We start from the raw sequence: 60,948 nt of genomic DNA on the forward strand, positions 1-60,948 counted from the left end.
CCTTCCCAGAGCCCACGCAGCACCCGGCAGGCACTCGGGGGCTCGGCAGCGCCCCGCCTTCCTCTGAGAGCCCCATCTTAGCCTGCCTGTCATTCCTCCAGCCTCCCGAGGGCTCCATGAGGGCTGGGGCAGCAGGTGCTGCTGGGGAGAAGGGGACACACAAGACCATGATTTGGGTCATGGATACACCTTTTTAGACAAAACAATTGAGGGTCCATTGAGATCTCCACAAAGCTGCCTCCTCTGGCTGCACTGAGCCTTCCCTCTGACTAGCTTGGGGTCAGGGATTCATGTCACTAAAGTCACTTACAAGGCAAAGCTGGGCCTGCCGGACCTCCATGGTCCATAAGAGCCAAGACTGAGGGCTCCGTGGGCCCTTGTCTTCTATTTTCTGTTTTTCAAAAGTTCTACCGTCTCCTCCTTTCTCTTCCCCCCACTCCATTATTTAAGTAATGTCAGGGCAATGAAGGAAATTTAGAAAATTCAGCAAAGGAAAAAATAAAAATGGCCCACATCTCACCAACTAGAGATAAGCCCTGTTTACGTGTTGGTGAGCATCCTTCCAGACTTTGTCCTAGACTAATGTGTATCTATAAATATGTAATTGGCGAGCGACACCTCGACTTTCCTTCCAACAGAACATTTCCATCCGGAGCGTGGAAGCAGAGGTGTACTGCGCCAAATCAGGCAGGAAGTTCGCCGGCCAAATCCAGGAGAAGTTCATCATCTCAGACTGGAGATACGTCCTTTCTGGATCGTACAGGTGAGCGCTGGGTTTCACCTGTCGAGGCTTCGTGGAGACCAAGGCTGAGTGTGGTGCAGGCCAGCCCCAGACTCTCAGGCACACCCCTGCCCCCACCAGCAACTCCCAGGAGGGAGGACAGGCCTGGGCAAAAGCAGGGGAAATGGGCCCTTCCTGGGAGGACTTTGGAGTAGAGAAGCACTTTCTGGTGCCTCAGTTTCCCTTGATATTGCAATAGGACATAGATCCTCTTATTCCCTCCTCATCTCTCTCAGATGTGATTATAAAGCCATGCAATTTGTTTCGGGTGTATGTGTGGGTATGGGTATGGGTGTGGGTAAGTGTGGGTGTGGGTGTTCCACATTTATATTCGAATTGTTTGTTTTAATTAACAAATTTATTGAGCTATAATTCACATACCAGATAATTCACCCACTTAGAGTATGCAATTCAATTCTTTATAGCATCATTTTCCTCATCTGTAAAATGGGGGATAACAGTATCTTCCCTTGCAGATAAAGTTTGCAAAACATGACTAGGCCGGTTTGCTCAGTGGTTAGAACGTCAGCCTGTGGACCAAAGGGTCCCAGGTTCTATTCTTGGTCAAGAGCATGAACCTCGGTTGCAGGTGCAATCCACAGCCCCAGCCCCAGCCCGGGCTCATGTGGGAGGCAACCAATCGATGTATCTCTCTCATGTCGATGTTTCTCTCTCTCTTCCTCTGTTCCGCTCTAAAAATCAGTGGAAAAAAATATCCTTGGGTGAGGAAAAGTTTGTAAAACATGTGGTATAGCTCGTTGCACATAGTAGGTGCTCAATAAATGATTGCTTAGCCAGCCAGTACCCTGGCAAGGCCAGGAGGGAAGGGGACATGGAATAGGCAAGATCTGAATGGGTGAGGGCTGAGAAGAAGCTGGTCCTGAGGAGCTGCCAGACAGGCTGGAGGATGTCACGTTGGCTGGGGGAGGGGATGTGTGGTCCCCGAGAAGACTGGAGGGCACCAAGACAGCCTCCCTCTCACCTCAGAATTGCCAGGGCTTGCTGAACTGTCGGTGTCCTAGATAAATGACAAGCATCACCCTTTGGGCCCCCAACCACCAGCTTCCCGGCCGCTTCTCCCCTCCCCTCAGAGCATCTCCCAAACCCACTGGACCTAAGAGACTAGACGTGGCAGCCGCCCAGCCTCCCAGCCTAGAAGTCAGATGACTTAAATTCAGTTTCCAGCTATTTCTCAAATTCCCTCAGCTTAAGCTATCTCTTATGTCAGAGTGACATACATATTTGGGGATGGCATGTCCACATCCCTTCGCCTTTAGGCAGTCACTCCCCATCCGCCCTCTCAACCCCTAGCAACCAGCTGTGAGCTTGGCAAGAGGCTTCTTTAGCCATTAAAAAGATTTCTACACAGTTACAAAGGACAGAGAAAGAAATTCCGAAGAAGAAAAGGAAGAGGGGGGAATCTTACTTTCAGCGGGGAGAATTAAGCCTCTTAAGTTTTCATTGGCATTGGTCCTTACAGAGCTCGTCACCAGGGTGGCCCTGCCCTTGGCACCGGCAGGAAGCTCGGTTAACCTTGGCAGGCTTCGTGCCAGGCCCAGGCCCCGCCAGGTGCGTCGGGCCCTGTGAGGATTAAGGCTTTAATTCCCCCACAGCCTTGAGGGGGGCATTACTCTAATTGAGAGACGGGGCCCTGAGGAACAGAGAGGGTGGGCAATGCGCCCACAGTCCCCAGCTCCCTTGACCAGCATCTCCAGCTCGCCGGGGCCTACTGGGGCCAAGCGGGGCTTGTCATCTGACCCTCGAGGGGCCTGGAAGAGGGCGGCAGTGGGCTTGATCGGACGCAGGGCCATCCCTGAGAGCCCTGGCAAATCCAGCTCCTGGAAAAAGGGCAGGGCAATGAGAATGTTTTTGCCCTGAATAGTCAAAGATAATCTGTCTGTCGGCCTATCAGGATCCTCTTCCCTGGGGCCCTTAGAGTTGTTGCCAGTAAAACAACAAAACAAACAAACAAACAGCAAATCAGGAAAGCCTTCACCCCATTTTTTCAGTCCGCCTATCTCTGAGCTTCCAATATTTTGGCGTCTCTCTCTGGTTGTATATAGTTCTACCAAACTGAAGAGCTCTGTCCGCCTCTTTGTGGGGGAGGGGGTGCATTTCAACATTAACTTCTTGTTAAGGGTCTCACCCCAGCACAGCACTGCTGCCAGGTGCTGGGGACCCAGAACGCTCCTCTCTCGTGGGAAAACATGGGTAAAGGGCCACAGAGTTGGGTGATGTGCGCTCTAAGATTAGCATGAGCTAAGAAGGCGCTCTGGGGTCAGCCACGAGGACTCCCCTTCTGCTGGCAGGTCCAGGAGGTTGGAGTGGGCCTTGGGGGATGAGAAATATTGGGATGGGGTGAGGGGCCAAATGAGGCAGGAGGAACAGGCTGACACCAGCATGGCCTCCTAACAGGCCCCTGACTCTCCTCCTACCCTGACCGGCGCTACCACTTCTGGGCTTTCTCTACCAGAAACGGAAAGATTCTTAAACACAAACCAGATTGAGTCATCCTTAAGATCCTTCCGTGCTTGTCACTGCTCCTAGAAAGAATCCACATTTCTGCCATGGCCTCGGTCTCGACAGGATTCCTCTTCCCTCTCCACTGTGCTGTAGCCACCCTGGCCTCCTCCCAGGCCTCTCATGCTCTTTCATGCCTCAGGGCCTTTGCACTTGCTGTTCATTCTTCCACTGGAGAGCTCGTTCCAGTTGTCTTTATCTTGCTAACTTATCTTGCAGGTGGCAGCTTCTAGATCATTCCCTAGAGAACTTCTCTGTGGACTTGTTTAGCCAACATTGTAAACGACATGATGTCAGGGCCTGGACTGGGTCTATTTTCTTCTTTATTGCATTCCTGGCAAGAAGTGCAGTTAATTCAGTGTCTGCACATTATATGTGAATGAATAAATGAATGAAATTCCATGTTAGGACCCAGCCATCCAGTGTGGCTAGAGAAACAAAGTTTTTCAAACTGTGTGTCACATAGGGTATGGAATCAACTTAATGGATGCTGCCCAGCTTTTTTGGTTTTATTTTTTTAATGAAATAGAATAGAATAAAAATATCCAGAGCACTTGGAGGTAAGGGAGGTTCTGGAAATTACTCTGTGATTATGTATGTATTTGTGTATGTGAGTAGGTCACAATGTAAAATGATTTCTCCAACAGTAGCCAAAATAAACAGGCAGGACTTGTCCTGAGATTGGGACTTGCCATGGAGATGTAGTAATTAAGACAGTGGAGGAGAGACAGACAAATTGGCAAAGGGAACAAGTTAGAAAAGCCCAGTCACAGACCCACCGCACACTCGACAGGGCACGTCAGCGCAGTGGGGAAAGAAGAAACTGGAAAAAATAATTCTCCATATGGAAAATTTTATTTCTATTTCACACATATACAAAAAAATCAACCCCAATAGATTAAAAAGACTTAAATGTCAGAAACAAATTTTAAAACTCTTAGTAGAAAATATAGATGATTTTTTTAACTTGGGGTAAGGATTAGGTGTCTTAACACAGACACCCATCTTTGTTAAACAGAACACAAAAACTCATTGGCTGTAAAAGATTGCTAAATCTGCTTATATTGCAATGAAGAGCCCTGGTTCATGGAAAGACTTCTTAAAGAAAGTGAAAAGTCAGATTATAAACTGGGAGCAGGTTTTCATGATGCCCTGGCAGGGTTAGTGTTAAGAATAGCAAAGAACTCCTGTGATCACAACAGCACAACATAAAGAATGTGAGCAGGCATTTCACCAGGAGACACAAGTGTGAAAATATGGGAAGAGATGTTCAGTATCAGTAGGGATCAGGAAAATGCAAATCAAGGCTAGAATGAGTTACCATTTTATGTCTTTTCAACTAGCAAAAAAATAAGACAATACCAAATATTGGATTTGCAGGATCTTTTAATGCATTGCTGATGGAACTGCAAATCGGTACAGGGACTTTGGAAAGTGTTAACATTTTCTCCTAAAGCTGAATGAATGTTCACCTAGTTTATAACCCAGTAATTGCACTCCAAGGTGTATTTCCAAGGAAAACTGGCTCACAATACAAAAGACAAACATAAGAACGTTCATAGAAGCACTGCTCACAACAGAAAAACTGTGGGAGAGTAGATGAATAAACCATAATCCAGCCACCAGTGGAATATTATACAGCAGTCAAAAATGAATTATTGCCGCAATAAGAGACAACATGGATAAGTCTGAGCAATACAATATTCAGTGAAAAATGCCAAAAGATTATGTCAAAAATAACTAAAGTAGAAATATTTACCTTCCAGAAAACCAGACTTTTAATTATCGAAAAAAAGGAAGTATGGGAACTATGACCCAGGATTTGAGGTGATGATTTCTTCTAGTTTGAGGTGGGAAAATGGGTTACAGGAGGGACCATATGATTAGATGCAGTTATCGTTAACATGCTAGCTTTTATTTTAGGTGGTGGGTTCATAGGTGCTTGTTACATTATTTAAAATAATGAAGTAAATGTCTACATGCATTGTAATGGACCATGAAGAGACCAATGATGAAAGTGGTCTTGAGCCAAAGATTATGATTAAGTCAGTTCTATGTACTTAAGGGCCAAAAACCAATAAAAATAAAACGTGTTTCATATCATGGGTGGTGATTAAAAAAGAGAGAGAGTGAAAGCTAGAGCACAGGATGCCTGGACATGCAGGGTAAGTGGAGGGAACCCCTGGAGGTGCATGGGCGCCCCGATGCTACAGGGATGTGCAGGTATGCGAGGCCACACGGGGCGCTGGGTGCAGGGGGACCTGAAAAGTTATCAGGGCACCTTTGGACCTGTTTTGTTGAGCAAAGCATATAGTTTTTACCTAATACGGCCTGATTCCAAACACACTGGGTGTTTGATTTCTTAGTGTAGCCAGGAGTCCCACTGTCCCTGTCTTTGCCACCTTCCCTGTCACCTGGCTGGCCCTAAACTCAGCAACAGCTGCTCATCAATCTGGGGCTGTGTGGGCGGCTCCTGGGAGGCAAGCGGCTTAAACAAAGCCCCATTGTTCTTCCCAGGATTGCCCCAGCCTCCTGTGGGCCCCGCCCTGCCTCCCAGAGCAGGGACCCTGCAGGCTGGGCCTTGTCTTTTGTTGGCAAGGCAAGTGGGCTGGGGGCTGGAGGCTGAGACCCTGGTGGGGGCTGGAAGCTAAGACCCTTGGTGAGGGCTGTTTCTGTTCAGCCGTGACACTGTCCCTCCGGATGACCTGTCCTCTGACCATCCTGTGCCCATCTCTCCCCATGCCTGGATTCACATGATTAGGGGCGCAGGACTCTCTAACCTGATGTCCTTGGTGGGTCTTCTGTGCTATCACCAGACATTTTCAGGAGTGTGTTTTGGGGGTGGGGCGGGCGGTGGTGAGAGGAGCTTTCCATCAGAAATGGAATACATAAAAAGGAATACATAAATGCCTTGAGCATTTTGTTTTCTCTTAAAACCTGTAAATGGATGGAGGGGACAAGGCCTCTCTCTGCTGGAGGGTGTCCTCTCGCAAAGGTGCCCCGGTAACTTTTCAGCCACCCGCACTCGCCCGGTTGCCGTGGGCTCGCCCTGCGCTCTCTTTGCGTCCCCCGAAGAGCCCAGGGTTCTGCCTCCCCTGCCACCCCTCTGGGTCCACACGCCTGCGAGGGAGCGGCCCTTAGTTTCATGAAAGCACAGCCCTGCCTTCAGGGAGCAGCTGCCTCCCCCCGCTGTGCTTAGGAGGGGCGGGTGTCCCCACACTCCACGGGTGGAGCCTGGATGACTCAGGAGAGCTCAGAGCCGGGCTCGGGGACTCAGCTGGCGCTGGGCGCCTCTGTGCCTGCGCAGGGACCCAGGAGGGAACCCGGACCTGAGGCCAGAAGGTCACTCTGGCAGCCTCCTCAGCAGCAGACATTTGCTGGACTGGGAGCTTCAGTTTTCCATTTGTGAAAGGGGGTCACCGCCCTCTCCCTCCAGAGCTTCTGCCAGGATGAAATGCAGCAGCGCAGAGGGGCAGCGGGCATGGGAGTCGCCTTCCTACCAGGCCTGCGGTTACCCGCCTCTCCCCGAGGAAGGCCCCAGGGGCCCAGCTGTGCCCCCCATTCCCACCCTCTCTCTCTCCACCAGCTTCACCTGGCTCTGCGGCCACGTCCACCGGAACATCCTCTCCAAGTTCACGGGCCAGGCGGTGGAGCTGTTTGACGAGGAGTTCCGCCACCTCTACGCCTCCTCCAAGCCCGTGATGGGCCTGAAGTCCCCCAGGCTGGTCGCACCCCCCCAGCCCAGAGCAGGACGCGGCCCCCCGCCCGGCTGCCTCAGTGGCAGTAGCTGCTCTGCCAGTGACCAAGTGTCCTCCAGCCCCTTCAGCAGCCCATCGACGGGAAGCAACCCTCAGAACCAGAGTCGGCCCAAGTCCTCAGGGCCAAGCAGCCCCCTCGCCCCAAACCCACCTCCGCCTCCCAGGTTTCAGCCCTACCATGGTCTTTGGGGGGCCCTGACCCCACAAGCCTATTTCTCCCCGAGGCCCCACGACAGCCCTCCCGCTCTCTACAGCAAACTCACCGCCTACAGGCCCATGCGGCTGCAGCTGGAGCAGCTGGGCCTGGTGCCCAGGGTGGCTCATATCTGGAGGCCGTTTCTACAGGCCTCTCCTCATTTCTGAAGGGTCCCCTCCCCCGGGTGTCCCCCCAGGATTCCTGGATCTTCTGGCCCAAGGACCCCACCTCAACAACTAGCAGCTTTGACCCTGTGTCCCTTTCAACTAAAGGCACTTGGACAGCATTGTAGCCTGTGTTTGAATGTTCCCAGGCCTGAGACCATTCACTTGCCAACCCCCACCAGTCCCTGGGTTCCCCTCTCTAGTTTGGCCTATGCAACACCTTCCAGAAGATTCCAGGGTGGTGGGAGGTGGGGAACTAGAGGACAGAGTGGTGTAAGTAGAGCCCTTTTCTTCCAAAGAGCAGCCAGTGCTTTAACATTGCCATCCTGTGAACCTCGAGGGTAAGGAGGGGCAGATACAGCCCATGTTTTACATATGGGTAAACTGAGGCACTGAGAAGCAGAGGTGAGTGTGACCAAGGTACTCCTGTTTCCCGGTTTGCAGGAACAGTCCACTCCCCAGAGATTCGGGAGAGAGAAATCTAGAAAAAGGTATGGAACATTCTGGATATTTCTGGGAAGGGTGGGACAGCTCCTGCTCCCAGAAAGACATAATACTGGGAATCCCTTGGGCCGATGAGTTAGGGATGAGGCCCCAGAATTGCCATGGTAAGCTGTGTGGGGCCAGTGGAGATGGTAGCCACCAGAGATGGGCAAGCCGAGGAGTCCAGGGGGTAGAGTTAGACAAGGCAGCTTAGCGGCTCGGTGCTGAGAATCCCTTCCAGGCTGAAGCTTCAAGAGCCGGTGCAGTTGGCCTGGTAGGAGCACATCTCAAGGTGAGGCCCCTCCGCCAGCCAGGTTCCCAAGAGACTGGCGAGCAGGCCCTCCCACTCCTACCCCACTCCCTCGCAGTGCTGGCTCAGGCAAGAAATTAACCTTTGTAGTTTAAGCCACTGAGACTGGGTTGTTTGTTACTGCACCATGATCCAGCTTCGCCTGACAGATACCACCTTAGGACCCACTGACAGGAGGCTGGGCCATTCCTTGGTGGGACTGGATTCCCAAGGCAGCATTTCCACCAGGAGACTAGGAGGGTTTACACATCTGGCGAGGGGGTGGCTGAAGGCCAAAGCAAGTCCTTTTCCAAGTTTCTGATCCTCCCCAGTCCGTCTGTACTTCCGCTCAGGCTAGAGCCACAGCTGTACCTGCCCTGGCAGCCTCCTCGCTGGGGCCACCCTGAAACATCCAGTCTCTACTGTGCTGTGAAACTCAACGACAGCAATGGGTGCCACCATGCTCCAGGCACAGCGACAGGCAGAGACCCAGACCAATAACATTTGTCTGACCAGTAACATTTGTCCATTTCTGTCTGAAGAATTCCAAAGTCAGCTAGAGGTGACACCCATGTGAACCACCACCATAAAACATGAGAGAACGAAAGAAATCGTATGACAGTCAGGGACAGGGGGCGCAGGGGAATGGGGGGCTTCGCTTATGGCCAAACACATACCCTACACCAGGGACTAGGGATCACGTTGCCCACCTGCAGGACTGGCTGGAAGTGCTGATTGCGAATGATCACCCTGCCCCAAGCCTCTCTCTCCTGGAAATTATTTGCAGTATTAATTTGGTCGTCACCAGATACTGATTTTTTATCTATCTGCATTGTAAGAGCCCAGAGGCCAAAGGTTATCTTATGGGCTCCAAGGAACCCTAATAACAGGGCCTTGGACATCCCAGGGCACAGTGAATGCTGGTTTGCTGCTGCAGGGGGACTAACACTCGGACACCCCAGGATGACCTTCACTCCCCCCTCCCGCCCTCACGCCCCGGGCTCCCCCCTCCAGCTGGCTGGCCCTGCTGCCTGTCACAGAGGCGCAGAGGCGCGGTTCAGTGCTTCATCTTCTGGACCTGGTCGCTCACTTTCTCGGCTTCCTCCTGAAGAGGGCGTCAGAAAAGCTGTCACAGAGATGGGAACACTGCGGGTGCACGTGGGCATGAACGTCACCCCCTTTTCTCGCGGCTCACTGGATTCCGGCTGAGACAGGCGTGTTCTTGCCAAGGCGCCCCAGCCATCCTTACAGCCTCTGTAGGGTGTGATGAATGCTGAGTGGACAGGGGCCCAAGGAGGTGGCCCCGGCGCACAGGGGGCAATGTGTGCACAGCCAGGGAGAGGGGAGGCTGCAAGCCAGCTCGTGGCTGCTGCAAAGGCTGCCTCTCTGCACTGTCGGCTCACCAGGCCAGGCAAAGCCACACAAAGACACCTCCCAGGTGGTGAGCCGGCTCTGAGACTAGGGGTTTCTGGACCTTCCCAATGATATGGTTGCAAGCAAAGAACCCCAAGCTCTCTGAGCCCCATTTCCCATCTCCCCCAAAGAGAACCAGCCAGGCCCCTCCCTTGGTTTTTCAGGAATGGAGAGAACCTGGCCGTTCAGGCTGCTATAACAAAATACCACAACTGGGCAGCTTATAAACAACAGACGTTTGTCTCTCACAGCTCTGGAGGCTGGAAGGCCAAGGTGAGGGTGCCAGCATGGCCAGGTTCTGGTGAGGCCTTCTTCCTGGGTTGGGGATGGCCACCCTCTCATGTGTCCTCACATGGTGAAAGGGACAAGTTAGCTTGAAGAAGTGCCCAGTTCATCGTTTCCTCCCTAATTATTCTATCCCAAGTCCCAGGAGGCCAGCCTTGGCTTCCACTCCAAAAGGGCCTGAATTCATGTATTTGCTCTCAAACTCCCCCACCCCTCCCGGCCATGGGCAGGGGCTGGGCAGCCACACATGCCAGCGCCACGGAGGCCCCTTTGTTCTAGAGACTTTGGTCGATTTCAATAACTGACCATTTGGGGTACTTGTTTTTTTTCTCTTCCTGTGCTTTAAATTTCAGCCCTTATGTTTTAAATCCACCAAACCCTAGGCTCCCACCCTCGACCCCAATAAAAGCAGAACCCCAGGCCCCTGTGGTCTATCTCCCTACCTGTGTGGCCCCAGATGTGCTGTGTAACTTCCAAGTCTTTTAAGTAATAGGGCCGAGCAGACACAATGCTGAAGCTTTAGGTGACAAAGCCACTCTGCCAAGGAGGGAGGAACGCTAAGGAAGGGTGAGTGCCAAATAGACAAAGGCCTGACCCCATTTCTCCTGACCTCTGGAGCAAAGTCTACCAGTGGACACACACTGACTGGGAAGACCGGGTGGGAGCCTGGCCTGGGCTGCTCCTCATTAGGACCATGGTTTTGCTGGCTCAGTGGGGTGGGGTGAGGGCGGGGGGGGGGGGGGGGATGGACAGGATGACATTTACTTCAGCTTTGGCTGTGCTACAGGGCTCAGGTGACCCACAGCACTAACCTGAGGCCTGGTCTAGCAAGGACACAAGGCCAGGCACAGGGCCGGGGAGTGGGGGAGTGTGTGCACGACTGCGCCTCAACCTTTGGAACCAGTTTTGGATTCTTTTATATCCCCCTGCTTTTTGTTGGTTTTTATGACTAAGACCTTGGAAAGTAGTGTGTAAATTCCCTTTATAGATGAAATTTCAAAAGCACAAGAAAGCTGTCATTTAATACAATCTTTTTTACAAATAGTGGCGTTGGCTTTGTTTTGGAGATTTCTACCCCAGGCATTTCTAGAATGAAGACATCTTTGTGAGATGTGGTACTGCACAAGCAGGCAGGCAGGGGCTCTGGCGCTGGCAGTGGGCTCTGTAGGGACAGGCCCACGGCTGCTGGCTCACCAGGCTTCAGGTGGCCTCTGCAAGGGCCTGGGGCTCCAGGAAGAGAGCAATGGGCAGAAATCATGACATTTATTGGAAGCTGAGCTCTGCCATAAAGGGGTAGACCAGAGACACAGTCCTAGAGCCTATAATCTAGCAAGGAGGATTCATACAATGAATATTCAATAAATCCAATAAGCATTTTGGAGGGGGGAAAAAAGCAAGCAAGCAAAGCACAGGCACTATGACAACATTTAAAGGGGGAGCAAGTCTGGGATCAGGAACATCTTGTCTGAGTAACCTTTGAGCTGAGATCCCCAGGGAAGGGGACATTGATGGCAAGGTTGGAGGGTTGGAGGGGAGAATTTCCCAAGCACAGGTAACTGGATGGGCAGAGGCTTGGGTGGCAAGAAGCTTGAAGAGTCCGAGGACATGAGAGGAAACCAGAATGAGCCGGGGAGGCCAGGGCCAGACCACACAGGCCTCGCAGGCCCTCGCAGGCCTCATGGAGGCTTGGGAAATCACTGAAGGACTTTGAGAATGACTTGACAAGATTCCTGTATGTAGGAATCTACAGTATGAAGATTGCAGGGGTGGGAGAGTATAAAGCACATAAGGCTCAGCAGCTCAAATACCAGGCACTGATCCCCATCCCCACTGCCACCCCCTCCCCACCCCAGAGAAAAAGTTGAAGAGTTGCCTTTTGAATCTCAAAAGGCAAGAATGGCCCTTGAGTCCCACCGTACCCACCTGGAGTGCAGTCACCAGTGGTTCACATTTGCTCACCTTCTGAGTGATTCATTCATTGACGAAGGGTGGGGTGTCTAAGTAGACTGGCCTGAAATTTTTCTTTAGCATAATCATTGCTCCATTAATTACCTTTACCATCTATGCTGGAAATGATCAAGATGACTTCTGTGATGAAACCCAGAGGTGCCCAGGCTTCCTGGTGCCCTTTCCCACCCTCCATTACAGCTGAGACGCTGGAGTGCAGGAGGCTGGGCTCTCACAGGCACGGGCATGCAGCCAGAGTGCGCACAGCTCCACGAAGACCACTCAGGCAGCTGTGTGGACAGTGGACCGGGAGGAAAGCCAGAGGGCTAAACGCTAAGCCTGGGCAAAGTGACAGGAACCAGGGTGGAGAAGAAAAGCCGAGAGAGCCTAGGGGAGAAAAGGAACTTCTAGGAGACATGGACAAACGGGAGGAAGGGGTTTAGCTACAGAAAGAGAAACAGGCGGGTGCTCCGGTCGCCTCAGCACTGTCAGATCATCAGGCATTAACCTTTTGTGCAAAAAAATTAGACGTTGGCCAATGCATTCAGCAATTCTTTTCAACAAATATTTAGCGAGATGCCAGGTATCCTGCCCTGTGGATAAAAATATGCAGAAGACAGTCCTGTCCCCTGGTTGTACAAAGTTTAGTCTGTCATGGGAAACAAACAGGCAATGACCATACAGAGCAATAAAACGAATGTGGGAGGAAAAGAGCAGAGAAGCAGAGGGAAACCCACCACCACTTGGGATGGAGTCTGGGAAGATAAAACGCAGTTGAGACCTGAAAGCTGAGTATGAATCAGCCATATTATGGGACTGGGAGAGGTTACAGACTGAGCTGCCCAAAGGTACAAGTTATGGCCATTTAAAGGTGGGGAGCAGGAAAAGATGGAGCCCTGGGTTGCCACAATCCAGCTGGGGCTCTATCCTGAGGGTCAACACTTAAGCCCATCAACTCCATGATAACCTGGTCTCCATGGTAAGTGCACAAAGCTTGTCACATAACAGGGGCTCAGTAAGTGGTCGTTAATGACTGAATGAATGGATGGAGGGCCATGGGGAGCTGTTGAGAGGTTTGTATACTTTTTAATGGTTCCTAGAGATTGAAATGTCTATTAATCAGTCTTTTGTTTTGGAGACAAAATGACTAAACTTGCAATCCCTAGTTATGCTACTGCTCACACACACTAAAATGGTCAGAACACAAGCAACGTCAGATCTTTGTCTGTTTGGGAAAGGGCCTGGGGAAAGGTGAAGTGAGCAGGCATACGGGAGGGTAACCCTGATGACACCTCTTTGCCCAGGGTTGGCATTCTCTTCCCTCTGCTGAGAAAAATAAGAGCTGGGACAATGTCTGGTGAAGCTTCTGGTTTATTATTAAATTCCACTTCTCTATGGGAGCTCCTCCATCCCAGGTAATTTGAGTGAGGTAATGGCCTTCTGTATCTGAAGATGATGTTTAGATTGTGATTAAAATTTGTGTGGCTGAAAGGATAGGATATTCTCCCTGTGAGACAGTGCTACATGGACGCATATGTCTCGCCCTTGGGTCTTGGAGGCCAGAGGAAGTGACACAAGTATGCTGAAGCTTATACTGCTGGCTGGGACACAAATAATCATCTCCTGGAGCATCCATGAAACTAACTTTGACATGTCTTCATTTCCACAATCTCAGTCATCCCTGACAAACTTACCTAAACAAATAAATACTTATGCTACTGTTTTTAAAAGACTATAAAATCTAGAAGCCTCTTTTACACGCTCTCCCAATAGATAACTTCTAAAGGGGTAGGCAGCTAAGATAGGTGAATGGCAAAAATCTAAAAAAAAAACAACAAAAATCAAGAAACAGAATAGAAAAAAATGTGGGAGATGAGCCATTTTTATAAAATATAAATAATCATGTTTAATTCACTCTATTCCATGGTTAGCAGTAGATTCTCTCTGAAGTAAACAAGGACAGTTAACACAGTGCCAGATGTTTTGCTTTTAAAGGGACTAAGTGGAGATTTGTATCTGTGTCTGGAACTGGTTTTCAAAGGAATAGAAGTGGTCTTTGATCTTTCTGAACCACTTGTCTTCAAATTCTTTCGAAGATGCAATCACCAAGGCGGTCAGGGCTGCAGGGCCCACACACTTCACCTCGCTGTGAACCTCGTCTTTTATTTTCTCTGGCACGATATCTTCTCCCATAACCTGCAGGAGAAGGGAAAAAAACCCTGACCCAATAAAAGGGGCAGCAGGCATGGTGTGCAAGACCACGCCAGTCTTCATGTAAAGGATTTCATACAAGCAGAATTCCTTCAACAGCCTGGGGACAATTCCAACATATTGAAAAGATGTCTGATCAGAAGCAGCAATCTGAGGACCACATGGGTAAATATCACCCCACATTTCTGGTATCATCCTTCCCGAGTGAACAAGTCACTGAAGTACTAATGTGGCAACGAAAGGCACAATACTGCCCCCTACTGGTCAAAATCAGGCTCGATTCTGTGTTAGTTTCTCTTTGATAAAACACCCCACAAAGATTATACACATTCTTGCTTTTGGGTGGGTACTAAGGAGCTATCTATTCAAGCCATCATTCTCTCTGAGCTCAGATGAGAAAGAAACTGCCACAGAACAGAACAGGATGGATTTCAGCTGGGTCTTTGAGGATGGAAACAGCAAGTAGGTGGAGATGAAAACCCACGACAGGTTTATTAGACACAGGAGATCAGGCTAGTGGAAGCAAAGATTTGTGTAAAGAATTCCTGGGTCACAAGTTTGGGGTTACTCTCTGGAAGGTCTTAGACATCATTATCAAGGCCGTAAACCAGACCTGACCTCTGAGGTAACGGTGACACATTTTAGTTTTTAGGCAAGCAGATAACATGGTCAAAGCAATGTTTGTTTCTTCAATTTTATTTTTCAATTATAGTTGACATTCAATATTATTTTCTACTAGTTTCAGATGTATAGCACTGTGGTTAGACAATTATGTAATTTACAAAGTGATCCCCCGATAAGTCTAGTACCCACCTGGCACCACACATAGTTATTACATATTACTGACTATAGTCCCTGTGCTGTACTTCACAAACCCGGGACTATTCTGTAGCTGCCAATCTGTACTTCTCAATCCCTTCACCTTTTTCACCCAGCCCTCAAAGCAATGTTTTAAGATCAACTCAGCAGCAATGTTCAAAACAGAGTTGAGGGGAGACAGTAAGGAAACAAGGAGAGACAAGCCCGGAGGGCACTGTGAGAGTCAACCAGGAGGTGATAAGTGGGGCCAGTGGTAGAAGAGAAATGAAAGGTGGACCCTGAAGGAAGGGTGGGCTGGGTGCCCGTCTAGAGGTGAGAACAGAGGGAGATGCCCACAGCTAGTGAGGTTCCAGATCTGGATAAACAAAGAATGACCGACAGGATCAATGGCAAAAATTAAGTCTACAAGGAAGACCCTGTGCTTCCTCTCAACAATGCTTGCTGACGGCCATGTCTATGGACGGCACTACACTATGCTCAGCACTGGCAGAGGGGGAGATGCTCTGATGAGCAGTCCCATTTTAGACATTTTGTACCTGACGTGCCAGAATAACCAATAATTGGCTCAGGTTAATCACTCAGTAGGTAATTAATCTGAGATGTGAGACAAGCATTCCAGAGAACGGAGCAGAGACACAGATCGGAGGGTAATCAGCCCAGAGGTGACAATGAACTACACGCGAGGTTATGACTGCTGTGAGAAAAAGGAAGAGGGGACAGAGAACCTAAGTGACACCTCAGAGAATGCAGTACTTGGGAGACAGGGGAAACTAGTTGTATCTCAAGAGGCAGAGGGACAGTGAGAACTACTGGGGAAAGCAGACTAGTGCAGCCTCTCAGGGCAAAGGGAACAGGAAACCAAAAGTGAGTGGCCCACAGCTACAAACCCAAGGAAACATAAAGGACCAAGGAAAGGCTACGGTGACCTCGGGAGAGATGGCGCATCTGCGCATGTCTGTGGGCTGGGCTCAAGGGAAAGAGCCCATAGAAGTGAGAAAGCTGAAAAAGGCTCAGACGACAGACAGGAGAGCATGACGCTAGCACAGGGAAAAGGAGCCAAGCGGGAGCTTAGCTTGGGGAGGGGGAAAGGGGCCGGGCATTGTATCTCTTGAAAGCATGACATTAGGATGTATACAGATAGTTATTCTCATGGGAAAAGTTCCTGAGCAGTCAAGTTTCAATTATATACTAAAAGGAACCACAGTGAATAACTTAAATACATGGATAATCTACAAATGCTATCTGAATACATTTCAACAGCATACTTTTCTAAAAACTAATAAAGGTTTAAAAAAACTGACATCTGAATGTCTCTACAACCATCGAAGCAGTAACAGGGTGGAGCAGACAGGGGACTTGCAGCTGGACTGGTGCCAGCACGGCTCTGCCACTTAAAACCTGACCTTGGCAAGTCACAACCTCTCTGCGCCTCACTCCCAGTCCCGCCTGTCCCGCAGGCTGTTATGAGGATGAATGAAGGAGAAAACATACAAGCGCCCTGCACAAATGTCAACATTCATTCCCTTAATCAGCACTCAGAAAACAGTTACTGGGCATCCTGGTGTTCAAGCAGGCAGGTGCTCACAAGCAGCAACCTGCGAATGAAACAGGGCCCCTGCCGCTTGCACACTGCAGCAGAAAGAGGAGGAAGTGACCAAAGGCCCGTAAAGGAAGGACACAGAGGTCCTTTAGAGGATGCGATCTGACCTTGTTTTTGAAAAAATGGGATGGGAGCCAGGAAACATATCTATGATGCCTCATTTCACATAAACCCTAGGAGATACACTCACCTCAGCCATCAGCAGCAAAGTGTCTTCTTTGAAGCCAAAGCCCTTCATTTTAACTTCAATTTCCTGCTGGGTCCTTAGGTTCCTCTCCAAAGCAAACGATGTCTGCTGAGACTGGGTGAGCTGAAGCAAAAGCCTGAAAAACACAAAAGTCCGGATGTGTAGGTTCCCCAGAAAGGAAAGCAGTGAGATGTTCATATATACGCAGGCATTCAGCTGGGTGAGAGTCCCACTGGGCTAAACAGCAGACACTCACCCTCATCCAAATCCCTAAAGCTTCTTATTCTGAACAAAGTACTCAGCTTTCCATTGGAGAGTCATCTTCTTAAAGCATTGACCAAGCTTCTCAAAGAAACCTTTAGTGAGCAAGACCTCAGAGGGCACCCTGTAGAAGTCACGTGATCAAAAGCACAAGTGATGTGGCATGAAAAGCACAAGCCTCTCAGTCAAAGGCTCCGCTCCAGAATCATGGGGGTGTGTTCCTTTGCAGTCAGTGCTCTATGATCCTTCCATGTCCCTGAACCGACAGCAACATGACCTCAAAGACTAATTACATTCTCTAGCTCACTTGAATTACCCAAAGCGAGCCCCAATCTTTGAGGACCCTCTGATGACCACATTGCAACTGCCTCACCACTAACTTCACCATCATGATCAAAGCCTGGTCTCTGGGCTCCTCCTCCCTCCTGTCCCCGTCATGTGGCTCCTTCACAGTTTGTTAAATATTGACTGTGTAGATACTACACACTACTGTAGGCACTAGGCACGTTTCATGGGATGGAAGGAGGGAGATCACACAAACAGTAAGACAATTTCAGGTAGTGATGAGTGCTACGAAAAAGAAATCCAAGACAGGGTGGATGCAGTGTCTACTTTGGATGGGCAGCGGAGGAAGGCTTTTCCAACACACCCCTCAAGCCAAGACCCAGAGGGGAATGAGCCAGCACAAGAATGCCTGGGGGAAGAGGGCTGGCCGAGGGGGTGGGGGGCTCTGACACAGGAACTAGCTTGGTGTGTGTGAAACTCACGAAGATCCCTTGTGGGTGGAACACAGCCAGAAAGAAAAAGACTGGAATAAACAGGAGAGAAAGAGAGGCAGTGTCAGCTCACATAAGGCCTCATGGGTGGTAGGAAGAAATGTGGAATTTATGCAAGTGTGATGGGAAGTCACGAGTTTCATGAAAGAACCTGACCCAATTCACATTCACCTGTTTCATTCTGACCTGTCTGCATTACCTACCTGGACTCTGGAAGCATTGACATGTAGACCATGGGAAAAGTCTCAAAAACATATACCAGAACTAGCCTAGAACTTTCTGAAACTTAAAATTAGAAAAAAGAGCCTAGTATCACACATGCGGTTTACTCTGAGCCTAGTATCACACATACAGTTTAACCCACTGTCCACTTACCTGGTTCGTATCAAAGAGGCGCACGCCTTCAGCTGAGCCTCCAGCGGTGCTGCTGCTCTCTTTTTTGCCGCAGAGTCCTGAATATAGCTCAGAGCTTTCTCCTTCTTGTGGTTACCGCTGCTCATTTCCCCAGAAAACACAGAGCTCTCAGGCAACGTCTCAGGGAAACACAAAAGACAGGATTTTCCTGAGTGTGGACAGGAGGTGTAGATGGTTTTGTCACTTAAGGTGAAATGGCTCTGCCTACAAGACGGTGCAAACGATGCTGAGCACGCTGGCCCCAGACTCAGGTACGCCTCTGCCAGCCGGCCCCAGCTCCAAGGGTTAAAGGGATGCAAAGAAATCAGTTTCTGAAGGCAGAAGATGGCATGCTCCACGTTCCGCAGGCTTGAACAAATGGCGAGCTGGAGGTGGAGCACAGTGGTCAAATGGTCTGTGTTAGTTGCTTTCCTTTCCTAAGGAAGAAAAAAAGGTCAAAAACATTAAACTGCAGAACGTTTTCTATATGAAAATGGAGATTCCTAAAAACCCAGGTTGTACATGTTATAAATCAGAAGTATCTTTCAGCAGCTACACAACTAGAGTGGACGAAGTATTTTTCAATAGATCTCAGTTTGAAACCATAAACCTAGAGAAATATCTACTACCCAGCAAAGCAAGCACCAGTCATTCCCAAACATCCTAATGTCATAAAAACAACACAATTCATGTGACAGTGGTCTGAAAAAGTTCAGCACCAAAGAAATAAGTGCCAGTTTATTTTCAATATTTCTTATAATCTTTATTGTCTTCAGCCACACAGCTGAGAGAACCAAGCCAACTTTTTTATACCCTGGGCTAATGGTTTCATTTTAAGATTCCAGGCTTCCTAAAAATCCAAATGGTGATTTCCTTGAGGATTCGAATGAACTCCATGTCCAAATTTTCCTTGGCTTAGACATCTTAAGCAGGACAGTCCTGAAGCTCTCTCTGTTTCATGCTGCATCATAATTGAATCCAAATGCCTTCCCTGCTATGACCAAGGCCAGAGTGTTTTGGCTAGAGGGGACTGCCTGGTTTCCTTCGGATCAGAAAATCCTTTTCGAGCCACCTTTACCAGAACCACCACCTCTTGCCTGACTTGCCATATGGCAAAAGCCCTGTGGGTTAGGGAAAACAAGCCTTCTTTTCTAAGTTAAAGTCTGTGGAGAGCAGACAGCAGACTAAATGACCTTTGTTGATTTTAAGTCACAGGAAAGCCTGGCTGTCTAGTATGCAAATCGAGCTGCCACAGAGAACTACACTGAGAGAGAAATGCGAGTAAAACTACCCAGGATGCAGCCGAAGACACTGACGCATCAGTGAGTAGAAAGCCTGGGAGGGCTCTCAATAGTCACATACACAATGCAAAAGTAGGAAAGAAAGCCCCACACGACCTATGTGGTCGCGCTGTATCTTCCCAATAACAGAACCTATCTGGTGTAATTATCACTCCTGTTTATGATTCTGGCCTTCCCAACAGACCATTAAGTTCCAGAAGGGTTTCTGTTCAATGCTGAATCCCTAGTACAGAGCACAGCACCTCGAACATAACAGATGTTTAATAACTGTTCAGTAATACCTCCTCATGTCTTTCATTTATAATAAGGAAAGTATCAAGCCTGGACCACCTATAACAAATGCTGCCTTTCTTCTACAAGTCTTAGTGCTTTATACTGTGTGAAAACATTTTCACATTGAGAAAGCAAGTGTGTGTTGAGGTAGAGGTTGTTATATGCAAACTACGATTTTGACGGGAGGGTTTTAATAGCATAACTAGTAAATAACTCTGTGTAAGTTAAATTCCATTTAAATGACGTGGTGTGATTTTTCCAGAACATTGCAATTCCTCTGTGACGTGATGATGACGACTACAACTAATATTTATTGAGTGCTTACCGTGTGCCAGGCGCTGCTTAAGGGATTACTCACTTAATCCTTGTAACAATCCCTTAAAATAGATTCTATTATCACTCCCATTTTATAGATGAGGCAACAAGTCACAACAAAGAAGTCAGATAGCTTGCCTGACCTCACACAGCTAGTAAGTAGCAGAGCCAGTCAGTCATACTAGAAGTTGCAGAATAAAGAATAAAGTCACAGAAGAGCTGACACATGTGAGCTGGCTTAGGGTTCTCCCACTAGACTCCAGATGAGCGATGGATGTGCAGGGTATAGATATGGTTTATCTGTCTTCTTAGCACCAAACCCAGAACTGGGCACAGGTGGGACTGAAATGCCAGTGGACAACATAAATGAAAAAGACAGCCCTTCACTGTCAGAAAGCAGTGTCCTTACACAGTTCATCACACGAGCACACCACTCTGAGATGTTAAAATTATTTGTTTAAGAAATACTGTACGTTCCTTCGACAAAATGCATCCAATTAACCCCCAGTTAGTAGAGGGGAGAAAAAAGGAGAAAATGTAGCTATTTTCCAGGTTCTGAAGACAATTACCACCAAAGTTTCCTCTCACTGCAAGAGGCTGAGGTCCTACGCAATGAACCCCTCAGCAAGCAAATAGGGATTTCTCTTAGTTTACAAGAATGAGGGCAGTTCAGATGCACACACACTCGAGGGCCACCTTGGTCGACTAGGTCCACGGGGTTCAAGATCAGTGCCATGCGCCTCATTAGCTCCCTCTGAGAAAGAACACTGGTCATCTATAAACTGAGCCTGTCTACTTAAGGTCAATCCCCATGTAAAATTTACACAAATAACCACAGACATAAACCATAAATGCCTTGATCTAAAAACAAAAACAAGCAGAATTGCAAAGAGCTGCTTTCCTTTATCCCTTAAAAAAAATTCTGCAAATACCATATAAGAAAAAAATGGATTATTAAAGCTTGGCTTAGTATGATGTTTAGTCACTTTTTGGTAATTTTTTTCCTCTTTACAAAAGTAATACATGTTCACTGTAGAAATTTTGAAAAATAGTATCTAAAGAAGAAAACAGACCACTGATAATCCTTCCATTCAGTATTTATTCCCAACAAAAATAAAACCTCTGCAAATGACATTTTCGGGCAATGAACAATTTTGAGCATAATACAAGAAAAAATATTACTAAAAAATGATTATGCCTAGAGCTCCAAACTATTCATCATCATAATGTCCTTACACCACTGGCAATTTTCTTCTGCTTCTCCAAACTCACAGATTTTGCTCTTAGCAAGAAGCTGGTTTTGTTTTGTTTTTTAAAAAAATATGCAGCCATCCTAGGAAAACAACTGAAAATAAGCAATGACACCACTCACCAAGTCCGTAGCAATCGCCAGTGCTTCCACGTGCCTTCCCAGGTGAGCTAGACACCGAGCCTGGCCTTCCTGGACATCCCTTTTCATGGCAACATTTGTAGGTGGTAATTTTTCAGAGATACTGCAATATTCCTGCAGTGCTTTCTGGCAGTTATTTGTTCAGTAGAGGAAATGAAGAGAAGGGATGAAAAGAAAGGCGGACAACACAGAAGAAGAAAGGACTCAGTTATAGGGGTGATTTTTTTTCCTTAGCAAAAGGTAATGTCATAACTGACCCTCACAATGAACTAAAGAAGTTCATCGGTCACCAGTATTCTTCTAAAGGGTAAAGAAGAAATGGCTGGAGAACAGAACCATGACTACCATGGGAAACATCATAGTATAGTAGAAAGAACATTCTGAAACCAAAAAAACCAGGATTTGAATGATGGTTTTGCCACTAACTTGCTATATAACCTTTTCATCAGCAAAATAACAACAGGACTCTTATGAAGATGAAATGAGATCTACATGCAAAGCTGATACCTAGCTGTTAGTTTCTCCCTTTTCTTACACATTTTGGGGTGCTTCGCTTCCGTGGCACTATAAGGTATCTGTGCTAGAGGCTCCCACATAATGAGATACAGGGCCTGGGGAATCCGATTTACAAGGATCCCCAAAAGATTCCTATATTGGAGTTACAAGAAACAAAACAAAGTATACAGAGCCTCATAGGAAAGGACAGAACTTTGGGGCTCTAAGATTACAAACACATTGCAAGAGATTAAATTCATCTTCACAAACAACACACTCCTAAGTTAGTAGCCTATTACTTAAATATGCCGTGACTTACAGAACAAGGGCCCATTTCAACTAGTGCGATCTTATAAATGTGGAATTCTACCTGATACTCTTGCTGTCTGTAGGCCAGGTCCCCTCTGAATTTCTTGATAGTTAGAGCTTCAACATCATCACTGCTCTCCGTTTCCTCACAAAACCACTAGAAATTGTGAAAAGAGCATATCACGAGAACAAAGCTATGCTTTTCCACCTCATACTCAGAAGCAATTTTCCACAAATAAATTATTAAGCCTCAAAAAAGACACTTCTTTAAGATGAGACTCAGAGGAAGGCACCTGGCACAGAAGAGTGACAGTTTTAATGATGGCCCAGTTCTTATGTAAATTATAAAATAAACATACCAATAACATGATGCCTCTTAACTTAAAAAGGCGTTAGGTTAAGCGCCCACTCCCGGGGATCACTCAGCGCTCAGGGTCTAGGAGCCTCACGGGCTAGGAAATGGGCAGGCGTTTTAATTGACACTGGGGGCGGGGGGGGGGGGGGGGTCTACGACACAAATACTTGGCTGGGAAGGAAAATCAGAAAGCACTTCTTGGAGAAGGCAGCATTTAAGACGTGCCTCGAGAAATGGATACAATCGAAGGATTCTGACCATCAGAGCGAGGTCAGCGTGGGCGGGGGAGTCACTGAGCAGGGACAGGCCTGCGCGGGGACCGGGCCGTCGCCGCCCGGGGAGCAGAGGCGCGAAGGTTCGGGAAGCGGGCGGCGGCCGGGTGTGCGGGGCGCCGGCGGCCCGGCTGCGGGACCGGGGAAGGCACGGCCGCGGAGGGCCCGCAGGTTTCAGAGCGGGGACGGGCACGCCCAGGGAGCCGCGGTGCGGGCGGCCAGGCGCCAGCTGCGAGTGCACCGCGGACAGCGCGGGCATGTCCCAGCGCCCTCGGGGCCCGGGAGACACGGCCTCGCGGTGGGCAGGGAAAGGGGGAGGCCGGGGGGCACGGGGCAGCCCGGGGGGCGGCGGGCACTCTGCGGGCGCCCGCGCCAGGCGACAGGAGGCCCTGCCCTCTTACCCGCGGCTCGCAGAGCTTGGCGCGGTAGGAGGCGCACGGGCCAGGGCGCCGCTCCCGCCCCTCTTCGAACACCGAGTCCTCGAACTCGCCGCCGAGCGGCCAGCACCCGGCCTCCATCGCGCGCCTGCGGCAGGGCATCGAGAGGAGACGGCGCCTAGAGCGGCGCCCACGTGCGGGCCCGGCCTGGAGCGCGGCATGCTGGGATTTGTAGTCCCCGGGAGGCCAAACCGAGGCTTGGCTCGAAGCGGGTTGGTAGTCGTCGTTGAGCTGAGAATTTTTACTTGATTCGCAATCTGACGGAAGTCGGGGACAGAGTTTGACTTCTCGGTTCCAGGAGATGGACAGCGCGTTCCTTATATGCTCGCATCAGAAAGCACCGGCCCCAGGGTAGCTGTTTAAAACCCGTAGGTACCACTTTTTCACACCACGGACGGTATTCCTGACACTGTTAAGCACCTTTTTGCACTTTATATCCTTTCCTCATGAAAGGCACAGTGATTCCTATTTTGCAAATGAAGATATTGGGCTTATAGAAGTTAAGTAACTTGCTCAGGATCAAGTATTACATGGCTAAGGGCTGGGAAATAAGTGAGTCAGTATCCCCCGTCTCCGGAGAACAGACCCCTGACCAACGACAAAGACCAGACTAATTAACGCCTTCGTAAAACAGCGGATACAGAGGTTTACTCGGGGGGCTCCATCAGGGAGCATTAATTCTGCCTGCAGAAAACAACCAAATGCCAGAATCCTAAGACTAATATCTACCAGCATTCTTACACCTCAGGGTGCTCCTAGAGGCCGGGAAGCTGAGACTGCTGGCAAAGTGCCCTCCAGTGTTGCACGGCAGTGTCACTGCCACATGCACAGCGGAAACAGACGTGGAGCTTCACTGGGGTCTGCACCAGCTCCTCTTCCACCGTTTGTCTTCCAGGGGTCTGTCTGCAACACTATTTTCTGTCCCACACGCTCACCCTAGGGGGCCACCCCGCTCCCCTCAGTGCTCGCCAGCCAAGCTGGTCCTCTTGGGAACTGGCCTCCCCCAAGTTTTTCCCTCATCTGCCGCCTTCCCTGCCCTCACCAGCTACCACCTCACCATTGCTTTTGTCAAGAGGACCCCTCCCAGTGTCCTCCATCCTGCTGCCGCAAGTCTGGGTGACACGCCCCTTGTCTGGGTTCACGTAACACCTCTTGTTCCTCTCTGACAGGACATTTCTCTTTCCTACAGCTTCCCCGTGCTTGCTTGTCCATCACCCCCAGGAGACAGTGACCTCGTCCTAGGCAGGGAGCCTCTCTCCCGGCGCCCAGCGTGCCTGTGGCACTTCCCTCCATGTTTCTTGAGTGGGTAATGGTTACACTGCCTGCGAGTGAATCCTCTCCCTCCTCCACCCTAGGCCCCTCTAGGGCAGCGCTCGGGGCACAGGATTGGTTTGTGCAGCCTGTGCGTAACCCAAAGTATTCTCGAGGGCCTACTGTGTGCCGGGTGCTGAGGATATACCTGCCACTCGTGGTCCTTGTTCTCAAGGAGCCTAAGTTAAGGTGGGGAAGACATATGATAAGCATGTGAGCAGCAAACTCTTTATTACAGACTGTGGCAGTGCTGGGGTAGAGGACAGTGGGGCTCAGCAGCCTGTAAAACACCTTCCGGGCTGAGATCACCTCTCTTCCTCCCCTTCCCTTGCCCGGGAAGTTTCCCTCTGAGCCCCGCTCTGCTTCCTCAGATGTTTGTAAATGTTGCTTTTCCTCCCCTTCCATCTTTTTCTGTTTCTTTCGGGCAAAGCATCCATACCCTTCCATTACTGCAATGGGTCGCATCCCACTAATTCTCCTGGGTATTTATTAACTTATCTTAACATACTGAGCTCCCTCATTTATTTCCCATAGCCTGTAAATTTTTGTAATAGGTACATTCATTGATTCAACTAAAATTTCTTGAGACTTGCTATAAACCAAGACTTGCTATAATAAGTAAGACGGACAAGATCCTTGCTCTCATGGAACTTAAGTTCTAGTGGGCATATAACAAACGAGTAAATAAATGAACAAAGTAGTTTTAGACCGTGGTAAGTGCTATAAATAAAATTGGAAGAGTGACGTAAGAGAAAGAGACTGCTTCAGGTAGGGTGGCCAAGAAGGCGCCTCTGAAGAGGTGACCTTTGAGCTGAGCCTGGAGTGAAGAGAAGGAGCTGGCCAAGAGGACATCTGGAGGTAGCTTTGCAGGTGGAAGCAACGTCTGAAAAGCTGCAAGGAGCAGAAAGCAAGCTGTGGCGCTGAGGCTAAGCGAGTGAGAGGGAAAGCTAGCTGCATGCCTGGGACAGGAGGGCGAGTCGCCAGGCAGAATATACTGCATGCTCAGTACACGTTTACTGAGTGAATGAATGATCTAATGATCCCAAACTCCCAAGAGTTCTATCTTCCTAGCCTCCGGGCTGTACTTTCTTGCATTGACTGTGCATGATTCCCATGGTGTCAGGTTATTTTCCTGTCACTCCCTTGGCTGTCATATGATCTATGTAGCTGAGTTTTGGCCTCTCTACCCCTCCCCCATCCTAATCCCACTACAAATCTCAATTTAATGCCCTTTTATTCAGGCCAGCAAGTCTTGAGCCAAACAAAATTTTCTCAGGGCTTTCTCAGTTCACTTCATTCCAGTATCACAGGCTGTCGTCCCAAAGACAAACATTGTCTGCCAACACCAGCTATGTGCATAACCAGCCTGGCATTGCTTTCTTCTCTCCTGGCTCCCAAACTCGCAATCTCTAGCTCAATTTGTTGAACATTTATTAACAATTTTGTGAAGACACTGGCTAGGCAACAGTTAAGGGTGAGACCTCTGGAGACGGCTCTGGTTGGATACCTCCAACACTTACTCTGCGTGTGAATTTGAACCACTGTGACCCTCAGTTTCATCAACTATACATGGGAGTAATAATAGCATCTACCTCATGGACTGTCTGTGGGGACTGACATGTAATCCTCAGCCTAGTGCTTGGCACATGGTAAGTGTTCAATAAAAGCTAGTTTAAAAGATTTTTAAAATGTGGTTTCTGCCTTGAAAGTGCTCTAAGCTAGTGAAATAGATGTGCTTACAAAGCCAGCTTGACAGGAACTCAGTAAAGGATAAACCAAGACCTGTTGGGTAGGCATGGGAGAAGCAGTTAGCACTGACTAGGTCAGGAAGAGATATGGAGGCCTCTCGGGGAGGCAGCTGTGATGGTGACGACAGAATAGACAAGCCCAACTGAAGTAATAAAATTCACTATTACTTCAATGAAAGCACTTGTGTATCTACTGTGTAAAAAGCAGTTGATCAAGGGACTGAATATAATACAAAATAGAAATTAATAAGCACCTTAATAGAAATATAAAGTACAAAGGAAGTCTAGAAAAAAGAGAGCTTAATTCCACTAAGGTACTTCGAATTTTAAAAAAGTCTTTTCAACAGATGGTGCTTGACAATTGGCCATCCACATGCAAAAAAAAAATGACCTTACATCATTCACAAAAGTTAACTCAAAATAGATCATAGATCTAAATGTAAATGGAAAACTATAAAATTCCTAGAAAATAACATAGGAGAAAACCTAGATGACTTCAGGTATGGCAATGACTTTTTAGATACAATACCAAAGGCATGATCCATGAAAGAAATAACTGACAAGCTGGGTTTGTTAAAATAAAAAACTTCTGCTCTGCGAAAGACAATTTCAGAATGGTGAGAAGACAAGCCACAGCCCAGGGGAAAATATTTGCAAAAGGCACATCTATCTGGTAAAGGACTACCATCCAAAATATACAACTCTTAAAACTCAACAATAAGAAAACAAAAACCTGATTTAAAAAATGGGCTAAATACCTTAACAGATACCTCACTGAAGAAGATATACAGATGGCAAATAAGTACACGAAAAGATGCTCAACGTCATATGTCATCAAGGAAGTGCAAATTAAAACAAGATACCGCTACACACCTATTAGTGTGGCCCAAATCTGGATCACTGACACCACCAAATGGTGGCAAGAATATGGGACAGCAGGAACTTTCATTTATTGCTGGCGGGAGTGCAAAATGTTATAACAAACTAAACATGCTTTTACCATATGACCCAGCCGTCATGCTCCTTGGTACTTACCCAGAGGATTTAAAACGTAGTCCACACAAAAACTTGTACATGAATGTTTATAGCAGCTTTATTCATAATTGCCAAAACCTGGAAGCAACCAAGATGTCCTTTGGCAGGTGAATGAGTAAACTGGCACATCCAGACAACAGAGTATTCTTTAGCACTAAAATGAAATGAGCTACGGTGGGATGTGGGGGGGAAAGGGGGGTGGCTGGTGTGGAGGGATTGAGCAAAAAAGAAAAAAAAGAGAAGTGCTAGTAAGCCATGAAAAGCCATGGAGGAACCTTAAATGAATATGACTAAGTGAAAGAGGCCAGTGCAAAAAGGCTACACTCGGTATGATCCCAACTAGATGACATTCTAAAAAAGGCAAAACTAAAGATAGTATAAGATTAGTGGTCACCAGAGGTTGGGGGAAGAAAAAGATGATAGGACACAGGGTTTTTCAGGCAGTGAAACGACTCTGTATGATACTGTAATGGCAGATACGTATCATTACCCACTCGTCCAAACCCACAGAATGAACACCAAGAGTGAGCCCTGATGAACACTGTGGTTGTTGGGTGATAATGTGTCAGTGTAGGTCCATCAAGTACCACTCTGGTGGGGGACATTAATGAGTTTGATGGTTCTTCAAAATTTAAACATCGAATTATGCTGTAACTCAGCAATTCCACTCCTAAATATATACACAAAATAACTCAAAACAGGGACTCAATCAGATAATTGTATGCCATAGTCAGTGCAGCATTTTTCTAGCCAAAATGTAGAAATAACTCAAGGTCCACCCATCACAGATGAGTAAACAAAGTGTAGCACACACAGGAGTATTATTCAGCCATAAAAAGTCATGGAAATCTGATATATGCCACATGAATGAACCTTAAAAACATTATGCTAAATGAAACAAGCCAGACGCAAAAGGACAAGTATTGTATGATTCCACTTATTTGAAATACCAAGAATAGGAAAATTCATAGAAACAAAGTAGATTAAAGGTTATCAGGGACTGGGGGAGGGGGAATCGAGAGTTATTGCTTAACTGTTACAGAACTTCTGTTTGGAATGATGAAAAAGTTCTAGAAATAGTGGTGATGGTTGCCCAACATTGTGAATATAATTAATGCAGTTGAATTGTACACTTAAAAACAAATATAATGGTAAATTTTGTTATGTGTATTTTACCACATTTTTAAAAAACTAAGTTAATAAAATGGGGAGGAAATCACTAAAAACTACTGATCACAGCTAACTTTTATTTTGTATTCAAGGACACAATCAGGAGAGAGTTCTTTTGCTCTGTCAAATATATTTAAAAGCTAGCAAACATCAGAGCAAAATGAAGGGCCAAGCCTACAAAAGAGACAGGAGGGAACATTACTAATAGATATTTACAGCTATACAAACTTAACATATTATAAGGGAAACATAATATAAATATATTCAGTGGCTTCATACTTGTCCAATACTTGACATTTCAAATTTTGAAAACGTTAAAATTATTGCCAAGCAAAACTCAGACAACATTAGCAATGGTTTAAAAAAGGGAGCAGTTTAATTATTATAATACAGAGAGCTTTAAGAAGTTTTTACATGTGAAAAAAAAAGAAAGAACAGTTTAGTGCATTAAATTGTTACAGTCTTTACATTGCTTCTTTTTAAAAAAAGTTAACAGTAGTATGAAAAAGCCACCCACAAAGCCAGCTGTTTGAGTGAAGAAATCAGCTAACTGCAGCATTTTGGAATTACTAATAAAGCTATAGTTAAAAAATGAAAAGTTTATAAAAATGAAAGCAGCATGCATATTCAAGGCTTTTTCATAACATTTTTATTAGCTGACAAACATTTAGGTAAAAACGAGAGCTTAATATTTATTATTCATTAAATTAGGTTAAACTGGCCAAGCCCACTACATCTGGTCATTCAGAAAAAGAAAAAAAGAAAACAAAAAACAATTTTAAATACAAAGCTAATTGAGCCCGGCCGGAGTGGCTTAGTTGGTTGAGCGCTGTCCTGTGCACCAAAAGGTTGCCAGTTCGATTCCTGGTCAGGGCACATACTCTACAGAAGGCACCCGATCCATGTTTCCATGTTTCTCTCTTACATCTACAATTCTTTCTCTCTCTCTCCCTTCCTCTCTCTAAGCATGCCCTCGGGTGAGGAATAAAAGGAAATAAAAATAAATAAAATAAAATACAAGGCTAATTGAACTGAACATTTCTTCTATAAAGAAAGCACATTTTGAAAATGGTCCTATAGTCACAAAAGAAAGGGTCCTTCTCAACATGAGTGAACAGCACCGTTCTTTACAAAGTTTATAAGTTAGTAGGAACTTTCAGTCTCCTGAAAAGCTAACTTTTAACTCATTATGATCAGTTCAGAATTTTTTCTCTATTCACTGAAATTGTTACACGAAGTAGAATTTCACTGAAAGATAATTCTTGAAAATTCTGATCTGACACCTACACAAACATTTCTGATTTCCATAGGATTGGTACAGTAGGATTTATTTCAGAGTTCCACCCTATCCAAAATTGTATGCCAGTTTCTTTTCCTTCTTCAGTGTTATCTTCAGTTTAATAAAAAGCAAATTCAGCTTTGAATGAAAAAAAGTAACAGAAGCATTACAAATAGTAACAGTGGTATCCATGAAAGATCCAATTATTAAGTGCCAATGATACCACAAAATCAACATGTGTCAAAAGGCCGTATTTTCACTTACACTGAAAATGTATAAGCCCATGCATAACTTTAAATCTTCGTGCAGGGCCTGATAAATAAGGCAGAAATAAATCAGGTTTTTCTTTTTCCTGTTTCCAACGATTTTTCCTCTGAGAAATGTCTGGTCACTCAAAGCTATAAGCTTAATAACATATCAAAGGATACAGACAATAAGGCCCATCTCACTAGACATACAGTATTACTCTGGACAAAAGGTGAGGACAAGCTCTAGTGGTCACTAAACCCCCTCTAAAAGTCTAAGAATCAGAATGTCTCCATCATAGCAGAATAAAAATGTATTAAAATTTGAATTTTTACAAGTTGTTTTTTAATTAGTGTTCTATTTACATTGCAGAACTTTAACCAGCTGCAGTAGTTTAACTTTGGCACAACATTAAGTTCCATTTCTTTTGGGTACTGGATTTTTTGAGAATGTATATGTTCCCAAAGGGTTTCAGTGTCATTAAAGATTGGGCCCATTCACAGTAAATCAGACAGCTTGAGTTGAAGAACTGATTCTCCTCCAACATTTTAGGCAGCTATAAAAGAAAAACATAATAAAAAACTAAAAATTTAAAGAAAACCATATTTTAATGTTTACCACTTTTAGAAACAAAAATGATATAAATTACCATGAAAACACATCCTCTGTATTCACTCAGTAATACTGAGATCACTTGCCACATATATCTTATATAATGTGCTAGATTGTGTGTGCAAGTCCTGTGTATAGGTTCTGCATGTACCAGATTTGCTTATAGACATTTTTACCTATATGTAATAATTTTTACCTATATTACATATACCTATATGAAATAATTTATTTAAAATTATTAGTAGGAAGTATATATTTCATTGTCAGTATTTGTAATAAACAAACTATGAAATCTAAACTCTTGTATTTTCTTCTATTTATATACACATCAGGTCCTCAAACAACATTGATTGGTTCAACATCATTTTGTTATAACATTGATGAGATCCTCCAGGAACTTAATTCTTGCTTATATCAATCAGCCTGTGGTAAAATTGGTTTCCTTATACATCACTTCACTTTAAAGTCACAGAACCTATTGACAACATTAAGTGAGGACTTACTGTACAAGGCTGGCTTGTGCAAAAGACACACGTGTACAGTAATCCTCCTTATCCATGGTTTTGCTTTCTGCAGCTTCAGTTACCTGTGGTCCACCAGAGTCCAAAAATATTAAATGGAAAATTCCAGAAATAAACAATTCACAACTTTTAAATTGCATGCTCTTCTGAACAGCATGATGAAATCTCACATCATCACCCTCTGTCCCGCCCAGGACGTGAATCACCCCTCAGTCCAGCAGATCCAGACTGTATTCACTACCTGCCCATTTGCCACTTAGTAGCCTTCAGGGTTATCTGATCATTTATCGGAGGGGGGAAGAAGGGGTAGAACGGGAGAAAGACCACATTCACATAACTTTTATTACAGTATACTATAATTGTTCTATTTTATTAGCTTTTATAGTTAATCTCTTACTATGTCTAATTTATAAATTTAAACTTTACCACAGGTATGTATGTATAGGAAAAAACATAGTTTATATAGGGCTTGGTACTATCTGTGGTTTCAGACATCCACTGAGAGTCTTGGAGCATATCCCCGGAGGATACAGGGGACTACTGTATCTCGCTTTTTGCAATAACTATTTTGGAAAGGTTTGGGTTACTTTTTTGAACCATATTTAAATGAAAAAGTAACTATTGAGAGGAAACTTATGGCAAATTCTTTTATAAGATGAAAACAATCTGTTAAGCCAATAACTTGCTAATTAATGCCTTTTATAATTTTAGACTTTTGCATATTTTAAAAGCAAGGCAAGTGTGTATATGTACCACAAAAGTACATGTTTTATATATATGACAGTACTTTTGAAAACTGTGACTTTGTGTGAATTTTTTTACCACAGTACCTATTAAGAGTATTAATATAAGAAATATCCATACAAACTTAAAAGTAAAGTCAAACTAAACTATACAAAAAAGTTCACATTAGTTTTAGAAGACTGCAGTTCCTTACAAAATCACTGCAGAGGTTACTACAACAATTCATTGCGGCAAAAATTTTGTTGATTTAATCTTGGCTGAATGCACGTTCTTGTTGTCTAGCAATAAAAAATAAAAATAAAAAAAAAAGCCTATTAAAAATATTTTATGCATCTGGGTCAGAAAAAAGACTGTCCTGAAGATTTCTGACATTAGGAAATAGAGGGCTGCCCTCAGGATAAAGCTGTACAAAGCTGTTTAACTTCTTGTGACTTACAATACATTTTGTTCTATAACCAGAATGATATTTATTCAAAAGTTGGTGCATTTTTAGTTTCATTTTTTTCTCTGCCTGAAAAAAAATGTTAATGGAAAGAAAACTTCGAAAAGGATTGCTAAGCAGTAAGAATAGTGTCTGGAAGATATTAAACTCTCTATAAGTAACTGTTATAACAAAATAAATAAAACCAGGGAGGAAGACGATACTGGGGGAATTAAGGCGATACTGTGCAGAAAAAAGAGAGCATAAGAGTAGAGGCTGGGATAGGGAGGCAGAAAGCTAAGGAAATATGTAAATAAGCTCATATGATTATAAGGGTCTATGCCTTGTTTCCTCCCTTACAGTCTGAGAACACTGCAGTAATTTCAAGTAACAAGATGCTTTTGGACTACTGATAGACATATACAAACATTTCATGACAACTGCATTGTTTTTTGAAAAGTACAGTTTTATCCTGGAACACTCAATGGAACTATGCTATTGAATTCCAAAAGTATTAAGAACTGAAGTCCTAACTCCAAATCAGGTATCTGATTTGCAACTACAGTGAAATTTTAATTAATCCAACCAATAAAAGAACAAAGATTTAAGGAATATGCCAAACCTTTAAGTTTAAAGCATATTTACTTATACTTTTATGACTACAGAGAAATATTTTTAACCAAATACAGCATTTCTGCTGGTAGCAGGTTTGTTTTATATCAAAGAATGAAAAGACATTTTAGGCAATTGCGTTAATTTAATATCAAATCTGTTGTTTACTTTTTGATCTCTAAAACAGAAATAATTTATATTACAGTTTTCAAAAACAGATGCCACCTAAGTAAACATGGAATTTATATATGGCCTAAAACAGACCTTTGGCTTTTAATAGAAAATATATTAAGTAATTCTAATATATAAAGCACTTTAAACTCTAGTTAAAAATCTAAGTTTCGGGGGCAATACAATGAAAGAAAAAAAGATACCCATTTTCACCTAGTTTCCTAAAACTGAGCAATTCTCACCCCTGTGGCAAGTCTCTCCTTCGGTATACTTTCCCCCTTCTTCTTAGTTTTTGTTTTTTAATTCTTTCCTTAAACAGGCAAAAAATGAAGCTTTAGTGAAGGAGGATTGCAAAAATACACTTTAGTCATCTTTAGTATTTGTGAATTCCCTCCCACCCATCAGTCTCCCTTCTTAGAGAATGAATGGGTAACTTTCCCTTAAAGTAAAAAATATTAAACTCTACATAAGAAACAGAACAATCATAATAATCAGACTACACGTGATAATCATATATTTCTTGGCTATACTCATAGCACTTAGTTCTCTTATTAGGTAAAAGAAAAAAAACCTATCAAAAGTGGAGATGACAGGTACCAAGTGGCTGTTCTAAATGTGTGTGGCTGGTGAATATACACTTAGATTAGAAACTTACATTTCAGTCATCTGATTTAGAAAGCTTCCGCTTCACATGTTGGGGGGGCTCCCAAGTGTCACTATCATCTGTTTCTTCTTCCTCCTCTTCCTGATCATCCATAACTTCATCTTCTTCCTCATTTTCCTCAAATAATTCTATACCTAACTCTGATCTCCTCTGTCTTTCGGCAAACCACTCTCTGACCTGTTCATAGCCCATATGTGATTTGTTAACAAGTTCGTCAAGGTCTTGCTCATTAAGAAATTTGTGCTTCAGGTAATAATCCTTAAGTATCGCAGTTCCAGTTTTAAATTTTATGAGTGACGGCCCCCGGTCCCAGTTGTTCATTCTCTTGCCTCCCCTAGGCCGCCCGCGCGGCCTCCCTCTTCCCCTTCCTTTGGGTCTCCCTCTCCCCCTTCTCCTAAGGGTAGACAGACCATTCATGCTACTGGAACTGGCGCTTTGATAGTAGTAGTACCATTTTAAGTTTCCATTTTTCCAAGCATAACGGGTGTCCCCAAACCAACTAACTATGTCTGGTCTAGCAAGCCCACTTTCTTTGGCCAACTTGTCATACTCTTCTGGTGACGGCCACTGCGTTCGGACAAATGCACTTTTGAGCATGTGCAACTGCTCAGGTGTTTTTTTACATATCTTGCCTGTGCTCCCTGACTTAGGTGCACCAGATTCATCTCCGGGAGAAGCTTCTCCCGCTTCTTCTTTGGAACTACCTGCATTAGTTTCATCTGTTTCCATTTTCTCTTCCTTTAAAGCTTTCAATTTCTTCTTCTCTGTAAACCAAGCATCAATTTCCCTCCTGGTCAGTTTGGTTTGTGCTCTCAACCTATTTAATTCTTCATCTGTCAGTACAGAGCTGTTGAGAAAGCTTGCTTGAAGGGCCTGGAGCTGCTCTGCTGTCTTCTCTTTAAACTTCTGGGGAGTAAAGTCGGGGAAAGGATTCCAGGACTGCTTATGTTGTGAAGTAACGGCAGTTGGTGACTCGGTGGTTTCATCACTGGAGTCTATAATAATGGTGGTGGAAGAATCATTGTTGAGATGTAAGCACTGATTACTCTTTGAATTTCTCTGGTTGTACCTTGTGTCGCTAAACCATTTTTTAATCTCTCCTTTTGTCAGACCTGTGATTTTCATAAGTCTGATAATTTCTGAGTCATGGGGAAACTGATTTTTAAGGTAGCTGACTTTTAATTCTGCCAGTTGCTCTTTAGTCTTTTTTGCCCGAATGCCAAATGAATCAGGGTTTGCCGGTGCAGTTTCATGTTTGACAAGCTGAGGAGCTGGGACTGCTGCTGCTGCTGGTTTTGTTTCCGCAGTAGGCTGAGCAGCAGGAGCAGCAGGAGCCTGACTTTTCTGTACACTGCTTTGATTTGGCACCCCTGCCACTGTCAAGGCTATCGGTGCTGTTACCGGCAAGGTGTTTGCTCCAGCTACTTGTGTGAGGACCAGGCCTGGCTGACCAACTATTTGGCATGTCTGTAAAATGGATGGTAAGCCATTACTCCCTGTGGAAATGTGTGTCGGAATAACAGTTATGGTCTGAGGTACAGTGTGTACTGTTCCGTTGAATTGCTTTCTTCTCGCCTCCTCTACTTCCTCGGGAGTCCAGCTCACACCATGTTTTAGACGTTGGGCTGAAAACCATATCTTGATCTGTTCCTCTGTGTATTTTGCTTGAGTAGAAAGAACAGTAATTTCTGACATCGTTGGATAAGGGAATTTGTTGTAGGTGTTAAGCAAAAGAGGGTTGTTATCCAATGCGACATTGTAGGTGGGAATGCTGTTAACAGGAATTAAGACTTTGGGAATCAAATTGGAATTCTGCTGAGCTGACACAGCGGTTATCACCTGTGCTAATCCGGGGAGAACTGCTGCTGGGGTCACTACTGTGCTGGCAGCATTTGGGTGTACTCTGTTGACAATGGAAGTACTGGTATTAGTTTCAGGAGCCGAAGAACTAGAACTTTCCCCGCTTTCTTCACGGTCTGGTTTGATCTCCTTCTCTTTCTCTTCAGGAACATCCTCCACTGAGTTATGATGAACTGTAATCCGCTTGTTCTCCACTTTACTTTTCATCATTTTCATGATGGGAGTTTTACTGATAGGTATTCCTGAAGAAGCAGCTTCTGTAGAGTCAGCTGGCTCTGCGTGCTCCTCTTTAACAAAACTACCATCAAAAGTCAGATCGTTTATGGTTTGTTCAAAGATTGTCTGGTTATTTCGTTTCACCATAGTCAACCTAAAATTCTCTTCTCCCGGGTGGTACTTCAGATTATGCTCAGAAAGTGCATCATACCTTTTGGTAAGAAAATTACATTCGACACAAACATAGGAGGAATTTAGCACTACGTTGGGATGTTCTGAATCCACATGAAAAGTAAACATATTTAGGTCAGGAGTTTGAAAAGTACAATATTTACATTCATAGCCACCTTCAACTTTTTTATTTTGCTGATTGTCAGAATCCACAGATTCATGAACTTCTTCATCACTTGAGATGCTCTCTGCTCTGGTGTGTTCTACAGGCGTCAGTACAGGAGGCCCTTCATCCAAATCTGATATCAACTCGAGGTCTGGATCCTGTTCACTGGCAAGGACCATGCAGGGTGTTGTTGATTTTCGCCTGCTTGCCATTCTGATGTTATAGGGGAAATCTCAGTGGTGACTAAAAAGCATTGAGGCTTAAAACTGTTCAGTATTCTTCATTTGAAAACAATGGCTTTTGGGTCTTCAGGTCCATTTCTATGCTCAACAAGTCTCATTAGCAGCTTTTTCATGGTGCAATCAAGTAAAGAGCTTATTGTTGGCACATAAAATACTGTTGAACTGCTGAAATTTTTGAAGCACAACTCCAATCACCTACATTAAAATAAATGTAAAAATGTTTTTAAATGAGTGATTATGATTTTTTAAACAAATTACAGTTATATTTCACTTATATGAAATTATGGGATGGCTCAGTTATAAAGATTTAGAATATGACCAGAACCAGGAAAAAAGTCCTCTAAGAATCAAAATAGATGTTTCCAAGGCAACTCACTGAATGTCAGGTACTGTACTCATGGGTCAGCTCACAGGCCTATTTGGTTTTTTCAGGTAGCTATATATTGGAAGGGAAGTTAGGGGAAAGGTTGCTTTGGCAAGACTATTACCAATGTAAAATGATAATCTGTTAACAAGAGAGGAAGTTGAAAACTATAAAAAGCAGTCACAGATACTCAAGTGACTGTGGCCATTACATATGTAAGAAACTCAATCCATCAGTTATGCCCCCTCCTTCCTCTAGCCTGTCTCATCACCCCAAAAGCACACCCCAGTATGGCAGAAAAGCAAAGACACAGCATGAATGATCAGTTTCAGAAACACTATTCTTAATCATTTTCCACAATGCTACCAGAATTTATAAAATACATCTCATCTCATCAGTCTCTTGACTTAAAGTTTATCAAAGAATAAAGTCCAAACTCCTGAAGCCACATAGAGTTCTCTTCACAACCTGGCCCTGACCTCAATCTCCTGACTCCTATTTCCATATGCTTTAAGCCCAGCAGAAATGATTGCTGTGCCAGGGACACTCCACACAGGCCAACCCTTATGCCAGAGCACATGTGTGTGCACTTGGTAGGATAATCTGTCTGCCTTATAGCTCACCTTCTCGCTTTGACTTGGCCTGACCTCCTCCCATTTATTTTCTAGTCTAATATTGACTGTGATGTACTAGAGAAATGTTACATTTCTGTCCCACAACCTACTCATCATTATAGGTGTATGTTTCATTATATTCTGTTTTTAAGTGATAGCTTTATTGAGATATAATAAAGTCCCTGAAACTCTGGATTGAGCCAATGACCTTTATATCTTTAAACCTAACAGAGCTGTCTTGGCCATCTTCTCGTTCATTTCTATATCCCTTTTGCATATAAGAACCCAGGACGTCGCGACTCACTAAATGTTTATTAACTGAACAAGAATGAATAGGAAAATAGTCCTATAAAACTCAACATGCCATGAGGGTATCACCAGAGAGAACAAGTACCTGAAATTCATAAGAATGACCTTGAATCATTAAGAAAAAGTGCATTATGTTCATACAAACACATTTTTTAAATATTTCAAATAAAATTTTGATGCTAAATCAGTTAAAGTTGGTGTGCTTCTGAAGTCTACACAAAATAAAAAGGAATAAAGTAAGCACGGGGTCTTATTCTCTACGACAAATTAGAACTATTCACTTACTGGCATGGTCCTTATCCTAGCTGAACTGAGGAGAAAGTTTACTTCAAAGATTATAAAGCAAAACCAGGTCTCTACAAGGACATACACTGACTTGGTAAAGGAAAACACTCTTAGGAAACAGAGCTGTCCAAAGACAGAATGCGCTGCCCTTGAAGGCGGTAAGATCCCCCTAACTGAAATACATACTGCATATCCTTTAATGGAGCCAAGCAACAGATGGAAAGTTGGACTAAATGCCCCTTGTTCCTTGAATTCCCATATTATAAAATAAAGATCATCAGCTTAGTAATAATTATAGTGTCAGCAGTCAAATTCTCTACTCTCAAAGGTGTCACTTTTTTTTCCTATAAAATTTCTTTGATTTCTAAGGGAATGTAAAGAAATCTAAAATTGAAAATGATTTCTTAACTAAATGATATAAACTAAGCTAATGCCATCTCCCCTAGTCAATTCAATAGGGACATCGCTATTTTGTCCAAGTGTTAGCATAGCTGTTTGATCATTTTTTGCCATGGAAAACAGAAATTCCTCAAATGGCTTTAAGTAAGTGGAGGAGTACAGATGAGCAGCACCCACGTTTGCCAGTGGAGACAGATTAAGGGCAGGGGGATAAGCAACTCTGTGATTGTTATTCTCCTAGGGTCACAGGTTACACTAATTGGGGTCTACTAATACCAAAAAGCCAAAGATTCTATCAGGTAAGGGGTTCATATCCAAAGTTTATACAGAACTCATACAACTCAACACCAAAAAACCCCACAAAACAATCCCAGTGGGCAGAGGACCCAAATAAGTATTTCTCCAAAGAGGACATACAGATGGCCAACAGACATATGAAAAGATGCTCAACACCACTAATCATCAGAGAGATGCAAAAACCACAGTGAGGTATCACCTCACGCCTGTCAGAATGGCTGCCATCAACAAATCAATAAGCAACAAGTGTTGGCGAGGATGTAGAGAAAAGGGAACCATCGTGCACTGTTGGTGGAAATGCAGGTTGATAGAGCCACTGTGGAAAACAGTATGGAACTTCCTCAAAAAATTAAAAATGGAACTGTCTTATGACCCAGTGATTCCATTTCTGGGTATATACGAGAAGAAACCCAACACTAATTTGAAAGGATATATGCACCCCTATGTTCATTATTACAATAGTCAAGCAGCGTTATTTACAATAGCCAAGATATGGAAGCAACCCAAGTGCCCATCAACAGGCAACTGGATAAAAAAGTGGTCCTAAAAATACACAATGGAATATTACTCAGCCATAAAAAAGAATGAAATGTTACCATTTGTGACAGCATGGGTATTATGCTAAGTGAAATAAGTCAGAGAAAGACAGATACCATAAGATACCACTTAAATGTGGAATCTAAAGAACAATATAAACAAACAAAAGAGAAACAGACTCATAGATACAGAGAGAGAATTGATGGTAGCCAGAGGGAAGGGGGTTTGGGGCACTGGGTGAAAAAGGTGAAGGGATTAAGAAGTACAAATTTGTAGCTATAAAATAGTCATGGGGATGTAAAATACAACATAGGGAATAGAGTCAGTAATATTATAATAACTATGTATGGTGCCAGGTGGATACTAGTAATATCTGGGGGAACACTGTAAAGTATATGATTGTCTAAACACTATGCTGTACACCTGGAATTAAAACAAAAAAATATTGAATATAAACTGTAATTGAAAAACAAAATTTTTTTTAAATGTCAAAGATAGTTTTTTTTCCTGAAACTACCTTTCCTGAAAGTGGTGGTTTTCAAACTTTTTGTTATAAGCAGGAAGGCCCTTTCTTCTAACAAAATTCTCTGAGAAGCCCCAGAGCAAAGCAGATAAAATAGCTGTCTGATTGGAGAATAGGCTAAACTACTTCCTGACCCCATCCCATGAATCCCACAATCCCTACTTCCACCTCTGATGGGTTCTGAGATGTGTTTGAAAGTCTTTGCTTTAAAAACTTAAATACTTTGAAACAATATACCAATTTCATCAGAAGTCCTTCTCAGCTTGCCACTGCTGAGCCAGGAAATTTGAAAACTAATCTAAAGTGAGTTTAGCGTGTCCTAGTTGGTTCGCTCAGTGGTTAGAGCATCAGCCCATGGACTGAAGTGTTCTGGGTTCGATTACAGCCAAGGACATGTACCTCTGTTGCAGGGCTTGATCCCTGGCCCTGGTCAGGGCTCATGCAGGAGGCAACCAATCAATGTGTCTCTCTCACATCAATGTTTCTCTCCCTTCCACACTCTCTCCCACTCTCGCTGAAAAGCAATGGAAAAATTCCTCGGGTGAGGATTAAAAACAAAAGGAGTTTAATGTGTCCTTTCAGGTTGTTTCACTGTAGAAGGCAGGCCTGAGGCAGGCACCCAGGCGGAGAAAGGAGTCGCCAGTAACAGTAAGAGATACAGAAGGGAATCCTGAGAAGCTAAGGTCTCTGTTATCCTGGCTCTCGGACTCTTGGGCTAAACTTATTTTTTAATCTTCTCTAGCATAAAAATAGGAATATGCTACCAAAATATTACTTTTATTTCTCTTTCTTACAGCTTACTCAGAATAGTCAGTTCATAAGAATTTAAGCAGATATGAACAAATTTTAAAAGCTTGAATATTTTTGCTAAAGTCATGAAAATTACAAAACATTCATACATTATATTACAATCTAATGATGTCTATGCACAAATGTGCCTTTTCTTTTAAAAGCATTGGTCTTGGCAACATAATTAAATTTAAATAAGCTACTTAAAAGAGAGTTTTTTAAAAAAAGTCTTCAATAATGCAAAGGCCTAAAAATCTGATTATCTTGGATGTTACAGATTGCCTCAACCTCAGATTACTTCTATACCCAAATATATAGACTCTTTCCTCTTTACTCCTAAAACTGTTTGCTCACATTTTGCTAACAAAACCAGAGTCAGCATTTTAACATATTTCTAAAGGGACACTGAGAATTCCCAAAAGAGCCTCAAGATTTGGTCCAATGGCTCAATTCTACTATAATACCTATATAGCATATAGCCTAAAAATAGAGCAAAGCACAAACAAAGGCATCATTGGCATCCTTATAAAAAGTCATAATTTGGGGGGAAGCAAGGGTCTCAGTGCAATTACCCAATTTTTATGGAAGAAGTAACCCAGGCCCAGAACAATAAATTCACAGAGGCACTGTGGTATAAGATAAAATCTTCACTTAGTAGTTTGATGATTGGTTAAGTTTCTCAGTATCAACTTCAATTTTCCCACCTACAAAACCAAGAGTCTTCAATTCAACAATTCATTCAACAACTATTTGTTGAATATCAACCGTGCGACAGGCACTGTATTAGGCACTAGAGATACAGTGGTGACAAGACAAATAGTCTCTGGTCTGCCAGGTATTAGCAGTTAAGCAAGAAAAAGAGTCAGTAAACAATTAGAATAACTATGATCAATGCAATGAGAGAGGAAGTATCAGGAACTATATGAGTACATTGTAGGAGGTTTCTAGAAGACACAGAGAAGGGTGCCCTGGAGAAAATAAGAATAGTAGTATCTACCTCAGAGGCTGATCAAAATAAAACTCTTCACACACTCTTACACAGTAGGTAACTAATTAATGCTTTTTTCCAGTCCCTGAAAAATTCTTTTTGGAGATGAAGAAATACCTTTTATTTAGTTCTATTCTCTTTCCCTTCCTCTCTCTCTCAAGGAACTTAATTGGCTGACAATCCACACCAATTGAATGAAGAAGCAGAAAGGGTAAAAAAGACAGAATAAGAAATTCTATGATGTGGTTCCAGTTCATCTCCTTTGTCATTCAAGTGCAGTGGGGCTGGGAGAGGAAAACTGCCACACAAAAGTCACTATTAGCTGACAGATATCTTATCCTCTATTTGAAGGTCAACTGGAAACAGAGCTCAAAATCAATTTGGGGAACCTTGCACTATTTACCTGTAAGAGCGTCAGAGTTCAGTTGCACAACTGAGTAGTGAAGTGGCTTTGCAATTAAAACACAAAGTGAAATCTGCCAATAAAGGAAAAATTATGCACTAAATGCATCCAGCACTGTAAATATAATTACGTTTGAAAGCTATTTTCAGTTAATCTTTCAATAGAGAAATATGTTAAAAATATAACTGATCAATCAATTGTTATACTGCCATTAAATGATAATCAATGCCCTAGCCAGTTTGGCTCGGTGGTTAGAGCATCAGCCCGTGGACTGAGGGGTCCCAGGTTTGACTGGAATGAGTGCGGGAGGAAACCAATCAAAAATATGTATGCACATGGACAAAGACTACATGAGAATATAAAAAAATAAATTTTTCACGAGATGGGTGAAATTTTTGTGTGTGGTACTTACAAGTTTTCTTCAATATTTATAACATTGCTTTATTATAAAATATAACAAACAATAGTTTCAAGGCCTTAATATTGGAAATAAATTTAAATATTTCTACGGTCGTTCCTATATAGCATTTAGGTGTATTCCAGATATTTTTTGGAGCTTCTGCTCCAGGTCTGAGAAGTCAGAATGGTTCTAAGAACCCTTAACAGCACCCATAATCTCTAGGCCAAGCCAATTTTCATGGTCCTATCTGCATCCTGGCTCTTCTCCTGAGGATAGGCTGCTCCTTAAACAATTCATGATCCTAAACTCATCAAAATAATTACAACAAAGTTTCTCCCCAGAAAAGCATTTTAATGAAAGCAAAATTTATTTCACCACAGTATAAAAATTTTGGGCAGTTCTAGTAGTAGTTCTTCTTACATGGTCAGAAAGAATGTCTGGCTAGCTCTCCCCAGGGCCCAACACAGTGCCTATGAAGGCCTCAGTAATATTTACTGAAAAAAAAAAACCTTTAAAATATATCTGTATTGTATATTATAACATACCTCTTACTTCACTAAACGTTCATTTATAGAGGTGCTATAAAGAATAACTGTGCTTGCTTTATGGTACATTACTTTCAATGGTAAAATCCTTACTAATAAGATTACCTTAGTTATTAGAATATTAAAACATCCTCAAATATAAAACATTCCACTTATTAAAATAGAGCAATGAATATTCAACAAATATTTACCAACATCTATAATTCTGTTACAATAAATCAGTTTTATGCATGAACAGTGTATATCTAAATTTGTGGACTATGTAGGAATGGAGAGAGATAAATTCATTCAAAGAATTAGTCTTTACAAGAAAGCAAATGCAAATTTGAATTTGGAATCATTATTTTTGTTGCAAGAGAAAACTAAATGGTGTTACATTTTTAAAGAGATTAAAATATAAGTTCTCAATGGTATGCACTATAAAAAGTGAGTAGATTGTTTCAAATTCTATGCTTATAAGTTCTTTGGTTAATCTCTTTGGTTAACCAAAGAACTTATATGCATATATGCATAACCCATGGACACAGACAATAGTGTGGTGAATGCCTGGGGTGGGGCAGGAGTGGAGTGGAGGGTGTCGGTGGAAGGAAAAAGGGAGACATCTGTAATATTTTCAACAATAAATTTTTTAAAAAATTCTACACTTAGCACTAAAAATAAAAGTCCAATGTCGTTTATAGTTAAGCAGAGCTATAACTACACTGAATTTCCAAGCCTCTATTTTTTTGGCTGTCTTATACTTCAAATTAAATGATTAACAGATAGCAGTTTATTGGCCTAGTTAGCCACAAAAGCATGTCATTTTGGTAAGGTTTTATGTGAATAAAAACACAGTTTGTTTTTTATATCAATTCTGGGTCAAATAAGAACATTTAGAAGATAACTATAATTTTTAAGGATCATGTTAGTTTTGACCTAGAATCAACTAAATAAAACTGTTCTTAATGTAGCTAGAATATGCAAACAGAATCTTTTGGACTAGGTATTCATACATACACTGAAATTTCTTTGGACTCCGTATTCTACTTAGTTTCACTTTTCCCTCTGTGAGTCAGAGTTCTGTTTAGCCAGCTGAAAATACTTATTTTTACATGTTTGTATTCAAACTAAAAGTTAGGAATCCACCAAAATCACAAAATGCTTGAAATAATAGTAGGAACAAAGAATAATGGGATCAAATTAAAACAAAGGATATCTACTATGTTAAAAAATAAAAATTAAAAAAAAATAACCATTTTGACCTTCGCACACTTGAGGCATTTTTCAAAGCTAAAATGTAAAAATATTCAAAAACAGCAGTTAAGTTCTTTAAAAAAATTAAATGAGAAATCTGGCAACCCAAATTTATAACTTTAACAAACGTTTTTAAAAATTTCTATAACCTAGAATTATTAACTAAGAGATTATCTCAAGAAAATTTCCAAAGTGGTCTCAAGACAATAAAAATTCAAGTATTAAGGTGAATATAGACAGGAATGAATGTGATAAAAATGAAGGCATCTAAGAAATTGTGGCCAAAGATAATCTAATTTCAGAAGATCCCTTTGTTAATGCTATTTAAGGCTTAAAGGTTTAGAAACTATCCTCTTTCCTGTTTTCTTCCACCTGAGAAAGCTGACCTTAATACTGCTAAAGATTAAAAGAAGAATCCAGCCCTGGCTGGTATGGCTCAATGGATAGAACATCAGCCTGTGTACTGAAGGGTTCTGGATTCAATTCCCAGTCAAGGGTACGTACCTGGGCTGCAGGTTTGATCCCCGGCCCCAAGTGGGCAAGGGCATGTGCCAATCAATGTGTCTCTCTCACATCAATGTTTCTCTCTCTCTGTCTCTCTCTCTCTCCCCCACTTCCTTCCACTGTCTCTAAAAATCAATGGAAAAAAATCTCCTTGGGTGAGGATTAACCAAAAAAAAGAAGAATCCAGCGGGGCAAGAAGAGAAGAGATTAACCAAAGAATTTATAGGCATATATGCATAACCCACGGATACAGACAATGGTGCTGTGAAGGCCTGGGGGGCGTGGGGGCAGCAGGGTAGAGGGGATCAATGGGAGGAAAAAAGGGGAACATCTGTAATACTTTAAACAATAAAGATAAATTTTTTTAAAAAATTCAATGTGTAGTAAGTGGAAGACTGGGGAAAAAAAAGGTTTAGAAACTATCCTCTTTCCTGTGTCCTTCCACCAGAGAAAGCCGACCTTCATTCTGCTGAAGATTAAAAGGAGAATCCAAGCTGACAGATTTCTCCTGGCAAACTCTACCCCCAGGTTTGAGCAGTGAAATGTCTTTCTGAAAGGTCTCCGGACACTAACATCCTGGTTTGCTGCCTTCTGCTGGCATATCAGTAGGTGTAGAACATACTGAGAGTGATATATACACCAGCACTATAATGAAATCTCCTGTTTTTGTTATTTAAGTTTATATGATCCAAAAGTAATTTTCTGCTCAAATAGTTTTCCCCTACTTTTCTCAAGGAGGTGTGTTAAGTCTTTCACAGACAGTCTAACACATGGTCTAACACAAGAATGCTATTCTTGATTCCAAGTGAGATTATCATTGAGAAGCTGAAAAACCATTCATCTGTCTGTTACCTCCCCCTTAATAAAACATAGTAACTGTTATTTGTTTCACTCAGGATATAATCATTCCATTTTAAAAAATATCTTGCAATATAATAGTAATTACATTGGTAATGCCAACTTGTAAGGATTCATCAACTTTTAAAAAATGAAAGCAAACCACCATATTAATGGTTACATAATCTTTCTTAGTACTTTCTTGAATCGTCTAAGATAACAATTGAACTAAAGTATAAATATTTCAAACAGTATACTATGTAATCTAATGCTCCTTATAAAAGCCAATATATTATCAGGTAAATAAAATACACATGCAATTATGTAAAAATATATTTGAATATTTAAATAATGCTATGTTTAACCTAACTTATTTAATTATTAATATCTTAATTCTATAATTATAATTAACTATTATTATCAAGCTATATATTGAAAATATATTTTCAGGAATTGTTTTTGAAGCATTTTTCCAGATATAGGCAAAAGAATAGTAAAATTTCTGGATCAATTTCCCCATAAAAAATGTTTCTGCCCTCATGAACTTCACTTGTCTTGTTTACTAGAGCATCTGATACAGTGCCTGAAACACAGAGGATTTCTATAAATATCAATTAAAAAATTAAATATGAATATACCACATAGATGTATTATGACCTACGATGCTGTTTCCATTTAAACTGAAGCAGCCAATACTTCTATATTTTTAAAGTTTGAAAGTACATTTCTTACAAAAGTGCTAGGAATATATCTGCTGATTACTTATGAAAAGCTTTTAAAACTTGAGTCAGAGTGTCACGGGATCTAAAGTGAGTACATTCAGTACCTGAGTTTTACCTTACCAAAACAACGGAGCACATACTTGCCATAGCTTCCTCAGCATTCTGCGCTTTGACATGGAAGGGTGTCCCTTCAAATTAGGAGGTGTTTAGCTCAGGCCATCATTACCAACAGGTCCGAAGTACCTATCTGCCATCTCCTACAAAAAAAGTAATATCACTTTATTATTCTAGACATGATGCAGTCTTAGGTAGGAAATTTTAAAGTTTATGCCTTGGCTTTTAAAAAAATCAATATAACCTTGAAAAAAATTTAATTTCCTCATGGAAACTTTAAAAGAATCATCTAAATGCCAAACCCAGTATTAGTAAGATACACAGAAATTGAAAACTACACTTTTAAAAAATTCTGTATCAAGTCACCATGATAGTATTTTCAATAAAAATTTTCAAAATATGGATATATGCAGAATATCATAGGAAAGCTAAGATTAAGAAATTTGAAATTGTAAAAAATTACTACACAAGAGTTACAAAAAAAACTTAGTTAAAACTAAGTTGGAAAGAGGTATATATTTCTATGTTTACACATCAACTACTGATATCTATATCCTAACTTACTATGCATTAATTGGAATGGAATGGATTATTAATGCTGGCAATAAGCCAATACTACTTAAATAAACTAGTGGTATTCTACCTCTAAACATGTAGTATCTAATAGAATGACTGGTGATTATTTCGTTTTTGCAAGAAAGCTACAACCAAATGGCTTTTCAATCAATGCATTGTGAAACATTAAATTGTACAAATAACCTGAAAATTGTTCCCTGAAAAAAGATTTGCATCCAAATATGGTATATTACTCAGAGTTAAACCAATCAGGAAAATTTAATAAAAATAAAATCGTTTCTGTTATTAAGTAACAGGAAATAATGCTTTTGAAGGGTTGAATCATTTTTGTTGTTCTTTGAGCACTGAAACTCTGTAACCATAGTGAATGAATATTCAGGAAGATGATTTCCCCCTCCCCCCCAATACCTTATCCTTTGATTCTTGGTATTATTATATACAAGTTTACAAAGAGCCCTCTTAAGTCAAGAAATAATGTAAATTCACCAACCCTTTAGTATAATACTTCTAGGTAAAGTTAAAGCTTAAGCTAAATAGTTACACTATTTTCCTGGTAAGTGCAGTGGAGCATCCTGTTATCTCAGCAGTCTGGGAATTCTACAATTTCATTTCCTGGTATCTCCTTAGCCATCCATCTACAGGATGTGGAACAGAAGATAGGAAATAGTTGCCAAAAAGGAGAGGTTATTTTCCAAAATGAATTATTAATGTTATAGGAAATTGGTAACCTATTTGAATTCACTCTTAAATCACACAGTAATTGCAAGATGTTTCACCAAATAGGAGTCTCTTGAGAAGAACTGCCAAGACATGTGAAGGCACAAGGCAACTAGAGGAGCAATAAATGAGCTCCTCAGTACTTCTGGATGAAAAGCATACTTGCCTGATGTTATTTCAAGTTCCTGATACTGGGATTACTTTAGAATACTTCTCTCTAATTCACAGTGTCTTATAATAGTACCTATTTAATAGGGTTGTTGTGAGGACTGAAAGAAATAACACATATAAAGTGTTTGGAATATTTCCTGGCATTAATAAGTCCACAATTAGATTTATCTTTTATTTAAGGTGTTAACTTTAACTTATAGAAAAGAAGCCTTTGTTTGAAATTCATTAAATGTTGCAACAGTATAAAATATTTTAAAAGTCTGGGCAATAATTTTCCATTTCATACCTTTGAGCACTTTAAGCACTGCTAGAAAAAGTTGGCTTTAACAAGTAGACATTGATCAATCATAATTTATACCCCACCCCACCCCAACATACACATACTTTCTCTGACCTTCAAGGAGAATCATTTGTCTATAACACATTTTAAGGGCTTTTTCATAGAACTAACAAATCTCTGATATAAAAAATGTTATAGTAATAAAGATAAATTGTTCTCTTTTCACCATCCCTCACTCCCAAGTACAGTCCATGCCCAGAAAAGTTTTAACAAACTTCTTTTCAACAATATTGGAAGGTAAAGGAAACAGACCTACATAGAAGAAAAACATAATTATGAGTGAAATGCACAGAAACATCAGAATCTTTCTATCTCCTTTAATTCCTCCCAACAATGCGAAAGACCTTTAGGAAGGGGGAAAAAAGAGTCAGAAATCCTATGGGAAACAGGAAATCACTAAAATTGAGTGACAAAGTTGTTATTTTATTTAAAATTATAAATATGTATATGATGTGTCTACCACATTGGTGTTTCAATTTTCTTGGATAAGCTTTGATATTTTTTAAAAATCTAAATCTAGCCCTGGCCAGTGTGGCTCGGTTGGTTGGGCATTATCCAGTTTGATTTCTGGTCAGGGCACGTGCCTGGATTTCAGGCTCCATCCCCAGTAGGCAGCCAATTGATTAATGCTGTACTTTCCCATCGATGTTGCTCTCTCTCCCTCTCCCTAAAAATCAATTTAAAAAAATCTAAATCTAAAAACTGAAAATAAAAATCTTGCATAAAATATGATTTACTCTATTTTAACTCCCTTGAATAAATGTCATTCTTAAACTGCTCATAAATACTTCTTTTCCAAAGTATATCATTATATTTATTTAGACCAAAGGTATATAAAACCATTTTTATACTCTTAAATACATTATGGAGTACTGGTGATATAAGACCAAAACCTGGCAACTACCGAAAAACATTATATTTACTTTAAAAATTAACTTCGTAAAATACAGATCTCCAAAATGTAAGCTCAAATATATATCCTGATTAGTAATCAATAGCTTCAGTCATGCAAGTCTGGTTGACTCATGACCACACTGTTAATATTCAAATAAGTAGAGACTTTTGAGCCCAAATCCACAATGCTATAATGTACATAAAAAGGTTATTTCCTCAGCTACATTTGTTATCATTTTAATAATTTAAGAGTACTTCTACTTAAGAATAAAGCTATAATTTAAAGCAAACTAGTCCCAAGTATCACATTATTGTGCCTAACAAACACGAAAGAAAATATATAATACATCGTTACATCACCTTTCAGTCTTAATGTGAAGCTTAATACAAAAGGGAGAAAGTCTCCAAAATGAACCCACCTCACCTATGCTATTAAGTTCATTAATAAAACAATTGCAAAACTTCACATTTATTTTAAAAAGAATTTAAAATACAAGTATCATGAAAGATGAAATAATTGGGACATCATTTATGGACTGTCCTCCAAATTCAGTGAAACAATCAGCTTGCTGTAAGGAAAAGACATCTACTAATGAGTGTTCACAGTGCAGGCACATTTATGTTTTCCGCCTCAGCATATTTTCAAACCATCTGGCATCAGTGCCACGCTGGTTCACCAGCCTAATCTGTTCAGAATTGAATATAAAACTAGAGCTACATGCACTTTGGGGAAACCAAAGAACAGCACACATGTATAAAAATGTCTCTTCCAAATGTGCAGCTCTTAACTAGTTTGTACTTGAAATGTGTTTCTAAAACATTTCCACTGAATATGTTAGAGCTCTTTTAAAAATACTAGAATGGTTCGAGAAATCTATGTGGATGGTAGCTATCATCAGTTACCCAGGTCTTTATTTTTTCTCATTTTCATCCTGATCACTAAAAAAAGCATCTGAAGAGGTTCTTCTACAAAAAGGTTCATTGCTACACGAAATGCTATCATTTCTATATTGAAAGGGCCCAAGATTTTCATTTTATTTTGCATAACATTAGTCTGCTTAGGCCTAAAATGTTTAGAGTAAGAAGGGAAAAACTGAGAGAAAAAATATTCATGAAAGCCCTTTTTCTTTTACATCCTGTACTGCATTATTGTCTTTGGCAGCACACACATTTCTTTTGCTTAAAATCAAAAGTCCAAAGTGCTACTTAAGAAATAAAATCTATGGATATACTAGAGTCAATATCCTTGTTAGAACCAACTCCCGTTCATCCTCACTGTTGGCATAACAACAAACGACTTTTTCAGAGGGAAAGACAATTCATGTAGCACCATACAACACAAGGTGAGCTTTTAGACGAAGACTGAGAAACAACGACCAATACCAACAAACCTAAAGGTGCGCTTGGGTGGGTTCCTACACGCACGCTCCAAACCAGCAGCCACTGCTGGGGGGCTGCTTCTTCCTCCCTAACTGTAACCACTCTGTGTCCCAAGTCTGTGATTTCCCTCTTCTGCAGGGCTCTTCACCTCTCGGGGAACCGCTGCTTTTCAAGTCACGGAAGACCCCAACCTAACCCGCTGATTTCTGCGCGTTAGCCAGCCTTCGCTCACATCCCCCTCCCCCAGGGGCAAATGTCAGCCCCCGCTCGTGGCTTTCGTTCTCTCGTCTTTTTCTTCTGTGTTTTCTGTTGTTTATTTGTTTTGTCCTGTTTTCTTCTTTTTGCCTCCCGGTTTCCTTCGGAGCTGGCCGAGAGGTCGGCAGGGCGGGTGGAGCCCCGCTCGGCTCGGCCGGTCTCCCGACGCCCGCCCCGTCCTTCCCCTTTCGCTTCCCAGTTCCCCGCCGGCCTCAGAGCCGCGAGCCCGCGCCAGCCCAAGGAGACCTTCCCCGGGGTCTTGCTCTTCCCTCGCTGTCACCCGTGCAGAGCAGAGGTGGAAAAGACGCAATTGAAACAAAGAAATTCAAATCTCTTTACCAAGAACTTTGGCGGATACACCCAGGGCCCGGGCGTCCCCCGGCTTCTGCCTGCCGGCCATGAGACCCGCTCCCTCGCCCATCTCCTTCCAGCCCTGCACCCCCCCCCCCCCCCAGGATAGGGAGGCTGCTCCCTTTAGGCCAAGGCTGGGAGCAGTCCCTGGTCAGCCTCCCAGGCTCCCTCTGAAAGGGACAGATAACATTTCCATTCTCTGTAATTAACTTCACCCTAAGTCCCAGGGCTTCTTCAAAACGTAATAGACATCTTAAGGACTAAACTCTGAGTCTTGCCCCGAAGTGGGGGCACGGCCTGGCCCCAAAATAGGTGCCCAGCCTTCCCTGAAGTGGGGTACAGCTTTCCCCGTATTGTTTCCCGGGGCTCCAACCCCAATGCCAGTGCGCCCGGCTCCAGCAAGAGACTCTCTCCTTACTTTGAGGGAGGCTGAGTCCCCACGAGGCCACACGCCCCTACAAGGCAGGGTTCCCGACCTCCCCTGGGACCCTCCATATTGCCGGGGTTCTCCATCCCTGCGGCGTACCCTCCCGTAAGACCCAGTCTTCACTCCCCTCAACAACCCCAAGTTGCTCAGCCCTCTCGTAGGCAAGGGACTGAGATTTTCCCTCACGGAGCCCCCCCCCCAGCTCCTTCCCCGGCCACAGAGACCCCGAAAGCGCGAAGGAGGCGCAGGGTCTGTCTGTCCCCCAGGGGCGATGCCCGGCCCTGGCAGGCCCGGTCCCTCCCCCTCGGATGCCCAGCGCCAGGTCCGCCCCGCGCCCCGCCGCCGCGAGCGCTGTCCCCCGGGGTCTCTGCCCTGGGGCCGCCTTCCTCCGTCAGGTCCGCGCGCCGCGCGCCTTCCCGGCCCGCACGCGGGCCACGGGTTCCGCGCCGCCGGTTCCCGCCCGCAGCCCCAGGGAGCCCCGGCCCGCTCGTCCCGGAACCGGCTCGCGCCGCTACCTGCAGGGGCCGCCGCGCCTCTCAGCGCCCCGCCGCCGCCATCTTGCGTTTCAAAGCGGCTGCACTTTTCAGGGAGTCAACTCTGACCTGTGAACCCTACACCCGGAACCGCTCGGCTGGCTAGCACAGGGCCTCGGAGCTCCGCAGGCCCCGCGGAGCGCGGAGGGTCCGCGGTGTGGGGCGGGGTGGGGGAGAGCTAGGCGAGGCGCGCGCCCCAGCGGCCGGCTGCGGGGGGCTGGGAGGAGAAGAGCCGGCCGAGGCGGGGCCGGCCCGCGCGCGCGCCCTCTGCGCGCCCCCACCCCGCTCCGCTCCCGGCTCTCCGCTCCCGGACCCTGCCGCTCCCCTGGGGTTCGACCCCGGCCTCTACGCCCGGGATTGGCCCGAGGCGGGAGGTAAGAGCCGCCCCGCCCCTCTGTCAACAGAAGCCCCGCCCCTGTCTGTGGAAGCCCCGCCCCGTCAACATAAACTCCTCCTTCTCCAGGTCTCGCAGTAGTCTTGCCCTAGCCGACGATAGCTCCGCCCCCTAGAGACAGAAGCCAGGCCGTCACTCAAGTCTATCCAGAAGGCAGCCCCGCCTTTTGTCAGTTGTGGCCACGCCCCCTGAGCGCTCCGCCTTCCTATTGTCACCGCCGGCTGCTGAGAAATACTCTTTCTCATCATAAGCCCCTTTAAGGATGACAGTTCTGTCCAAACCCCGCCCCTGTGAGCGGAAGCCCCGCCCCCTGTCAATAGAAGCCCCGCCTTCCCGAGGCCCCGCTCTATTCTAGCCTCGCCTCACCTCCTGTCAACCCACGCCCCGCCTCTTCTTGCCTCCAGGGCCCCTGCTGCACCGCCCGCTGCAGCTCCATACTCAGACCCTGAAAAAGTTCAACCTCACTTCGAACCGCCATGCGAGACAGAAGCACCCTCTGCTCCCCGAAAGCCCTCCTTTCCCGCTCCCGAGTCACTCTCTGGAGGGCTTTCTTTGCGGGCTGTGGTGCTAAAATCCCGACGGCTTCAACGTGAACCAGCCCCGCAGAGGGGGCCAACTGCGGGCCCAGGCTTGGGGAAAACCAGGCAGCGTCACCGCTCCTCCCCACGCACTTCCCCTCCACCCCCACATCATCTTTTAAATGAAGAAAAGTACAAACCAGAGCAAAGAGAAACGACTCACCCTCCCAGCTACTCTGCCCAGGCTCACGGGCCTGGACGTGCGAGGACCCCACCCCCACCCCGTCACGGACCCTATGTGCTTTGACAGTGGCGCTCTGCTGAGCCCCATTAATCCTAAAATATGCAGTTGCTTAAAGTGAAAGCCTGATTGTGGAAATCAGTGTACACCAGCTTTTTATTTGTACGTTTCATCTTAGAATCCTACAACTTGTGGACGCATAAGCAAGAGAAGCGTAATGATCTTATAAACAGAGGTACTCAATCCTGCCATACTCAACACCCTGTATTTACAACAAAAATTTAACATCACTTACTCTCCTGGAATTAAATTCACAGATAATGCAAGCTATCTACACAAATAATTTCAAGAAGCCAATGTTCTAATAACATAAAGGTGAAAAAAGAAAGTCATCGATTCTAAAATGCTATACTAGTATCAGTAAAAATAATAAAACGTTTTTCACTATGTAAATAAATACACCAGTATGAGAACTACAGGCCAAAAGCTGGCCCTACAATATGCCCCCTGAGAACCCCTCTTTAGGACTGATCTCTGAGGAAGGGAAATGCTTCAGATACAGAAATTCATCCTGTTGTTCATGCACTTAACAATGGTTTTTGAGCAGCGTATGCCGGGCACTGTGGGGAGTGCAGAAGCTGAGTCAGACAATATTACTGTCTTCAAGGAGATTACAGTCTAGTAAGCATGCAAAAAACTATGAACATGAAAACATCAAGCCAGAGATCAAAATACATAAAGAGATCCCTTTAAGGGTATGGACTGGAACCCCTCCCCTCTCCTCCCTCCATCCTCCCTGCCTCACCCTTTTTTCTTTCTTGCTTTTCGCCCATCCATCCTCCTACTTCCCCTTCTCCCCCTCCTATTCTTTAACACCAGTTTATAGAGTCAACCCCTTCTCTCTATAAGCTGTCTGTCTGGTTCACTGCCCAATGCCATCAGCCCAGAGTCCTCCCAAGTTAGGGCCATGCCCACAGGGCAGGTCTGTCCAGGAAAACAATTTTAATAGCACAGTGCTGAAAACAGTGTCCTTATCTGAATTGCTACCAATTATTTGGTATCTTTGTACAAAGCAAGATTCACCCTTAAAAAAACTGCTTGCAGGCCCAAGCAATATGAATATATGTTTCGCATAGCAGATTGTGCCAGCCCACATAAATCTGTTTAGAGATCATGCTCACAGAGTAAGTTGTTTTTATTAAAATAAACTCATTTGTAAAAATTGTAAATATGACTGATTTCAACAGCTGTGTGGCTCCAGAAGTAAGTTTTTACCCACAGATTGGCACAGTTAGATTTTTTTATGCATATGTTTTGCGGTTTGTCATACACAGTCTGGTATGGCAAAATTTCAGTACTGTTAGAGATGAGAAATTGTCCGGCAGGTTTTAAAAAGCACAGCACTTTGGCTATTCAGAGCCTCTTCCACCTTTGAAACAGTGAAAGATATATATATTTGTAGGAAATGAAGAACTTTGAATCGAAAGTTCTAAGCACCGATGTCATCTGAAGAGGAACAGGCTTCCAACAGCACTTTTTGTAGGAGGTTCCTTTTGTTATTATTTTTTCCTCTTTCTACTCTTGGTGAAAAAGTCTTCTATAAAACATGATACCATGAAACAGATCAGCTAAAAAGACATCAAACTAAGACACTTGAAACTTAACTAGAGTTTGGTGAACTTGAGAATGTAGCACTAGTGAAATATTCCCACAATTCTAATGGCCACTTCAGAGGTGAACAAACGTTCCTGCTAAAGCTGGTTCAGACTGAACGAACTCAAAGTCAAGTTAGGGTCAAGTAATTTCCTATTCTTCTTAGTTCTTGCTCTAGGGAAATAATAATGTTATTGATAATAACAGTAAAGACAAGTTAATATTGTTGATAAACGCCCTCCCTACTCCACTTCTCCTCTATTTCTGTATCTAGCATAAGGCCATATATATAGGACTGTAGGATCAGGAAAAACTGATTTTCTGGTATTTATTCAAGGAGTGACATATTGATACACATAAAAGAAATCATGGTGTCATCTGCGTTGGTTCATTCATTGGTATGTACTCTATTTCCATCAAAAAGTTAGTGGTGCCCTAGCCGGTTTGGCTCAGGGGTTGGCGCATCAGCCTGCAGACAGAAGGGTCCTGGGTTTGATTCCTGCCAAGGGCATTCACCTCGGTTGCAGGCTCGATCCCCAGCCCCAGTCTGGGCTCAAGTGGGAGGCAACCAATCAATGTGTCTTTTGATGTGCCTTTTTCACATCAATGTTTCTCTCTCTCTCTCTCTCTCTCTCTCTCTCTCCCCCCCTTCCACTCTCTCTGTAAAGCAATGGAAAAAATATCCTTGGATGCGGATTAAAAAAAAAAAAGTTGTGGCTATGTCAACGCTACCTCTGAAAAAAAGGTGCCACTGCATCTTTTTTTTTACCTAAAATCTTACCATACAAATAAACCTAGGGGACCACTCAAGGAAAAATCAATACCAGGGTGAGAAAATGCAATGCTCCATTGTGTTTCAAAGTCTTACCGGAGGAGTCCAGAGCAGCAGTTCTAAAATGTTAATGCCCATGAAAATTGTCTGGGAATGTTGTTTAAAATATAGATTCTCAGACCCCGCTCCCAGGAGAGTCCAATCCAGCAGGTCTGGGGTAAGGGGGTAAATCTGCATTTGTCAAACAGCTGGTGATGCTTTCGTAAATGACCTGTAGACTTCACTTTTATGCTGCTTCTCAGAAGGAAGGTATTGCATTAGCCAGACTACAGTGTGCACAGGATTTGAAAACATTCACTGGTTTTGAAGTCAGATGGTCTTCCGTTCAAGTCCCTAGATCCTCTGCATCTGCAGCTGTTGCTGCCTAAGAAACCTACCAAAACTTGGCTTAAAAGCTTAAGTTATTATTTAGCTCATAAATTGTGGGTGAGCTGGGTGGTTCTACTGACCTTGGCCAGGTACAGCTGATCTTGGCTGGATTCATTCATGCATCTGTGTTTAGCAAGTGGGTTGTCTGCGGGCTGCCTGGTCCAGGAATCTCATTCGTATATTTGGCAGTTGGCTGTCTAGGAGCTGGCTCATATAGGATGGCCTCAGTTACACCTCCAGTGTTTGGCTATTGATCACAGGGTGACTGGGCCATATGTGTCTCATCTTCCAGTAGAATAGCCTGCACAGGGTTCTAAGAAACCAAGAAGCAGCATTTAAACCTCTTCAGCCTAGGCTCAGAACTAACACACCATCATTTCTGCCGCATTCTACTGGCCAAAGCAAGTCACAGGACCAGTTCAGACACCACTTCTTGACGGGAGCAGCTGCAAAGTCACACTGCAAGGGATGAAGATGCAGGAGGAACAGACAGTTGTGACCATTTTTGTAACTGACCGCAATAACTATATGACTAAAGGCATGTTTCTTACTTAATCTGCTTTTACTCGTCTGTAAAATGATATTACAATTGTGCCTTACCTCAAGGGGTTGATAGTTCATGCAAAGGGCCTGGCTTATCTTAATTTCTCAGAAAAAAATTAGCCATGATGCTGCTGATGCTGTCCGATAGGGTCTTTCCAGCCTGAAAATCTTATGTATCTGCGTGGAAGAGCGATTAGGCAGCTTTTCTGGTGGCCGCTCAGGGCAGGACTTCGGTCCTGATTTTCTCTTGACTTCATGATGTTTCAGTTAACCCTCTTCTGATTGTGGCACAGGAAGCCTACTCAAGCCAGCTCAATTAAAGAAGCCAAAGCTACTGTTTGTCCCTGTAGATCCACTCCATGCTTTCCACCCTTGACTCTCTTGTAAGACTCCTCTAGAATCTGGCCCAGCCAAGTGGCCTTAGCCCAGGAGTTCAATATGACTCTTCAGCTCTGTTCATTAGAGCTAAATGGCCTAGTTCTCAGTGTCCCAATTCCACAATCTAAAGAGAGAATCCGATTGGTCCAGCACATATTTTCTTACAAGTTCAGCTTAGTCCAATCTTCCATGGCAGGAAGAGTGGGCAGTCTTGGAGAGGAAAGGGCAGCTTTATGTGGGCAGTAGAGGCTGTGAGCAAGAGCAGTTCCTTCAGAAGATGGCTGTGAGCCAACAGACCCAGTGATTCACGTTTCCTGGACACAGGCAGCCTTCTCTAACATTTTAAATTATGTTCTCATCAAATGGTCGAAGTATTGAACTTCAAGGACCTTATAAAAATCCATCTCTGTTCTGAACATCTCTTAATAAAGTGGAGGTAGGGTGGCTATTTCTCCCACTCACTCACCAAAAACCTACCACATGCTTTAGCTGTATACAGCACAGGTGCATTAGTTTGCTAGGGGCCATAATAAAGTACCATGAGCTGGTGGCCTAAACAACAGAAATTTATTTTTCTCACGGTTCCAGGGGCTGTAAGTCCAAGATCAAGGTGTTGGCAGGGCTGGTTCTTTCTGTGGGCTGAAAGGGAAGAATCTGTTCTCTCTCTCTGACTTGTGGATGGCTATCTTCTCCCAGTGTCTTCACTCCGTGTATGTCTTTGTTCAAATTCCTCTCTTATATAGGATTAGCATCCACCCTAATGACCTCATTTTCACTTAATGACCTCTGCAAAGACCCTGTCTACAGTCACATTCTGAGATACTGGCGTTAGGACTTCAACATATGAATTCTGAGGGAGACATAATTCAGCCCATAACAACATGAAAACAGTCATCACTATAAACAATGTAAATGGTATCTGAGCCTGTTCTTTCCATTGTGACATCACTGGGCTAATCTACAATTCTGTTTATCAGAATGCCCCTCTGTCCCTGAGAGCATCCAGTAACTGCTTGCTGACTCTATGCCTGTCATTTATAAATAACCCTTTTTTAGAGCCCCAAGTCTGTGAAAAAGTGGTCATACTGTGTGCTTTTTGAAGGTGTTTAGAAAATTATGAAGGCATTATTTTAAAATTATGTGTAATCAAATATTTTGTTCACATATTGTTCTCAATCCTGACTGGACAATAAAATTACCTGGTGCTTTAAAAATACATCTATGTCCCAGCCCCACCTCCAAAGATTCTGATTATTTGGTTTTGGGTGGGATAGAGGCACTTTTTTGTTTGTTTGTTTTTAATATATCTTTATTGATTTCAGAGAGAGGAAAGGAGAGGGAGAGAGAGAAACATCAATGATGAGAGAGTGATTGATCCAGCCCTCAACCCGGGCATGTGCCCTGACTGGGAATCAAACCCTGATCGCCTGGATCCTAGGTCGACGCTCAACCACTGAGCCACGCCCGGCCAGGCAGGTATTTGTTTTTTAATCTTCCCAAATGATTCTAAAATGCAGTCAGTTTTGAGAACCACTGGCCTCACATAAAGGATAGGGGAAGCAAACAGCGCTCAGGAAGCACCTCTACCTGCCAGGCCATGAGCCAAGGGCTTTGCTATATAATTTAATTTTCAAAACAATCCTATGAGTATTAGTACTGCACCCTCCATTTTATAGACGAGGAAGCCGATGCTCAAGAAGATCTACTTGCTCAAGTCCCACAGGTTGTGGAGCTGAGGTTGAGAGGCCTGGATGGGGCTGGAGGCTGGTCAGGCCTTTTCCATTGTTTATAGAAGGAATCAGCACAGAAAGACATCCATTTGGGGCCACTTTTAAAAACAGACCTCACAGTCTTACCTTCACGCTGATTCTTCCTTCACAAGCTCAACAACCATCAAGTGAATGTATTATCTCTGTCAAAACAGACTAAGCCGGGCTGCTGTAACCAATCCAAGTATCCTCCGCTCAACATATGATGATTTCTCATTCATCAAGGTTTCTTTAGCTCTGTCTCCTGGGGCAACACCCCACCAAATGGCGACTCGGGGATCCAGGCTGCTTTCTCCTGTGGGCCATACCATTTGGAATACATGCCTCCTAAGCTGCTGAGGCAGAGGGGAGGGGGATTTCCACCAGCTATTAAATGCTCGTTTAGAAAAGGCACATGGCACTTTTTTTCAGCCCTCATCACAGGAAATGGAGGGGAGCACAGAAACATTTTGTGAGCAGTAAATGCCTCCACCCTGTTACCTGAACAAAAGGGAACAAGTCTTCAATGAGACTGAAACATATGTTGACTCACAGGCCCTCCTTTCCCACCACACAGTGAAGCCTCCAGTCCATCCTTGTGTGTCTTTGATGATAAAGACAAACCTAATTTTTTTACTGAGGTATGAGACAATTTAGGTGCATTGGCATGTAATTTTACCATATTATACATTCCTTGAGGTACAGGGACCATACCTCATTCTTATTTTTATCTCTAATGCCTTGCATACAATAGGACCTCAGTAACAGTGGATGTACATTTATACAGAAATCCAGCAAATATAAATTGGACAACGCAGAATTAGTGCTTGCCCTCAAAACTACAATTAAAATACCCCAAGAATAACATATTAGTGTTGTGTCTTATCATTATTAATGTAGTTGAACGCCCAATATCTCATTTTAATTGTGAATGTTATAAATGGAAAATATAGACCCATTAGCTTGGACTTCTCATTAAGCGAATTTCTCAATTTGTAAGCTATCTCTTCCTTACCTATTTCTTTCTCTCCTATGTCATAGCTGGATGAGCAGATGCAGCTTAGAGCCGGCAAGATGATATAATGCTAGGCTTATATGATGCATGTACCCCAAAGTTAGATACCTTTCTAATCAGGTAGATAGATCTTCAGACGTTTTTAGCAACTTTTTTGGAAAAACAATTGCAAAAGGCAGTTGAGGGACAATATAAAAATATAAGAAATACATGATTTTTCATTTTATACACAAGAGGATATGCTCTCATCTTGTTTGACCTTAGATATTTCGGATTCATAATTAAAATGAGAATTATAGCTTAAAAGCAACTTTTAAATATTTACAAAATATTTTCATTACCAAAGTAACTTAAAAATATAGAGATAAAAATCCATCCATTGTCCTCCCTTCCTGACCACTACTAGCAATTTGGTATATTTCCAGAGCAGCTACTTTTTTTTTTTTAAGCTTTTTTTTTTTTTCAAATTAATTTTTGGGAGAGAGAGGATGAGAGAGGGGTGGGGGAGGGAGGGGTGGAGGGAGATATTTGTTGTTCCACTTATTTATGCATTCATTGGCTTCTCCTTATATGTGCCCTGACTGGGAATTGAACATGCAGCCTTGGGGTATCAGGACGATGCCCTAACCAACTGAGTTACCTGGCCAGGGCAAGATCAGCTATTTTTAGGTAAAAGAAAATACACTTAGTAATCTCTGTTTCTTCTCCTACAAGGTTATTTGGCACAAGATCATTCAAAAACTCATTTTGGATAGACATTTTCATTTAGTGACTATATTTCATGCAACAGCTGTGAGGTGAAGGTTCAGAAGAAACCAGGGAATTAATTTGAGTGATGGTGGTAATTTCCATTTTTCCCCTAGTGGGATGGGGAAGGAGACTTAAGAAAAATTTAAGGAAGAAACAGAAAAGAGACATATGAGACATGTTCTGTGGCCCTAAATATAAAATATGCAAACTGAATGAAAAAAAAATTATGCAACATAAAACTGGGGTAACTTATTTTTCTTCCTAAAAAATAATTAACGTAAAAGCTTGTATCTTTTTTAAGACCCTGATTTTCCTAAATATTCACCATAGTAAATAGCTGTAATTAGGATTCATCACACATAATCAGTTTCCAAATTATTTCATGAATACATTATCTATTGCAATGAGCCCCCTTTTCCCCCAATCTTTAAGCCAGTTAAAGTTTCACAATTGTCTTTTAAACCAGTGCTTTTAGCTTACAATGTCTGCATGTCCAAGGTACCCATGTTTGGCACTCTTTGATCCATTAAATGTTTTAGTCTCAATTTATTTTGGATGTTTAAATCATTTTGATTTGGCAT

General features: G+C 43.3%; 3 protein-coding genes across 7 annotated transcripts in view; 1 reads left to right on the top strand and 2 right to left on the bottom strand.

Annotated features, from left to right (window-relative positions):
• Positions 1-7,422, top strand: part of FAM83A (family with sequence similarity 83 member A) — a gene marked incomplete at both ends in the record, with an annotated part of 14,836 nt that extends 7,414 nt beyond the window's left edge. Inside the window, 2 exons of the mRNA XM_081116767.1 lie at positions 639-763; positions 6,888-7,422. Coding sequence (XP_080972893.1) covers positions 639-763; positions 6,888-7,422 — 660 coding nt within the window. The remainder of the gene's footprint in view (positions 1-638; positions 764-6,887) is intronic.
• A 5,768-nt stretch (positions 7,423-13,190) lies between these two features.
• Positions 13,191-23,334, bottom strand: LOC308547028 (uncharacterized protein C8orf76-like). Of its 3 annotated transcripts, XM_081116662.1 has the most exons (6): positions 23,195-23,334; positions 22,228-22,323; positions 21,345-21,488; positions 18,066-18,520; positions 16,657-16,789; positions 13,191-14,032 (listed from the first exon to the last, which is right to left on the bottom strand). In XM_081116662.1, exons 1-6 carry the CDS (start codon positions 23,330-23,332, stop codon positions 13,835-13,837), a joined length of 1,164 nt encoding a protein of 387 aa, XP_080972788.1. In that variant the 5' UTR covers positions 23,333-23,334; the 3' UTR covers positions 13,191-13,834. The 3 variants fall into 3 exon arrangements, with proteins under 3 accessions (XP_080972788.1, XP_080972789.1, XP_080972790.1); XM_081116663.1 differs by lacking the exon at positions 21,345-21,488 and having other exon boundaries at positions 23,195-23,321; XM_081116664.1 differs by lacking the exons at positions 21,345-21,488; positions 22,228-22,323 and having other exon boundaries at positions 23,195-23,321.
• Positions 23,335-28,846: 5,512 nt separating this feature from the next.
• ZHX1 (zinc fingers and homeoboxes 1) lies at positions 28,847-52,275 on the bottom strand. Of its 3 annotated transcripts, none has more exons than XM_081116659.1 (4): positions 51,909-52,275; positions 46,309-46,425; positions 33,756-36,614; positions 28,847-30,575 (listed from the first exon to the last, which is right to left on the bottom strand). In XM_081116659.1, exon 3 carries the CDS (start codon positions 36,387-36,389, stop codon positions 33,759-33,761), a length of 2,631 nt encoding a protein of 876 aa, XP_080972785.1. In that variant the 5' UTR covers positions 36,390-36,614; positions 46,309-46,425; positions 51,909-52,275; the 3' UTR covers positions 28,847-30,575; positions 33,756-33,758. The 3 variants fall into 3 exon arrangements, with proteins under 3 accessions (XP_080972785.1, XP_080972787.1, XP_080972786.1); XM_081116661.1 differs by having other exon boundaries at positions 46,289-46,425; positions 51,909-52,273; XM_081116660.1 differs by having other exon boundaries at positions 51,996-52,133.
• Between the last annotated feature and the right edge of the window lie 8,673 nt (positions 52,276-60,948).

This window comes from Miniopterus schreibersii, assembly GCF_964146895.1.
Source record: "Miniopterus schreibersii genome assembly, chromosome: 17".
Lineage (NCBI taxonomy): Eukaryota > Metazoa > Chordata > Mammalia > Chiroptera > Miniopteridae > Miniopterus > Miniopterus schreibersii.

Excerpts from the sequence above, each read along its gene's own strand:
- ZHX1 (XM_081116659.1), bottom strand. The coding sequence starts at position 36,389 with ATGGCAAGCAGGCGAAAATCAACAACACCCTGCATGGTCCTTGCCAGT.
- LOC308547028 (XM_081116662.1), bottom strand. The coding sequence starts at position 23,332 with ATGCCCTGCCGCAGGCGCGCGATGGAGGCCGGGTGCTGGCCGCTCGGC. Across the intron at positions 21,489-22,227 it reads ACAGACAGCAAGAGTATCAG|AAAGCACTGCAGGAATATTG; the intron begins GTAGAATTCCAC and ends AATAACTGCCAG. Across the intron at positions 16,790-18,065 it reads GCCTCTTTGATACGAACCAG|GCTTTTGCTTCAGCTCACCC; the intron begins GTAAGTGGACAG and ends TGTGTTTTTCAG.